The 72,089-nt window shown below is 50.3% G+C and overlaps 1 protein-coding gene across 1 annotated transcript; it reads left to right on the top strand.

Moving 5' to 3' along the window:
• Positions 1-37,897: 37,897 nt before the first annotated feature.
• Positions 37,898-66,160, top strand: LOC138654439 (zinc finger protein 271-like). The gene is made up of 7 exons (XM_069743441.1): positions 37,898-37,948; positions 51,161-51,303; positions 51,425-51,601; positions 51,685-51,808; positions 51,889-51,950; positions 52,169-52,736; positions 64,270-66,160. Exons 2-7 carry the CDS (start codon positions 51,226-51,228, stop codon positions 65,955-65,957), a joined length of 2,697 nt encoding a protein of 898 aa, XP_069599542.1. The 5' UTR covers positions 37,898-37,948; positions 51,161-51,225; the 3' UTR covers positions 65,958-66,160.
• Positions 66,161-72,089: the final 5,929 nt, after the last annotated feature.

Here is a 72,089-nt window from a genome sequence, read left to right as displayed (position 1 = left end):
GTCCGATTTGGTGGGCGGGGTCACTCTGGGTCACATTTGGTGGGCGGGGTCACTCTGGGTCACATTTGGTGGGCGGGGTCACTCTGGGTCACATTTGGTGGGCGGGGTCACTCTGGGTCACATTTGGTGGGCGGGGCCACTCTGGGTCCGATTTGGTGGGCGGGGCACCTCTGGGTCCGATTTGGTGGGCGGGGCACCTCTGGGTCCGATTTGGTGGGCGGGGCACCTCTCGGACCGATTTGGTGGGCGGGGTCACTCGGGGTCACATTTGGTGGGCGGGGTCACTCTGGGTCACATTTGGTGGGCGGGGTCACTCTGGGTCACATTTGGTGGGCGGGGTCACTCTGGGTCACATTTGGTGGGCGGGGTCACTCGGTCACATTTGGTGGGCGGGGTCACTCTGGGTCACATTTGGTGGGCGGGGTCACTCTGGGTCACATTTGGTGGGCGGGGTCACTCTTGGTTACATTTGGTGGGCGGGGTCACTCTGGGTCACATTTGGTGGGCGGGGTCACTCTGGGTCACATTTGGTGGGCGGGGTCACTCTGGGTCACATTTGGTGTGCGGGTCACTTTAAGAGCTGATATTATCTGGCAAAACTGTGTCCTGGTGGGGTCATGTAGAGTTCGTAGGCGTCGGCATAGTAACTGGGTCTGACTTCGCATATCAATGAGCTGATCAGCCAGGTGGCAGTTGGCAGTTGTTTTGAAATTGCCTCAGAAATCAGCCATTTCCCCATTGAAATGCATTGAGACAAAATTTTCAAACGCCAATTGCGCCAAAACTACAAATCCGATCGACACGAAAAATACTTAGCACACCTGCCAGGAACGCAAGCTTCGAAATGACACCTCACTGGAGTCTGTGCGTGCAGCGGTTCGGGCCGCATTAATTGCGGACTGAATAATAATAATAACTAGATGGGTATTTCCTGAAGGAACTACAGATAGTGCTTTGGAATGGTGCCCGGGCTGCCCCTGCAAGACTTTCACACTTGGGTGCCCCTCAGATACTGATTTGGTGGGCGGGGCCACTCTGGGTCCGATTTGGTGGGCGGGGCACTCTGGGTCCGATTTGGTGGGCGGGGTCACTCTGGGTCCGATTTGGTGGGCGGGCTCACTCTGGGTCCGATTTGGTGGGCGGGGTCACTCTGGGTCACATTTGGTGGGCGGGGTCACTCTGGGTCACATTTGGTGGGCGGGGTCACTCTGGGTCACATTTGGTGGGCGGGGTCACTCTGGGTCACATTTGGTGGGCGGGGTCTCTCTGGGTCACAATTGCTGGGCGGGGTCACTCTGGGTCACATTTGGTGGGCGGGGTCACTCTAGGTCACATTTGGTGGGCGGGGTCACTCTGGGTCACATTTGGTGGGCGGGGTCACTCTGGGTCACATTTGGTGGGCGGGGTCACTCTGGGTCACATTTGGTGGGCGGGGTCACTCTGGGTCAAATTTGGTGGGCGGGGTCACTGGGTCACATTTGATGGGCGGGGTCACTCTGGGTCACATTTGGTGGGCGGGGTCACTCTGGGTCACATTTGGTGGGCGGGGTCACTCTGGGTCACATTTGGTGGGCGGGGTCACTCTGGGTCACATTTGGTGGGCGGGGTCACTCTGGGACACATTTGGTGGGCGGGGTCACTCTGGGACACATTTGGTGGGCGGGGTCACTCTGGGACACATTTGGTGGGCGGGTCACTCTGGGTCACATTTGGTGGGCGGGGTCACTCTGGGTCACATTTGGTGGGCGGGGTCACTCTGGGTCACATTTGGTGGGCGGGGTCACTCTGGGTCACATTTGGTGGGCGGGGTCACTCTGGGTCACATTTGGTGGGCGGGGTTACTCTGGGTCCGATTTGGTGGGCGGGGCACCTCTGGGTCTGATTTGGTGGGCGGGGCCACTCGCGGTCCGATTTGGTGGGCGGGGCCACTCGGGGTCACATTTGTGGGCGGGGTCACATTTGGTGGGCGGGGTCACATTTGGTCACATTTGGTGGGCGGGGTCACTCTGGGTCACATTTGGTGGGCGGGGTCATTTTGGTTCACATTTGGTGGGCGGGGTCATTTTGGTTCACATTTGGTGGGCGGGGTTACTCTGGGTCCGATTTGGTGGGCGGGGCACCTCTGGGTCCGATTTGGTGGGTGGGGCCACTCGCGGTCCGATTTGGTGGGCGGGGCCACTCGGGGTCACATTTGGTGGGCAGGGTCACATTTGGTGGGCGGGGTCACATTTGGTCACATTTGGTGGGCGGTGTCACTCTGGGTCACATTTGGTGGGCGGGGTCATTTTGGTTCACATTTGGTGGGCGGGGTCATTTTGGTTCACATTTGGTGGGCGGGGTCACTCTGGGTCACCTTTGGTGGGCGGGGTCACTCTGGGTCACATTTGGTGGGCGGGGTCACTCTGGGTCACATTTGGTGGGCAGAGTCACTCTGGGTCACATTTGGTGAGCGGGGTCACTCTGGGTCACATTTGGTGAGCGGGGTCACTCTGGATCACATTTGGTGGGCGGGGTCACTCTGGGTCACATTTGGTGGGCGGGGTCACTCTGGGTCACATTTGGTGGGCGGGGTCACTCTGGGTCACATTTGCTGGGTGGGGTCACTCTGGGTCACATTTGGTGGGCGGGGTCACATTTGGTGGGCGGGGTCACTCTAGGTCACATTTGGTGGGTGGGGTCACTCTGGGTCACATTTGGTGGGCGGGGTCACTCTGGGTCACATTTGGTGGGCGGGGTCACTCTGGGTCACATTTGGTGGGCGGGGTCACTCTGGGTCACATTTGGTGGGCGGGGTCACTCTGGGTCACATTTGGTGGGCGGGGTCACTCTGGGTCACATTTGGTGGGCGGGGTCACATTTGGTGGGCGGGGTCACTCTAGGTCACATTTGGTGGGCGGGGTCACTCTGGGTCACATTTGGTGGGCGGGGTCACTCTGGGTCACATTTGGTGGGCGGGGTCACTCTGGGTCACATTTGGTGGGCGGGGTCACTCTGGGTCACATTTGGTGGGCGGGGTCACTCTGGGTCACATTTGGTGGGCGGGGTCACATTTGGTGGGCGGGGTCACTCTGGGTCACATTTGGTGGGCGGGGTCACTCTGGGTCACATTTGGTGGGCGGGGTCACTCTGGGTCACATTTGGTGGGCGGGGTCACTCTGGGTCACATTTGGTGGGCGGGGTCACTCTGGGTCACATTTGGTGGGCAGGGTCACTCTGGGTCACATTTGGTGGGCGTGGTCACTCTGGGTCACATTTTGTGGGCGGGGTCACTCTGGGTCACATTTGGTGGGCGGGGTCACTCTGGGTCACATTTGGTGGGCGGGGTCACTCTGGGTCACATTTGGTGGGCGGTGTCACTCTGGGTCACATTTGGTGGGCAGTGTCACTCTGGGTCCGATTTGGTGGGCGGGGTCACTCTGGGTCACATTTGGTAAGCGGGGTCACTCTGGGTCACATTTGGTGGGCGGGGTCACTCTGGGTCACATTTGGTGGGCGGGGTCACTCTGGGTCACATTTGGTGGGCGGGGTCACTCTGGGTCACATTTGGTGGGCGGGGTCACATTTGGTGGGCGGGGTCACTCTGGGTCACATTTGGTGGGCGGGGTCACTCTGGGTCACATTTGGTGGGCGGGGTCACTCTGGGTCACATTTGGTGGGCGGGGTCACTCTGGGTCACATTTGGTGGGCGGGGTCACTCTGGGTCACATTTGGTGGGCGGGGTCACATTTGGTGGGCGGGGTCACTCTAGGTCACATTTGGTGGGCGGGGTCACTCTGGGTCACATTTGGTGGGCGGGGTCACTCTGGGTCACATTTGGTGGGCGGGGTCACTCTGGGTCACATTTGGTGGGCGGGGTCACTCTGGGTCACATTTGGTGGGCGGGGTCACTCTGGGTCACATTTGGTGGGCGGGGTCACTCTGGGTCACATTTGGTGGGCGGGGTCACTCTGGGTCACATTTGGTGGGCGGGGTCACTGGGTCCGATTTGGTGGGCGGGGTCACTCTGGGTCCGATTTGGTGGGCGGGGTCACTCTGGGTCACATTTGGTGGGCGGGGTCACTCTGGGTCACATTTGGTGGGCGGGGTCACTGGGTCACATTTGGTGGGCGGGGTCACTCTGGGTCACATTTGGTGGGCGAGGTCACTCTGGGTCACATTTGGTGGGCGGGGTCACTCTGGGTCACATTTGGTGGGCGGGGTCACTCTGGGTCCGATTTGGTGGGCGGGGTCACTCTGGGTCCGATTTGGTGGGCGGGGTCACTGGGTCACATTTGGTGGGCGGGGTCACTCTGGGTCACATTTGGTGGGCGGGGTCACTGAGTCACATTTGGTGGGCTGGGTCGCTCTGGGTCCGATTTGGTGGGCGGGGTCGCTCTGGGTCCGATTTGGTGGGCGGGGTCGCTCTGGGTCCGATTTGGTGGGCGGGGTCGCTCTGGGTCCGATTTGGTGGGCGGGGTCGCTCTGGGTCACATTTGGTGGGCGGGGTCGCTCTGGGTCACATTTGGTGGGCGGGGTCACTCTGGGTCACATTTGGTGGGCGGGGTCACTCTGGGTCACATTTGGTGGGCGGGGTCACTCTGGGTCACATTTGGTGGGCGGGGTCACTCTGAGTCACATTTGGTTGGCGGGGTCACTCTGGGTCCGATTTGGTGGGCGGGGTCACTCTGGGTCCGATTTGGTGGGCGGGGTCACTCTGGGTCACATTTGGTGGGCGGGGTCACTCTGGGTCACATTTGGTGGGCGGGGTCACTCTGGGTCACATTTGGTGGGCGGGGTCACTCTGGGTCACATTTGGTGGGCGGGGCCACTCTGGGTCCGATTTGGTGGGCGGGGCACCTCTGGGTCCGATTTGGTGGGCGGGGCACCTCTGGGTCCGATTTGGTGGGCGGGGCACCTCTCGGACCGATTTGGTGGGCGGGGTCACTCTGGGTCACATTTGGTGGGCGGGGTCACTCTGGGTCACATTTGGTGGGCGGGGTCACTCTGGGTCACATTTGGTGGGCGGGGTCACTCTGGGTCACATTTGGTGGGCGGGGTCACTCGGTCACATTTGGTGGGCGGGGTCACTCTGGGTCACATTTGGTGGGCGGGGTCACTCTGGGTCACATTTGGTGGGCGGGGTCACTCTTGGTTACATTTGGTGGGCGGGGTCACTCTGGGTCACATTTGGTGGGCGGGGTCACTCTGGGTCACATTTGGTGGGCGGGGTCACTCTGGGTCACATTTGGTGTGCGGGTCACTTTAAGAGCTGATATTATCTGGCAAAACTGTGTCCTGGTGGGGTCATGTAGAGTTCGTAGGCGTCGGCATAGTAACTGGGTCTGACTTCGCATATCAATGAGCTGATCAGCCAGGTGGCAGTTGGCAGTTGTTTTGAAATTGCCTCAGAAATCAGCCATTTCCCCATTGAAATGCATTGAGACAAAATTTTCAAACGCCAATTGCGCCAAAACTACAAATCCGATCGACACGAAAAATACTTAGCACACCTGCCAGGAACGCAAGCTTCGAAATGACACCTCACTGGAGTCTGTGCGTGCAGCGGTTCGGGCCGCATTAATTGCGGACTGAATAATAATAATAACTAGATGGGTATTTCCTGAAGGAACTACAGATAGTGCTTTGGAATGGTGCCCGGGCTGCCCCTGCAAGACTTTCACACTTGGGTGCCCCTCAGATACTGATTTGGTGGGCGGGGCCACTCTGGGTCCGATTTGGTGGGCGGGGCACTCTGGGTCCGATTTGGTGGGCGGGGTCACTCTGGGTCCGATTTGGTGGGCGGGCTCACTCTGGGTCCGATTTGGTGGGCGGGGTCACTCTGGGTCACATTTGGTGGGCGGGGTCACTCTGGGTCACATTTGGTGGGCGGGGTCACTCTGGGTCACATTTGGTGGGCGGGGTCACTCTGGGTCACATTTGGTGGGCGGGGTCTCTCTGGGTCACATTTGCTGGGCGGGGTCACTCTGGGTCACATTTGGTGGGCGGGGTCACTCTAGGTCACATTTGGTGGGCGGGGTCACTCTGGGTCACATTTGGTGGGCGGGGTCACTCTGGGTCACATTTGGTGGGCGGGGTCACTCTGGGTCACATTTGGTGGGCGGGGTCACTCTGGGTCAAATTTGGTGGGCGGGGTCACTGGGTCACATTTGATGGGCGGGGTCACTCTGGGTCACATTTGGTGGGCGGGGTCACTCTGGGTCACATTTGGTGGGCGGGGTCACTCTGGGTCACATTTGGTGGGCGGGGTCACTCTGGGTCACATTTGGTGGGCGGGGTCACTCTGGGACACATTTGGTGGGCGGGGTCACTCTGGGACACATTTGGTGGGCGGGGTCACTCTGGGACACATTTGGTGGGCGGGTCACTCTGGGTCACATTTGGTGGGCGGGGTCACTCTGGGTCACATTTGGTGGGCGGGGTCACTCTGGGTCACATTTGGTGGGCGGGGTCACTCTGGGTCACATTTGGTGGGCGGGGTCACTCTGGGTCACATTTGGTGGGCGGGGTTACTCTGGGTCCGATTTGGTGGGCGGGGCACCTCTGGGTCCGATTTGGTGGGCGGGGCCACTCGCGGTCCGATTTGGTGGGCGGGGCCACTCGGGGTCACATTTGTGGGCGGGGTCACATTTGGTGGGCGGGGTCACATTTGGTCACATTTGGTGGGCGGGGTCACTCTGGGTCACATTTGGTGGGCGGGGTCATTTTGGTTCACATTTGGTGGGCGGGGTCATTTTGGTTCACATTTGGTGGGCGGGGTTACTCTGGGTCCGATTTGGTGGGCGGGGCACCTCTGGGACCGATTTGGTGGGTGGGGCCACTCGCGGTCCGATTTGGTGGGCGGGGCCACTCGGGGTCACATTTGGTGGGCAGGGTCACATTTGGTGGGCGGGGTCACATTTGGTCACATTTGGTGGGCGGTGTCACTCTGGGTCACATTTGGTGGGCGGGGTCATTTTGGTTCACATTTGGTGGGCGGGGTCATTTTGGTTCACATTTGGTGGGCGGGGTCACTCTGGGTCACCTTTGGTGGGCGGGGTCACTCTGGGTCACATTTGGTGGGCGGGGTCACTCTGGGTCACATTTGGTGGGCAGAGTCACTCTGGGTCACATTTGGTGAGCGGGGTCACTCTGGGTCACATTTGGTGAGCGGGGTCACTCTGGGTCACATTTGGTGGGCGGGGTCACTCTGGGTCACATTTGGTGGGCGGGGTCACTCTGGGTCACATTTGGTGGGCGGGGTCACTCTGGGTCACATTTGCTGGGTGGGGTCACTCTGGGTCACATTTGGTGGGCGGGGTCACATTTGGTGGGCGGGGTCACTCTAGGTCACATTTGGTGGGCGGGGTCACTCTGGGTCACATTTGGTGGGCGGGGTCACTCTGGGTCACATTTGGTGGGCGGGGTCACTCTGGGTCACATTTGGTGGGCGGGGTCACTCTGGGTCACATTTGGTGGGCGGGGTCACTCTGGGTCACATTTGGTGGGCGGGGTCACTCTGGGTCACATTTGGTGGGCGGGGTCACATTTGGTGGGCGGGGTCACTCTAGGTCACATTTGGTGGGCGGGGTCACTCTGGGTCACATTTGGTGGGCGGGGTCACTCTGGGTCACATTTGGTGGGCGGGGTCACTCTGGGTCACATTTGGTGGGCGGGGTCACTCTGGGTCACATTTGGTGGGCGGGGTCACTCTGGGTCACATTTGGTGGGCGGGGTCACATTTGGTGGGCGGGGTCACTCTGGGTCACATTTGGTGGGCGGGGTCACTCTGGGTCACATTTGGTGGGCGGGGTCACTCTGGGTCACATTTGGTGGGCGGGGTCACTCTGGGTCACATTTGGTGGGCGGGGTCACTCTGGGTCACATTTGGTGGGCAGGGTCACTCTGGGTCACATTTGGTGGGCGGGGTCACTCTGGGTCACATTTGGTGGGCGGGGTCACTCTGGGTCACATTTGGTGGGCGGGGTCACTCTGGGTCACATTTGGTGGGCGGGGTCACTCTGGGTCACATTTGGTGGGCGGTGTCACTCTGGGTCACATTTGGTGGGCAGTGTCACTCTGGGTCCGATTTGGTGGGCGGGGTCACTCTGGGTCACATTTGGTAAGCGGGGTCACTCTGGGTCACATTTGGTGGGCGGGGTCACTCTGGGTCACATTTGGTGGGCGGGGTCACTCTGGGTCACATTTGGTGGGCGGGGTCACTCTGGGTCACATTTGGTGGGCGGGGTCACATTTGGTGGGCGGGGTCACTCTGGGTCACATTTGGTGGGCGGGGTCACTCTGGGTCACATTTGGTGGGCGGGGTCACTCTGGGTCACATTTGGTGGGCGGGGTCACTCTGGGTCACATTTGGTGGGCGGGGTCACTCTGGGTCACATTTGGTGGGCGGGGTCACATTTGGTGGGCGGGGTCACTCTAGGTCACATTTGGTGGGTGGGGTCACTCTGGGTCACATTTGGTGGGCGGGGTCACTCTGGGTCACATTTGGTGGGCGGGGTCACTCTGGGTCACATTTGGTGGGCGGGGTCACTCTGGGTCACATTTGGTGGGCGGGGTCACTCTGGGTCACATTTGGTGGGCGGGGTCACATTTGGTGGGCGGGGTCACTCTGGGTCACATTTGGTGGGTGGGGTCACTCTGGGTCACATTTGGTGGGCGGGGTCACTCTGGGTCACATTTGGTGGGCGGGGTCACTCTGGGTCACATTTGGTGGGCGGGGTCACTCTGGGTCACATTTGGTGGGCGGGGTCACTCTGGGTCACATTTGGTGGGCGGGGTCACTCTGGGTCACATTTGGTGGGCGGGGTCACTCTGGGTCACATTTGGTGGGCGGGGTCACTCTGGGTCACATTTGGTGGGCGGGGTCACTCTGGGTCACATTTGATGGGCGGGGTCACTCTGGGTCACATTTGGTGGGCGGTGTCACTCTGGGTCACATTTGGTGGGCAGTGTCACTCTGGGTCCGATTTGGTGGGCGGGGTCACTCTGGGTCACATTTGGTGGGCGGGGTCACTCTGGGTCACATTTGGTGGGCGGGGTCACTCTGGGTCACATTTGGTGGGCGGGGTCACTCTGGGTCACATTTGGTGGGCGGGGTCACATTTGCTGGGCGGGGTCACTCTGGGTCACATTTGGTGGGCGGGGTCACTCTGGGTCCCATTTGGCGGGCGGGGCCACTCGGGGTCCGATTTGGTGGGCGGGGCCACTCGGGTCCGATTTGGTGGGCTGGACACCTCAGGTGCCAATTTGGTGCGCGGGTCACTTTAAGAGCTAATATTATCTGACAAAACTGTGTCCTGGTGGGGTCATGTAGAGTTCGTGCGCGTTGGCATAGTAACTGGGTCTGGCTTCGCATATCAATGAGCTGATCAGCCAGGTGGCAGTTGGCAGTTATTTTTTAAATTGCCTCAGTAATCAGCCATTATACCTTATGGCAAAATTTCCCTATTGAAATGCATTGGCAATGCATTCCAATGAGAGAAAAACAATTTTCAAACGTTAATTGCGCCAAAACTACAAATCCGATCGACACGAAAAATACTTAGCACACCTCTCGTGGACGCTGGCTTCGAAATGACACCTCACTGGAGTCTGTGCGTGCAGCGGTTCGGGCCGCATTAATTGCGGAAAAAAGCCTAATAATAATAAGAAGAATAAGAAGTTGTCTACGGGGGAATAACAATATAGTGCTTTTTACAAAAGCACTATAATAAGAAGTTGTCTACGGTGGAATAACAATATAGTGCTTTTTACAAAAGCACTATAATAAGAATAAGAAGTTGTCTACGGTGGAATAACAATATAGTGCTTTTTACAAAGCACCATAATAATAAGTTGTCTACGGTGGAATAACAATATAGTGCTTTTTACAAAAGCACTATAATAAGTTGACGACGGTGGAATAACAATATAGTGCTTTTTACAAAGCACTATAATAAGTTGACTACGGTGGAATAACAATATAGTGCTTTTTACAAAAGCACTATAATAAGAATAAGTTGACTACGGTGGAATAACAATATAGTGCTTTTTACAAAAGCACTATAATAAGTTGACTACGGTGGAATAACAATATAGTGCTTTGTTCAAAAGCACTATAATAAGAAGTTGTCTACGGGGGAATAACAATATAGTGCTTTGTTCCAAAGCACTATAATAAGAATAAGAAGTTTACTACGGTGGAATAACAATATAGTGCTTTGTTCCAAAGCACTATAATAATGCCATGACAAATGAAAGGCATGTGCACATATTATTGGCACCATACCAGTATAAATCATGAGGTACCCATGATAATATGCAGCCAACAAAGAGTAAAACCCAAATAAGGTCAGTCTGTAGAACAGCTGATACTACCAGAGAAGGTGGAGAAGGTAGCGTCAGTATAGGCAGCTCAAGTCAGTGCCCCGAAGTCAGTGGGACGCAAAGCCAGGTAAGGGGTGAGGCAAGAGCCCCACGCGTATCGCTGCAGGACGCAGCTTCGTCAGGGGAAGTAAATTGTCGGCCGTTTGAAGAGGTATATATGCAAATAAATAATGATAGAGTAAATACACACCGGTGTGCAGAGCCGGATAAGAACGCCAGTCGCAGCCGCCGCATGGAGGGGAACAGGAAGTGGCTATAGCCGGAAGTGTATATCGTTGTCCTGGTGCCATTGCACATGCGCAACGAATACACAGAGGGGAACGCACCGCGTACGCGTCGCTGGAAACACCGTGGTCCGGCGTGTAGACAGACATAATGTCCGCCGCGCACAAAGGGAAACAAGGACAATCAAGTATAACACGCGTGGGAGAAAAGAGACACAAGATAATTAGATAGACACATATATGGCTAGATTAAGGGGACCATTATGTATTAGGGTATGGGACATCGGCATAAGTAATAAAGGGCTTTTATACAGACGTGTGATATAGAAAGAAAAATGTCATGCCAAGTACCACCTCAAATAATAACAGGATATACAGCCACAAGGGGCATGGTAGTAGATGGTATAGTGTTGCAAATGGACCGATAAAGGCGCCAGTTTGAAAAAAGGTAATCCTAATTATCTTGTGTCTCGTTATCTCCCACGCATGTTATAGTTGATTGTCCTTGTTTCCCTTTGTGCGCGGCGGACATTATGTCTGTCTACACGCCGGACCACAGTGTTTCCAGCGACGCGTACGCGGTGCGTTCCCCTCTGTGTATTCGTTGCGCATGTGCAATGGCACCATGACAACGATATACACTTCCGGCTATAGCCACTTCCTGTTCCCCTCCATGCGGCGGCTGCGACTGGCGTTCTTATCCGGCTCTGCACACCGGTGTGTATTTACTCTATCATTATTTATTTGCATATATATCTCTTCAAACGGCCGACAATTTACTTCCCCTGACGAAGCTGCGTCCTGCAGCGATACGCGTGGGGCTCTTGCCTCACCCCTTACCTGGCTTTGCGTCCCACTGACTTCGGGGCACTGACTTGAGCTGCCTATACTGACGCTACCTTCTCCACCTTCTCTGGTAGTATCAGCTGTTCTACAGACTGACCTTATTTGGGTTTTACTCTTTGTTGGCTGCATATTATCATGGGTACCTCATGATTTATACTGGTATGGTACCAATAATATGTGCACATGCCTTTCATTTGTCATGGCATTATTTATATGTGCACTTTTTTGCTAATAATTTTCTGAATTTCATTATATTTGAAGCATACTGTGTATCGTTATCTTCTTCAGCCGTGTCATCGGGTCAGTTAGACTTTTGTGCTACATGTTTCGTTAGCCCAGTACTGTATTATACATTGTGTACTAGGGACGCCATATGTTGCCATATCTAGCCATTTATGTTATTGTTTTTGGTATTTTGTCTCACTATGCCATATCTTGTACTACTGTATAGGGGTGGGGCCTACTGGTCCTACATTTAGGCCCATTTTAAATGGTTTTATTTTGTGTTTGTTGTTTGTTGAGGTGTTATTAAAGTTTATATATTGATCTTCGTACCCTTTGGGAGTGCATACCTTTTTTTGGTCTTGTCTTTTTCTCTCTGTGCCTTGTCTATACTACTTTACAGACCAGGTTTTGCACCCTATTTTTTGATCTGTGCAGGGGTGCACCCCTTATATATATATTCAAAAATCAGGATAACCAGCTGGACAAGGAAACAACGAGCAAAAATAACAATAAGGAACTTAGCTTCTGCAGGAGAAGACAGGTCACCAGGCAAATCCAGGAGCGAACTGAACCAATGCTAAAACATTGACAGCTGGCATGGAGTAACGATCTGAGTGGAGTTAAATAGAGAAGCCAACCAAAGGATAAACCACGTCACCTGTGTAAGGAACCTCAGAAGCAGCAGCTTCACTCATAGCCACCAGAGGGAGCCCATAGACAGAACTCGCCGAAGTACCATTCACGACCACAGGAGGGAGTTCGACAACAGAATTCACAACAGTACCCCCCCCCCCCCCTTGAGGAGGGGTCACCGAACCCTCACCAGAGCCCCCAGGCCGATCAGGATGAGCCAAATGAAAGGCACGAACAAGATCGGCAGCATGAACATCAGAGGCAAAAACCCAGGAATTATCTTCTTAACCATAACCCTTCCACTTGACCAGGTACTAGAGTTTCCGTCTCGAAACACGAGAATCCAAAATCTTCTCCACCACATACTCCAACTCCCCCTCGACCAACACCGGGGCAGGAGGATCAACGGAGGGAACCATAGGCGCCACGTATCTCCGCAACAACGACCTATGGAACACATTAGGGATGGCAAAAGAAGCTGGAAGGTCCAACCGAAATGACACAGGATTAAGAACCTCAGAAATCTTATATGGTCCAATGAAACGAGGCTTAAACTTAGGAGAGGAAACCTTCATAGGAACGTGACGAGATGACAACCAAACCAAATCCCCAACACGAAGTCGGGGACCAACACAACGCCGGCGGTTAGCGAAACGTTGAGCCTTCTCCTGGGACAATGTCAAATTGTCCACCACATGAGTCCAAATCTGCTGCAACCTGTCCACCACCGCATCCACACCAGGACAGTCCGAAGGCTCAACCTGCCCTGAAGAGAAACGAGGATGGAAACCAGAATTGCAGAAAAAAGGAAAACTAAAGTAGCCGAGCTGGCCCGATTATTAAGGGCGAACTCAGCCAAAGGCAAGAAGGACACCCAATCATCCTGATCAGCAGAAACAAAGCATCTCAGATATGTCTCCAAAGTCTGATTAGTTCGTTCGGTTTGGCCATTAGTCTGAGGATGGAAAGCCGAAGAAAAAGACAAATCAATGCCCATCTTAGCGCAAAAGGACCGCCAAAACCTCGAAACAAACTGGGAACCTCTGTCCGAGACTATGTTCTCCGGAATGCCATGCAAACGAACCACATGCTGGAAAAACAATGGCACCAAATCAGAGGAGGAAGGCAGTTTAGATAAGGGTACCAAATGGACCATCTTAGAGAAGCGATCACAAACCACCCAAATGACCGACATCTTTTGAGAAACAGGGAGATCAGAAATAAAATCCATGGAAATATGCGTCCAGGGCCTCTTCGGGATCGGCAAGGGCAAAAGCAACCCACTGGCACGAGAACAGCAGGGCTTAGCCCGAGCACAAATCCCACAGGACTGCACAAAAGAACGCACATCCCGTGATAAAGAAGGCCACGAAAAAGATCTAGCCACCAAATCTCTGGTACCAAAGATTCCAGGATGACCAGCCAATACTGAACAATGAATCTCCGAGATAACTCTACCAGTCCATCTATCAGGGACAAACAGTTTCTCCGTAGGACAACGGTCAGGTCTATCAGCCTGAAACTTTTGCAGCACACGCCGCAAATCAGGGGAAATGGCAGACAAAATTACCCCTTCTTTAAGAATACCCGCCGGCTCCGGAACACCCGGAGAGTCAGGCACAAAACTCCTTGACAGGGCATCAGCCTTCACATTCTTAGATCCCGGAAGGTATGAAACCACAAAATCAAAATGGGAGAAAAAGAGCGACCATCGAGCCTGTCTAGGATTTAACCGTTTGGCAGACTCGAGATAAGTCAAATTCTTGTGATCCGTCAAGACCACCACGCGATGTTTAGCTCCTTCAAGCCAATGTCGCCACTCCTCGAATGCCCACTTCATGGCCAACAACTCCAGATTGCCCACATCATAATTGCGCTCAGCAGGCGAGAATTATCTAGAAAAGAAGGCACAGGGTTTCATCACCGAGCTATCAGAACTTCTTTGCGACAAAACAGTCCCTGCTCCAATTTCAGAAGCATCAACCTCCACCTGAAAAGGGAGCGAAACATCTGGCTGGCACAACACAGGGGCAGAAGCAAAACGACGCTTCAACTCCTGAAAAGCTGCTACAGCCACAGAGGACCAATTGACCACATCAGCACCTTCTTGGTCAAATCAGTCAACGGTTTAGCAATACTGGAAAAGTTAGCGATGAAGCGACGATAAAAATTAGCAAAGCCCAGGAACTTCTGCAAGTTCTTCACAGATGTCGGCTGAGTCCAATCATAAATGGCCTGAACTTTAACAGGGTCCATCTCGATAGTAGAAGGGGAAAAAATTAAACCCAAAAATGAAACCTTCTGAACTCCAAAGAGACACTTTGACCCCTTCACAAACAAGGAATTCGCACGAAGGACCCGGAACACCATTCTGACCTGCTTCACATGAGACTCCCAATCATCCGAAAAGACCAAAATGTCATCCAAATATACAATCATAAATATATCCAGGTACTCTCGGAAGATGTCATGCATAAAGGACTGAAACACAGATGGAGCATTAGAAAGCCCGAATGGCATAACCAGGTACTCAAAATGGCCCTCGGGCGTATTAAATGCTGTTTTCCATTCATCACCCTGTTTAATTCGCACAAGATTATAAGCCCCTCGAAGATCTATCTTGGTGAACCAACTAGCCCCCTTAATCCGAGCAAATAAATCAGACAGCAGCGGCAAAGGATACTGAAATTTGACTGTGATCTTAAGAAGGCGGTAATCAATACAAGGTCTCAAAGAACCATCCTTCTTGGCCACAAAAAAGAACCCTGCTCCCAATGGTGACGACGACGGACGAATATGACCCTTCTCCAAGGATTCCTTTATATAACTCCGCATAGCGGCGTGCTCTGGCACAGATAAATTAAACAGACAGCCCTTAGGAAACTTACTACCAGGAATCAAATTAATCGCACAATCGCAATCCCTATGAGGAGGTAGGGCACCAGATTTGGGCTCCTCAAATACATCCCGGTAATCTGATAAAAGCTCAGGGACTTCAGAAGGAGTGGAAGGCGAAATTGACAGCAATGGAACATCACCATGTACCCCCTGACAACCCCAGCTGAACACAGACATAGATTTCCAATCCAACACTGGATTATGGACCTGTAGCCATGGCAACCCCAAAACGACCACATCATGCAGATTATGCAACACCAAAAAGCGAATATCCTTCTGATGTGCAGGAGCCATGCACATGGTCAATTGAGTCCAGTACTGAGGCTTATTCTTGGCCAAAGGCGTAGCATCAATTCCTCTCAATGGAATAGGATACTGCAAGGGCTCCAAGAAAAAACCACAGCGCCTGGCAAACTCCAAGTCCATCAAATTCAGGGCAGCGCCTGAATCCACAAATGCCATTACAGAATAGGACGACAGAGAGCAAATCAGAGTAACGGACAAAAGAAATTTAGACTGTACCGTACCAATGGTGGCAGACCTAGCGAACCGCTTAGTGCGCTTAGGACAATCGGAGATAGCATGAGTGGATTCACCACAGTAAAAACACAGCCCATTCCTACGTCTGTGTTCTTGCCGTTCAGCTTTAGTCAAAGACCTATCACATTGCATAGGCTCAGGCCTATGCTCAGAGAATACCGCCAGATGGTGCACAGCTTTGCGCTCACGCATGCGCCGATCGATCTGAATGGCCAAGGACACAGACTCATTCAGACCAGCAGGCGTGGGAAATCCCACCATGACATCCTTAAGAGCTTCAGAAAGACCCTTTCTGAAAATTGCCGCCAGGGCACATTCATTCCACTGAGTAAGCACAGACCACTTTCTAAACTTCTGACAGTACACCTCCGCTTCATCTTGACCCTGACACAAAGCCAGCAAGATTTTCTCTGCCTGATCCACTGAATTTGGTTCATCATAAAGCAATCCAAGCGCCAGAAAAAACGCATCTACATCTCGCAATGCAGGATCTCCTGGCGCAAGGGAAAATGCCCAGTCTTGAGGGTCACCACGCAACAAAGAAATTATGATTTTTACTTGTTGAACGGGGTCACCAGAGGAGCGGGGTTTCAAAGCTAGAAACAGTTTACAATTATTTTTGAAATTCAAGAATCTAGATCTATCCCCAGAAAATAAATCAGGAATAGGAATTCTAGGCTCTAACATCGGATTCTGAACCACAAAATCTTGAATGTTTTGTACCCTTGCAGTGAGATGATCCACACAAGAGGATAGACCCTGAATGTCCATCTCTACACCTGTGTCCTGAACCACCCAAAGGTCTAGGGGAAAAGAAAGACAAAACACAGTGCAAAGAAAACAAAAAAATGGTCTCAGTAGTCCTCTTATCCCTCTATTGAGATGCATTAATACTTTTGGCCAGCTGTACTGTTATGACCTGGTGGTTAGGAGCACCCGACCTGATAGTTAAACTCATACAGGACGAGCTCTGGGATGTGGGAGCTCTGCTGACCGCAAGCCCTAATCCTATCGCACACACTAAAAATAGCCGTGGAGCGCTCCTGACGCTCCCTAGGCGCCTCGTCACAGCCTAAGGACTAGCTCGCCCTAGAGAAAGAAAATAAAGCCTTCCTTGCCTCAGAGAAATTCCCCAAAGGAATAGGCAGCCCCCCACATATAATGACTGTGAGAAAAGATGAAAGTCACAAACGCAGAAATGAAATAGGTTTCAGCAAAGAGAGGCCAGACTTACTAAATAGACAGAGGATAGGAAAGGTATCTTTGCGGTCAGCACAAAAACCTACAAAAGACCGCGCAGAGTGTGCACAAAAGACCTCCGTACCGACTCACGGGGGGGGGGGGGGGGGGGAACTCTGCATCCCAGAGCTTCCAGCTAGCAAGACAAAATCAGGATAACCAGCTGGACAAAGAAACAACGAGCAAAAATAACAATAAGGAACTTAGCTTCTGCAGGAGAAGACAGGTCACCAGGCAAATCCAGGAGCGAACTGAACCAATGCTAAAACATTGACAGCTGGCATGGAGTAACGATCTGAGTGGAGTTAAATAGAGAAGCCAACCAAAGGATAAACCACGTCACCTGTGTAAGGAACCTCAGAAGCAGCAGCTTCACTCACAGCCACCAGAGGGAGCCCATAGACAGAACTCGTCGAAGTACCATTCACGACCACAGGAGGGAGTTCGACAACAGAATTCACAACAGCCGCCCCTCAAAAGACCCCTCCCTTGTCCCAGGTTTCTTCAAGGAGCTCATTGCGAGCGCAACAGCTTCGTTCCGTATCTCATATGTTGATGGGCTGAAGATGGGAATGAGAATGAAGATAGAGAAGAGGAGATGTAGATTCACTATCATGGTGGAGACAGGGAAGTGTTGGCTGAAGGGAGCTTGGCACATATGGCCGACTTTAAATACCACTTCCTTTTCTGTGAACCTCACATCTTGGCCAAAAAGACCACTGGTTGTTCACCCTCATAGACCCATGCTGCAAGGAGAACCTTACATCTCTCCCACCTGAAGTGGAGAGGTCTACTAAACCGGTGTTATACCAAAGGCCATTGTGGAAAATATGTTGAAAAAATTCCCGTCAGACAACGCTAGCGGCAGGGGAAAGCTGTCTTGCCAAACCAAGGAGGAAAGGCCAGGAAGACACACAGCAGAGGCAGGGGTACACTCTCAAAAGCCTGGGCCAATTTCATGACAACCTCCCAGCCTTGATGACTGGGTATTTTTGACAAGTAGGGAAAAGTTTTTAAAGGTGGTCAACCAATACCTGGCCGACCAAACCAGCATACTCCCCAAGTGCTGTGCGACCTTCAACTATTGGTTCTCTAAGCTGGACACCTGGCATGAGCTGTCCCTCTATGCCTTGGTGGTGTTGTGCTGCCCTGCTGCTAGCTTCTTGTCAAAGTGGGTTTTTAGTGCCACCAGGGGGGTCATAATAGACAGGCGCTTTCACCTGTCAAAAGAAAATGATGACAGGCTCACTCTGATAAAAAAAAGAACAAAACCTGGATTAGCCCCATTTCCACATAACCAGATGACAGCAGATTACAAATGTTTTTAATCATCGATATTTGAATGAGACCCTCCAGTTGTTGCCTTCAAATGTCTATGGATGACCCTGCTTATAATTTTATTCTGGCTTTGCACTTAGTGCAGACCTTTCATGAGCGTAGGTGTACCATAACTACGCTTTCCTAATATTTGAATGAGGCACTCCAGTTGTTGCCTTCAAGGGTCTGCTTACAATTTTTGTCTACCTTTGCAGTGCGTGCAGAGCCTTTCAAGGGAACCTGTCATCAGATTTTGCCACTATAAGATGCGGCCACTGCCTATCAGGGTTTATATGCAGCATTGTATAATGCTGTAGATAAGCCCCCGGTCCGACCTGCAAGTGAAGAAAAATAAGTTTTATTATACTCACCCGGGGGGCGGCCCTGTGTGATCCGGTCCGATGGGTGTCGCAGGTCATGAACCGGCACCTCCCATCTTGCGATGCCACCCTCATGCTTCTTCTTCGCTCTCCGCCATCGACGCTCCTGCGCAGGAGTACTTCTCTGCCGTGTTGAGGGCAGAGTAAAGTACTGTAGTGCGCAGGTGCTGGGAAAGGTCAGAGAGGCAGAGAAGTATGCCTGTGCAGGAGCATCGATGCTGGGGAACAAAGAAGCAGGAGGGAAGTGTCGCAAGAAGATGGGAGGTGCAGGACCAAGACCTGCAACACCCATTGGACCGGACCGCCCCCCCCCCAGTGGCGTAGGAAGGTGGGTGCGGGGGGGGCGGTCCGCCCCGGGCGGCACAATGCGGGGGGCGGCCGGCGCTGCAGGAGGAGAAAGAAAAAAAAAAGACGCCCCTTTAAATCTTCGGGCGGCGCCGTCCGCCGCCACGACCAGGCTCCCCCCACCCCCGGGCCCCCCGCTCTAATACTCACCTCTCCTGGTTCCTGCGGCAGCTACAGCGTCCTCTGACTCTGCGACGTTTCAGAGCAGAGGGCGCGATGACGTCATCACTGTGCGCGCCACTCAGCCTCTCTGTCCTGAGCGTCGCAGAGTCGGAGAGACGCTGACTGCACCGGACCTGCGCTAGGAACGGGAGAGGTGAGGATTTTCCTTTTTTTTTTTTTTCTTTGACTCTGGGGGCAATACTGGAGACCATGGGGCAGATTGCTGGACACACCGGGGCAATACTGGAGACCATGGGGCAGATTGCTGGACACACCGGGGCAATACTGGAGAGTGACCATGGGGCAGATTGCTGGACACACCGGGGCCATACTGGAGACCATGGGGCAGATTGCTGGACACACTGGGGCAATACTGGAGACCATGGGGCAGATTGCTGGACACACCGGGGCAATACTGGAGAGTGACCATGGGGCAGATTGCTGGACACACCGGGGCCATGCTGGAGACCATGGGGCAGATTGCTGGACACACTGGGGCAATACTGGAGACCATGGGGCAGATTGCTGGACACACTGGGGCAATACTGGAGACCATGGGGCAGAATGCTGGACACACTGGGGCAATACTGGAGACCATGGGGCAGAATGCTGGACACACCGGGGCAATACTGGAGACCATGGGGCAGATTGCTGGACGCACTGGGGCAATACTGGAGACCATGGGGCAGATTGCTGGACGCACTGGGGCAATACTGGAGACCATGGGGCAGAATGCTGGACGCACTGGGGCAATACTGGAGACCATGGGGCAGAATGCTGGACGCACTGGGGCAATACTGGAGACCATGGGGCAGAATGCTGGACACACTGGGGCAATACAGGAGACCATGGGGCAGATTGCTGGACACACTGGGGCAATACTGGAGACCCTGGGGCAGATTTCTGGACACATTGAGGCAATGCTGGAGACCCTGGGGCAGACTTCTGGACACACTGGGGCAGATTTCTGGACATACTGGGGCAATGCTGGAGACCCTGGGGCAGATTTCTGGACACACTGGGGCAATGCTGGACACACTGGGGGTAATATGCTGGACACACTGGGGGTAATATGCTGGACACACTGGGGCAATGCTGGACACTGGGGGTAATATGCTGGACACACTGGGGGTAATATGCTGGACACACTGGGGCAGACTGCTGGACACACTGGGTCAATGCTGGACACACTGGGGGTAATATGCTGGACACACTGGGGGTAATATGCTGGACACACTGGGGCAATGCTGGACACTGGGGTAATATGCTGGACACACTGGGGCAGACTGCTGGACACACTGGGGCAATGCTGGACACTGGGGCAGATTGCTGGACACACTGGGGGCAGTGCTGGACATACTGGGGCAGATTTCTGGACACACTGGGGGTAATATGCTGGACACACTGGGGCAGATTGCTGGACAACATGGGGGTAATATGCTGGACACACTGGGGCAGATTGCTGGACACACTGGGGGCAGGACTTGAGGCATGGGCAGAATGTAGATACGGGGCATGATTGGAGACACGGGGCAGGATTGGATCATGGGGCAGGACGGATACGATGGAGGCTGGTGGGGCAGGATGGGGAGATCATATGGGGTAGAATGGATACTCATGAGGGCAGGATGTGAGAACATATGGCTGGAGCCAGGAATGAGATAAACGGGGCCAGGGTGGGGAATAGTGTTACCATAGGGGCTAATTAAGGGATATTATTACTGCAGTGATGTATTTATTTTATTTTTTGAGTATACTGTTTTAAATGGGGGGGCGGTCCTGTTACTGTGCAGAGTGACACTATATCACCTTTTTTTCTTCATGTGATGTAATGTAGAAGTTGTGAAAAATTAAGTAATGTGTTCTGCAAGCGGAGCTCGAGATAACTGTGTTATTTCCTGCAGAAACGAGTCCTGGCTGGAAAGAATGATGGCGGTCTGTGCTGGATGAAAGATGAAGGACTAAACCTAGAGACGTCACTGGTGAGTCAGTGTCACCTATACACTGACACTATACACTGTATACTATATACAGCGGTCCTGTGTACAATGTCACCAGTGATCTCTGTATTACCTCTACACAGACACTGCATACTAAGTACAGATCTCCTGTGAATACTGGCACTTATGGTGATAGTATTGTGTTTTTTTTTTTTTTAATTACTGATCAGTATTGTAGTATTCAGTCACTATGTGGTGGTAATATGTGGTCTGGAAATGGTGTTGTGGTATTTGTCCCTTGTATGTAGTATTATTCGGTCACTGTGTGGTCTGGTCATGGTGTGGTGGTATTAAGTCACAGGTTTGGCATGTGGGGGTGACACCATTAGGCCCAGTTTAAGTTCTACAAAACAGGAAAACCATTTTTGGTAACCCTTGTGTGTATTGAGCCGGGGGAGGGGGGGGGGGGGGCGCCAAACTCGGGAACAGCCCCGGGTGGCAAAAGCTCTAGCTACGCCTCTGATCCCCCCCCCCCCCCCGGGTGAGTATAATACAACTTAATCTCCTTCACTTGCAGGTCGGATCGGGGGCTTAGCATTATAGAATGCTGTAGATAAGCCCTGAAAGGCAATGGCCGCATCTTATAGCGGCAAAATCTGACAGGTTCCCTTTAAGAGTGTAGGCGTACCACAACTACACTCTTGTTCACAATATTTGAATGAGATACTACAGTTAGTGCCTTCAAGGGTGTATGGATGACCCTGCTTGTAATATTTGTCTGATTTTGCACTGTGTGCAAAGCTTTTATTTGTGTAGTAATATGTATGTGGCCCTCCTTTATGTCTAATAAAGGGTGTATCTGAGTCCCTAACTTTGACAGTTCTTGCTTCCTTCATAAATTACACTGAAGTTTCCAATTTTACGCGCACGTTACACATGCGCAGCTCTGCTACACGAACGCTACACGGACGAGGCTCTGCTACGACCACTTTACAAACATGGCTCTGCTACACACACTTTACAAACATGGCTTCGCTACATACGTTACACATGCGGCTCCGCCACATACACATTACACGCTCGGCTCCGCTTTGCGGATATTACACACATTAACGCTCAGTGCACATTACACACACGGCTCCGCTCCGCACACATTACACACACGGCTCCGCACACATTACACACACGGCTCCGCTCCGCACACATTACATACACGTCTCCGCTCCGCACACATTACACACACGGCTCCGCTCCACACACATTACACACACGGATCTGCTCCGCACACATTACACACACGGCTCCGCTCCGCACACATTACACACACAGCTCCGCACACATTACACACACGGCTCCGCACACATTACACACACGGCTCCGCTCCGCACACATTACACACACGGCTCCGCTCCGCACACATTACACACACGGCTCCGCACACATTGTCCACACGGCTCCGCTCCGCACACATTACACACACGGCTCCGCACACATTACACACACGGCTGTGCTCCGCACACATTACACACACGGCTCCGCACACATTACACACACGGATCTGCTCCGCTCACATTACACACACGGCTCCGCACACATTACACACACGACTCAGCTCCGCACACATTACACACACGGCTCCGCTCCGCACACATTACACACACGGCTCCGCTCCGCACACATTACACACACGGCTCCGCTCCGCACACATTACACACACGGCTCCGCTCCGCACACATTACACACACGGCTCCGCTCCGCACACATTACACACACGGCTCCGCACACATTACACACACGGCTCCGCTCCGCACACATTACACACACGACTCCGCTCCGCACACATTACACACACGGCTCCGCTCCGCACACATTACACACGCGGCTCCGCTCCGCACACATTACACACGCGGCTCCGCTCCGCACACATTACACACGCGGCTCCGCTCCGCACACATTACACACGCGGCTCCGCTCCGCACACATTACACACGCGGCTCCGCTCCGCACACATTACACACGCGGCTCCGCTCCGCACACATTACACACACGGCTCCGCTCCGCACACATTACACACACGGCTCCGCACACATTACACACACGACTCCGCTCCGCACACATTACACACACGGATCCGCTCCGCACACATTACACACACGGCTCCGCTCCGCACACATTACACACACGGCTCCGCTCCGCACACATTACACACACGGCTCCGCTCCGCACACATTACACACACGGCTCCGCACACATTACACACACGGCTCCGCTCCGCACACATTACACACACGGCTCCGCTCCGCACACATTACACACACGGCTCCGCTCCGCACACATTACACACACGGCTCCGCTCCGCACACATTACACACACGGCTCCGCACACATTACACACACGGATCTGCTCCGCTCACATTACACACACGGCTCCGCACACATTACACACACGACTCCGCTCCGCACCCATTACACACACGGCTCCGCTCCGCACACATTACACACACGGCTCCGCTCCGCTCACATTACACACGGCTCCGCTCCGCACACATTACACACACGGCTCCGCTCCGCACACATTACACACACGGCTCCGCTCCGCACACATTACACACACGGCTCCGCTCCGCACACATTACACACACGGCTCCGCTCCGCACACATTACACACACGGCTCCGCTCCGCACACATTACACACACGGCTCTGCTCCGCACACATTACACACACGGCTCCGCTCCGCACACATTACACACACGGCTCCGCTCCGCTCACATTACACACGGCTCCGCTCCGCACACATTACACACACGGCTCCGCTCCGCACACATTACACACACGGCTCCGCTCCGCACACATTACACACACGGCTCCGCTCCGCACACATTACACACACGGCTCCGCTCCGCACACATTACACACACGGCTCCGCTCCGCACACATTACACACACGGCTCCGCTCCGCACACATTACACACACGGCTCCGCTCCGCACACATTACACACACGGCTCTGCACACATTACACACACGGCTCCGCTCCGCACACATTACACACACGGCTCCGCTCCGCTCACATTACACACACGGCTCCGCTCCGCTCACATTACACACGGCTCCGCTCCGCACACATTACACACACGGCTCCGCTCCGCACACATTACACACGGCTCCGCTCCGCACACATTACACACACGGCTCCGCTCCGCACACATTACACACACGGCTCCGCTCCGCTCACATTACACACGGCTCCGCTCCGCACACATTACACGCCCGGCTCCGCTCCGCACACATTACACACACGGCTCTGCACATATTACACACACGGCTCCGCTCCGCACACATTACACACACGGCTCCGCTCCGCTCACATTACACACGGCTCCGCTCCGCACACATTACACACACGGCTCCGCTCCGCACACATTACACACACGGCTCCGCTCCGCACACATTACACACACGGCTCCGCTCCGCACACATTACACACACGGCTCCGCTCCGCACACATTACACACACGGCTCCGCTCCGCTCACATTACACACGGCTCCGCTCCGCACACATTACACACACGGCTCCGCTCCGCTCACATTACACACGGCTCCGCTCCGCACACATTACACACACGGCTCCGCTCCGCACACATTACACACACGGCTCCGCTCCGCACACATTACACACACGGCTCCGCACACATTACACACACGGCTCCGCACACATTACACACACGGCTCCGCACACATTACACACACGGCTCCGCTCCGCACACATTACACACACGGCTCCGCTCCGCTCACATTACACACGGCTCCGCTCCGCACACATTACACACACGGCTCCGCTCCGCTCACATTACACACGGCTCCGCTCCGCACACATTACACACACGGCTCCGCTCCGCTCACATTACACACGGCTCCGCTCCGCACACATTACACACACGGCTCCGCTCCGCACACATTACACACACGGCTCCGCTCCGCACACATTACACACACGGCTCTGCTCCGCACACATTACACACACGGCTCCGCTCCGCACACATTACACACACGGCTCCGCTCCGCACACATTACACACACGGCTCCGCTCCGCACACATTACACACACGGCTCCGCTCCGCACACATTACACACACGGCTCCGCTCCGCACACATTACACACACGGCTCCGCTCCGCACACATTACACACACGGCTCCGCTCCGCTCACATTACACACACGGCTCCGCTCCGCACACATTACACACACGGCTCCGCTCCGCTCCGCACACATTACACACACGGCTCCGCTCCGCACACATTACACACACGGCTCCGCACACATTACACACACGGCTCCGCTCCGCACACATTACACACACGGCTCCGCTCCGCACACATTACACACACGGCTCCGCTCCGCACACATTACACACGCGGCTCCGCACACATTACACACACGGCTCCGCACACATTACACACACGGCTCCGCACACATTACACACACGGATCTGCTCCGCTCACATTACACACACGGCTCCGCACACATTACACACACGACTCCGCTCCGCACACATTACACACACGGCTCCGCTCCGCACACATTACACACACGGCTCCGCTCCGCACACATTACACACACGGCTCCGCTCCGCACACATTACACACACGGCTCCGCTCCGCACACATTACACACACGGCTCCGCTCCGCACACATTACACACACTGCTCCGCTCCGCACACATTACACACACGGCTCCGCTCCGCACACATTACACACACGGCTCCGCTCCGCTCACATTACACACACGGCTCCGCTCCGCTCACATTACACACACGGCTCCGCTCCGCACACATTACACACACGGCTCCGCTCCGCACACATTACACACACGGCTCCGCTCCGCACACATTACACACACTGCTCCGCTCCGCACACATTACACACACGGCTCTGCACACATTACACACACGGCTCCGCTCCGCACACATTACACACACGGCTCCGCTCCGCTCACATTACACACGGCTCCGCTCCGCACACATTACACACACGGCTCCGCTCCGCACACATTACACACACGGCTCCGCTCCGCACACATTACACACACGGCTCCGCTCCGCACACATTACACACACGGCTCCGCTCCGCACACATTACACACACGGCTCCGCTCCGCACACATTACACACACGGCTCCGCTCCGCACACATTACACACACGGCTCCGCTCCGCACACATTACACACACGGCTCTGCACACATTACACACACGGCTCCGCTCCGCACACATTACACACACGGCTCCGCTCCGCACACATTACACACACGGCTCCGCTCCGCACACATTACACACACGGCTCCGCTCCGCACACATTACACACACGGCTCCGCTCCGCACACATTACACACACGGCTCCGCTCCGCACACATTACACACACGGCTCCGCTCCGCACACATTACACACACGGCTCTGCACACATTACACACACGGCTCCGCTCCGCACACATTACACACACGGCTCTGCTCCGCACACATTACACACACGGCTCCGCTCCGCACACATTACACACACGGCTCCGCTCCGCTCACATTACACACGGCTCCGCTCCGCACACATTACACACACGGCTCCGCTCCGCACACATTACACACACGGCTCCGCTCCGCACACATTACACACACGGCTCCGCTCCGCACACATTACACACACGGCTCCGCTCCGCACACATTACACACACGGCTCCGCTCCGCACACATTACACACACGGCTCCGCTCCGCACACATTACACACACGGCTCCGCTCCGCACACATTACACACACGGCTCTGCACACATTACACACACGGCTCCGCTCCGCACACATTACACACATGGCTCCGCTCCGCTCACATTACACACACGGCTCCGCTCCGCTCACATTACACACGGCTCCGCTCCGCACACATTACACACACGGCTCCGCTCCGCACACATTACACACGGCTCCGCTCCGCACACATTACACACACGGCTCCGCTCCGCACACCTTACACACACGGCTCCGCTCCGCTCACATTACACACGGCTCCGCTCCGCACACATTACACGCCCGGCTCCGCTCCGCACACATTACACACACGGCTCTGCACATATTACACACACGGCTCCGCTCCGCACACATTACACACACGGCTCCGCTCCGCTCACATTACACACGGCTCCGCTCCGCACACATTACACACACGGCTCCGCTCCGCACACATTACACACACGGCTCCGCTCGCACACATTACACACACGGCTCCGCTCCGCACACATTACACACACGGCTCCGCTCCGCTCACATTACACACGGCTCCGCTCCGCACACATTACACACACGGCTCCGCTCCGCTCACATTACACACGGCTCCGCTCCGCACACATTACACACACGGCTCCGCTCCGCACACATTACACACACGGCTCCGCTCCGCAAACATTACACACACGGCTCCGCACACATTACACACACGGCTCCGCACACATTACACACACGGCTCCGCACACATTACACACACGGCTCCGCTCCGCACACATTACACACACGGCTCCGCTCCGCTCACATTACACACGGCTCCGCTCCGCACACATTACACACACGGCTCCGCTCCGCTCACATTACACACGGCTCCGCTCCGCACACATTACACACACGGCTCCGCTCCGCTCACATTACACACGGCTCCGCTCCGCACACATTACACACACGGCTCCGCTCCGCACACATTACACACACGGCTCCGCTCCGCACACATTACACACACGGCTCTGCTCCGCACACATTACACACACGGCTCCGCTCCGCACACATTACACACACGGCTCCGCTCCGCACACATTACACACACGGCTCCGCTCCGCACACATTACACACACGGCTCCGCTCCGCACACATTACACACACGGCTCCGCTCCGCACATATTACACACACGGCTCCGCTCCGCACACATTACACACACGGCTCCGCTCCGCACACATTACACACACGGCTCCGCTCCGCTCACATTACACACACGGCTCCGCTCCGCACACATTACACACACGGCTCCGCTCCGCTCCGCACACATTACACACACGGCTCCGCTCCGCACACATTACACACACGGCTCCGCACACATTACACACACGGCTCCGCTCCGCACACATTACACACACGGCTCCGCTCCGCACACATTACACACACGGCTCCGCTCCGCACACATTACACACGCGGCTCCGCACACATTACACACACGGCTCCGCACACATTACACACACGGCTCCGCACACATTACACACACGGATCTGCTCCGCTCACATTACACACACGGCTCCGCTCACATTACACACACGGCTCCGCTCCGCACACATTACACACACGGCTCCGCTCCGCACACATTACACACACGGCTCCGCACACATTACACACACGGCTCCGCTCCGCACACATTACACACGCGGCTCCGCTCCGCACACATTACACACACGGCTCCGCTCCGCACACATTACACACACGGCTCCGCTCCGCACACATTACACACACTGCTCCGCTCCGCACACATTACACACACGGCTCCGCACACATTACACACACGGCTCCGCTCCGCGCACATTACACACACGGCTCCGCACACATTACACACACGGCTCCGCTCCGCACACATTACACACACGGCTCCGCTCACATTACACACACGGCTCCGCTCCGCACACATTACACACACGGCTCCGCTCCGCACACATTACACACACGGCTCAGCTCCGCACACATTACACACACGGCTCCGCTCCGCACACATTACACACACGGCTCCGCTCCGCACACATTACACACACTGCTCCGCTCCGCACACATTACACACACGGCTCCGCTCCGCACACATTACACACACGGCTCCGCTCCGCTCACATTACACACACGGCTCCGCTCCGCTCACATTACACACACGGCTCCGCTCCGCACACATTACACACACGGCTCCGCTCCGCACACATTACACACACGGCTCCGCTCCGCACACATTACACACACGGCTCCGCTCCGCACACATTACACACACGGCTCCGCTCCGCACACATTACACACACGGCTCCGCTCCGCACACATTACACACACGGCTCCGCTCCGCACACATTACACACACGGCTCCGCTCCGCTCACATTACACACACGGCTCCGCACACATTACACACACGGCTCCGCTCCGCTCACATTACACACACGGCTCCGCTCCGCTCACATTACACACACGGCTCCGCTCCGCACACATTACACACACGGCTCCGCTCCGCACACATTACACACACGGCTCCGCTCCGCACACATTACACACACGGCTCCGCTCCGCACACATTACACACACGGCTCCGCTCCGCACACATTACACACACGGCTCCGCTCCGCTCACATTACACACACGGCTCCGCTCCGCACACATTACACACACTGCTCCGCTCCGCACACATTACACACACGGCTCCGCTCCGCACACATTACACACACGGCTCCGCTCCGCACACATTACACACACGGCTCCGCTCCGCACACATTACACACACGGTTCCGCACACATTACACACACGGCTCCGCACACATTACACACACGGCTCCGCACACATTACACACACGGCTCCGCTCCGCACACATTACACACACTGCTCCGCTCCGCACACATTACACACACGGCTCCGCTCCGCACACATTACACACACGGCTCCGCACACATTACACACACGGCTCCGCACACATTACACACACGGCTCCGCTCCGCACACATTACACACACGGCTCCGCTCCGCACACATTACACACACGGCTCCGCTCCGCTCACATTACACACACGGCTCCGCTCCGCTCACATTACACACACGGCTCCGCTCCGCACACATTACACACACGGCTCCGCTCCGCACACATTACACACACGGCTCCGCTCCGCACACATTACACACACTGCTCCGCTCCGCACACATTACACACACGGCTCTGCACACATTACACACACGGCTCCGCTCCGCACACATTACACACACGGCTCCGCTCCGCTCACATTACACACGGCTCCGCTCCGCACACATTACACACACGGCTCCGCTCCGCACACATTACACACACGGCTCCGCTCCGCACACATTACACACACGGCTCCGCTCCGCACACATTACACACACGGCTCCGCTCCGCACACATTACACACACGGCTCCGCTCCGCACACATTACACACACGGCTCCGCTCCGCACACATTACACACACGGCTCTGCACACATTACACACACGGCTCCGCTCCGCACACATTACACACACGGCTCCGCTCCGCACACATTACACACACGGCTCCGCTCCGCACACATTACACACACGGCTCCGCTCCGCACACATTACACACACGGCTCCGCTCCGCACACATTACACACACGGCTCCGCTCCGCACACATTACACACACGGCTCCGCTCCGCACACATTACACACACGGCTCTGCACACATTACACACACGGCTCCGCTCCGCACACATTACACACACGGCTCTGCTCCGCACACATTACACACACGGCTCCGCTCCGCACACATTACACACACGGCTCCGCTCCGCTCACATTACACACGGCTCCGCTCCGCACACATTACACACACGGCTCCGCTCCGCACACATTACACACACGGCTCCGCTCCGCACACATTACACACACGGCTCCGCTCCGCACACATTACACACACGGCTCCGCTCCGCACACATTACACACACGGCTCCGCTCCGCACACATTACACACACGGCTCCGCTCCGCACACATTACACACACGGCTCCGCTCCGCACACATTACACACACGGCTCTGCACACATTACACACACGGCTCCGCTCCGCACACATTACACACATGGCTCCGCTCCGCTCACATTACACACACGGCTCCGCTCCGCTCACATTACACACGGCTCCGCTCAGCACACATTACACACACGGCTCCGCTCCGCACACATTACACACGGCTCCGCTCCGCACACATTACACACACGGCTCCGCTCCGCACACATTACACACACGGCTCCGCTCCGCTCACATTACACACGGCTCCGCTCCGCACACATTACACGCCCGGCTCCGCTCCGCACACATTACACACACGGCTCTGCACATATTACACACACGGCTCCGCTCCGCACACATTACACACACGGCTCCGCTCCGCTCACATTACACACGGCTCCGCTCCGCACACATTACACACACGGCTCCGCTCCGCACACATTACACACACGGCTCCGCTCCGCACACATTACACACACGGCTCCGCTCCGCACACATTACACACACGGCTCCGCTCCGCACACATTACACACACGGCTCCGCTCCGCTCACATTACACACGGCTCCGCTCCGCACACATTACACACACGGCTCCGCTCCGCTCACATTACACACGGCTCCGCTCCGCACACATTAAACACACGGCTCCGCTCCGCACACATTACACACACGGCTCCGTTCCGCACACATTACACACACGGCTCCGCACACATTACACACACGGCTCCGCACACATTACACACACGGCTCCGCACACATTACACACACGGCTCCGCTCCGCACACATTACACACACGGCTCCGCTCCGCTCACATTACACACGGCTCCGCTCCGCACACATTACACACACGGCTCCGCTCCGCTCACATTACACACGGCTCCGCTCCGCACACATTACACACACGGCTCCGCTCCGCTCACATTACACACGGCTCCGCTCCGCACACATTACACACACGGCTCCGCTCCGCACACATTACACACACGGCTCCGCTCCGCACACATTACACACACGGCTCCGCTCCGCACACATTACACACACGGCTCCGCTCCGCACACATTACACACACGGCTCCGCTCCGCACACATTACACACACGGCTCCGCTCCGCACACATTACACACACGGCTCCGCTCCGCACACATTACACACACGGCTCCGCTCCGCACACATTACACACACGGCTCCGCTCCGCACACATTACACACACGGCTCCGCTCCGCACACATTACACACACGGCTCCGCTCCGCACACATTACACACACGGCTCCGCTCCGCACACATTACACACACGGCTCCGCTCCGCTCACATTACACACACGGCTCCGCTCCGCACACATTACACACACGGCTCCGCTCCGCACACATTACACACACGGCTCCGCTCCGCACACATTACACACACGGCTCCGCTCCGCACACATTACACACACGGCTCCGCACACATTACACACACGGCTCCGCACACATTACACACACGGCTCCGCACACATTACACACACGGCTCCGCTCCGCACACATTACACACACTGCTCCGCTCCGCACACATTACACACACGGCTCCGCTCCGCACACATTACACACACGGCTCCGCACACATTACACACACGGCTCCGCACACATTACACACACGGCTCCGCTCCGCACACATTACACACACGGCTCCGCTCCGCACACATTACACACACGGCTCCGCTCCGCTCACATTACACACACGGCTCCGCTCCGCTCACATTACACACACGGCTCCGCTCCGCACACATTACACACACGGCTCCGCTCCGCACACATTACACACACGGCTCCGCTCCGCACACATTACACACACTGCTCCGCTCCGCACACATTACACACACGGCTCTGCACACATTACACACACGGCTCCGCTCCGCACACATTACACACACGGCTCCGCTCCGCTCACATTACACACGGCTCCGCTCCGCACACATTACACACACGGCTCCGCTCCGCACACATTACACACACGGCTCCGCTCCGCACACATTACACACACGGCTCCGCTCCGCACACATTACACACACGGCTCCGCTCCGCACACATTACACACACGGCTCCGCTCCGCACACATTACACACACGGCTCTGCACACATTACACACACGGCTCCGCTCCGCACACATTACACACACGGCTCCGCTCCGCACACATTACACACACGGCTCTGCACACATTACACACACGGCTCCGCTCCGCACACATTACACACACGGCTCCGCTCCGCACACATTACACACACGGCTCCGCTCCGCACACATTACACACACGGCTCCGCTCCGCACACATTACACACACGGCTCCGCTCCGCACACATTACACACACGGCTCCGCTCCGCACACATTACACACACGGCTCCGCTCCGCACACATTACACACACGGCTCTGCACACATTACACACACGGCTCCGCTCCGCACACATTACACACACGGCTCTGCTCCGCACACATTACACACACGGCTCCGCTCCGCACACATTACACACACGGCTCCGCTCCGCTCACATTACACACGGCTCCGCTCCGCTCACATTACACACACGGCTCCGCTCCGCTCACATTACACACACGGCTCCGCTCCGCTCACATTACACACACGGCTCCGCTCCGCTCACATTACACACGGCTCCGCTCCGCACACATTACACACACGGCTCCGCTCCGCTCACATTACACACGGCTCCGCTCCGCACACATTACACACGGCTCCGCTCCGCACACATTACACACACGGCTCCGCTCCGCACACATTACACACACGGCTCTGCACACATTACACACACGGCTCCGCTCCGCACACATTACACACACGGCTCCGCTCCGCACACATTACACACACGGCTCTGCACACATTACACACACGGCTCCGCTCCGCACACATTACACACACGGCTCCGCTCCGCACACATTACACACACGGCTCCGCTCCGCACACATTACACACACGGCTCCGCTCCGCACACATTACACACACGGCTCCGCTCCGCACACATTACACACACGGCTCCGCTCCGCACACATTACACACACGGCTCCGCTCCGCACACATTACACACACGGCTCTGCACACATTACACACACGGCTCCGCTCCGCACACATTACACACACGGCTCTGCTCCGCACACATTACACACACGGCTCCGCTCCGCACACATTACACACACGGCTCCGCTCCGCTCACATTACACACGGCTCCGCTCCGCTCACATTACACACACGGCTCCGCTCCGCTCACATTACACACACGGCTCCGCTCCGCTCACATTACACACACGGCTCCGCTCCGCTCACATTACACACACGGCTCCGCTCCGCTCACATTACACACGGCTCCGCTCCGCACACATTACACACACGGCTCCGCTCCGCTCACATTACACACACGGCTCCGCTCCGCTCACATTACACACGGCTCCGCTCCGCACACATTACACACACGGCTCCGCTCCGCACACATTACACACGGCTCCGCTCCGCACACATTACACACACGGCTCCGCTCCGCACACATTACACACACGGCTCCGCTCCGCTCACATTACACACGGCTCCGCTCCGCACACATTACACGCCCGGCTCCGCTCCGCACACATTACACACACGGCTCTGCACATATTACACACACGGCTCCGCTCCGCACACATTACACACACGGCTCCGCTCCGCTCACATCACACACGGCTCCGCTCCGCACACATTACACACACGGCTCCGCTCCGCACACATTACACACACGGCTCCGCTCCGCACACATTACACACACGGCTCCGCTCCGCACACATTACACACACGGCTCCGCTCCGCACACATTACACACACGGCTCCGCTCCGCTCACATTACACACGGCTCCGCCCCGCACACATTACACACACGGCTCCGCTCCGCTCACATTACACACGGCTCCGCTCCGCACACATTACACACACGGCTCCGCTCCGCACACATTACACACACGGCTCCGTTCCGCACACATTACACACACGGCTCCGCACACATTACACACACGGCTCCGCACACATTACACACACGGCTCCGCTCCGCACACATTACACACACGGCTCCGCTCCGCACACATTACACACACGGCTCCGCTCCGCACACATTACACACACGGCTCCGCACACATTACACACACGGCTCCGCTCCGCACACATTACACACACGGCTCCGCTCCGCACACATTACACACACGGCTCCGCTCCGCACACATTACACACGGCTCCGCTCCGTACACATTACACACACGGCTCCGCTCCGCTCACATTACACACGGCTCCGCTCCGCACACATTACACACACGGCTCCGCTCCGCTCACATTACACACGGCTCCGCTCCGCACACATTACACACACGGCTCCGCTCCGCACACATTACACACACGGCTCCGCTCCGCACACATTACACACACGGCTCCGCTCCGCACACATTACACACACGGCTCCGCTCCGCACACATTACACACACGGCTCCGCTCCGCACACATTACACACACGGCTCCGCTCCGCACACATTACACACACGGCTCCGCTCCGCACACATTACACACACGGCTCCGCTCCGCACACATTACACACACGGCTCCGCTCCGCACACATTACACACACGGCTCCGCTCCGCACACATTACACACACGGCTCCGCTCCGCACACATTACACACACGGCTCCGCTCCGCACACATTACACACACGGCTCCGCTCCGCTCACATTACACACACGGCTCCGCTCCGCACACATTACACACACGGCTCCGCTCCGCACACATTACACACACGGCTCCGCTCCGCACACATTACACACACGGCTCCGCACACATTACACACACGGCTCCGCTCCGCACACATTACACACACGGCTCCGCTCACATTACACACACGGCTCCGCACACATTACACACACGGCTCCGCTCCGCTCACATTACACACGGCTCCGCTCCGCACACATTACACACACGGCTCCGCTCCGCTCACATTACACACGGCTCCGCTCCGCACACATTACACACACGGCTCCGCTCCGCTCACATTACACACACGGCTCCGCACACATTACACACACGGCTCCGCTCCGCACACATTACACACACGGCTCCGCTCCGCACACATTACACACACGGCTCTGCTCCGCACACATTACACACACGGCTCCGCTCCGCACACATTACACACACGGCTCCGCTCCGCACACATTACACACACGGCTCCGCTCCGCACACATTACACACACGGCTCCGCTCCGCACACATTACACACACGGCTCCGCTCCGCACACATTACACACACGGCTCCGCTCCGCACACATTACACACACGGCTCCGCTCCGCACACATTACACACACGGCTCCGCTCCGCACACATTACACACACGGCTCCGCTCCGCACACATTACACACACGGCTCCGCTCCGCACACATTACACACACGGCTCCGCTCCGCTCACATTACACACACGGCTCCGCTCCGCACACATTACACACACGGCTCCGCTCCGCACACATTACACACACGGCTCCGCTCCGCTCACATTACACACACGGCTCCGCTCCGCACACATTACACACACGGCTCCGCTCCGCACACATTACACACACGGCTCCGCTCCGCTCACATTACACACACGGCTCCGCTCCGCACACATTACACACACGGCTCCGCTCCGCACACATTACACACACGGCTCCGCTCCGCTCACATTACACACACGGCTCCGCTCCGCACACATTACACACACGGCTCCGCTCCGCACACATTACACACACGGCTCCGCTCCGCACACATTACACACACGGCTCCGCTCCGCACACATTACACACACGGCTCCGCTCCGCTCCGCACACATTACACACACGGCTCCGCTCCGCTCACATTACACACACGGCTCCGCTCCGCACACATTACACACACGGCTCCGCTCCGCACACATTACACACACGGCTCCGCTCCGCTCACATTACACACACGGCTCCGCTCCGCACACATTACACACACGGCTCCGCACACATTACACACACGGCTCCGCTCCGCTCACATTACACACGGCTCCGCTCCGCACACATTACACACACGGCTCCGCTCCGCACACATTACACACACGGCTCCGCTCCGCTCACATTACACACACGGCTCCGCTCCGCACACATTACACACACGGCTCCGCTCCGCACACATTACACACACGGCTCCGCTCCGCACACATTACACACACGGCTCCGCTCCGCACACATTACACACACGGCTCCGCTCCGCTCACATTACACACACGGCTCCGCTCCGCACACATTACACACACGGCTCCGCTCCGCACACATTACACACACGGCTCCGCTCCGCTCACATTACACACACGGCTCCGCTCCGCACACATTACACACACGGCTCCGCTCCGCACACATTACACACACGGCTCCGCTCCGCTCACATTACACACACGGCTCCGCTCCGCACACATTACACACACGGCTCCGCTCCGCTCACATTACACACACGGCTCCGCACACATTACACACACGGCTCCGCTCCGCTCACATTACACACACGGCTCCGCTCCGCACACATTACACACACGGCTCCGCTCCGCACACATTACACACACGGCTCCGCTCCGCACACATTACACACACGGCTCCGCTCCGCTCACATTACACACACGGCTCCGCTCCGCACACATTACACACACGGCTCCGCTCCGCACACATTACACACACGGCTCCGCTCCGCTCACATTACACACACGGCTCCGCTCCGCACACATTACACACACGGCTCCGCTCCGCACACATTACACACACGGCTCCGCTCCGCTCACATTACACACACGGCTCCGCTCCGCACACATTACACACACGGCTCTGCTCCATCCTCCTCTATGATACTAGACATCATCCAGCACAGCAGAGTCCTGCAGACACAGAGAACCCTGGAGCTCCGCCCCTGATCATGTGACTCCTCCATGTGGCTGATCACATGACTGTGACATCATACAGGTCCTGTACACACATAGCAGTGCTGCTCTGCAGATGGAGGTAGGTGTGTGTGTGTTTCTGTCTCTCTTATATGGCGCCACCATATTCCTCAGCGCTGTACAGATATGGTCACAATCTAATTCCCCATCAGTCTCTGGAGTCCAGGAGGAAACTTGAGCAAACATGGGGAGAACAGACTTCCTGCAGATGTTCTCCTCTTATTAATGGAGATGATTAACCCTTTATGCTGCTGGTTTGGGGTTGATGATGATGATGATGGGAAGAGTTGTAGTTATGATTAGTAATGAGCGAATTTGCTCGGGTCACTGCTTATTCGGCAAACTATAGCACCTACCAAATAATCTGCATCAGGAACCCGGATACCTGGAGTGCCCCGATAATCAGCTGTCCGGCTCTGCAGCTGCAGGTGTCACGGCCTGTTTGTTGGCTCTCCATGCATGTGCCGTGACAGTGACAAAGCCGCGACACATGCAGCTGCAACGCCGGACAGCTCATTACACTGTGTTACCAAGGTTTTGTCTCTTGGACAATTTTGAGTGTTCCTGATAGATTTTTTCATGCTGATTTCAGAAATGACTTTAGATTTTTCCTATCACGTAAGGTTTTTGAGAAATGCTACAAAACATAATATTCTGTTATAATTCTAAAAACTCACATATGAACTTTTTCTGAAACAGTATACTGTATTCTGAATTTTCTACTGAAATAACATAAATCGCCGATCTACACATATGCAAGCACTTTATATGCGAATTTCGCGCAGGCTAAGTGAAGCATTCGGGCAGGGGAGGAATCAAAAGACAATACTGACATTACAGCAAGAGATCACAGAGGATTAATCTTCCTCTCGTTGATCCAGCAAAAATATTTCTCCCTCCTTTGCATATTAAACTTGGGCTTAAGGAGGTGAGGTCAGGTGCGGATAGGTAGATCTGCATGTCATCGGCGTAGAGATGATACTGCATACCGTGGGATTCTATGAGCTGTCCCAGGCCGAAGGTGTAGATGGAGAAGAGCAGGGGTCCTAGAACAGAGCCTTCAGGAACACCGACAGACAAGGGGCGAGGTGAGGAGGTGGTGTGGGGGAGGGAGACACTGAATGTTCGGTCTGTCAGATATGACGAGATCCAGTATACGGCCAAGTTTGTGATGCCAAGAGATGAGAGGATCTGTAGCAGAAGGGAATGGTCCACAGTGTCAAAGGCAGAAGACAAGAAAAAAGACAGCTGACAGCACATCAGAAAAAAAGATGCACGCTCCAAGTCCACAGACCCAATTGGACGTAGTAACTCCTAAGTAAAATATGGAACAGCATCCAGTCCAGGTGAAAGATTGGAAAAAACTTTATTCCGCCATCATACAATGTTTTGACCAAAACTTACTTGATAAAGACCATTTGGTCAAAACATTGTATGATGGCGGAATAAAGTTTTTTTCCAATCTTTCACCTGGACTGGATGCTGTTCCATATTTTACTTTAAAAGCAGAAGACAAGTCCAGGAGAAGGAGGACAGAATAGTGTCGCTTGCTCTTGGCAGTTAGTAGGTCATTGGTGACTTTAGTTAGGGCAGTTTCAGTTGATGGGGTTGGAAGCCAGATTGTAACCGGTCAAAGAGGGAGCAGGAGGAGAGGTGGGAGGACAGTTCAAGATGGACATGCTGTTCCAGTAATTTTGAGGCACAAGGGAGAAGAGATATTGGGCGATAGCTAGACACAGAGGATGGGTCGAGGGAGGGCTTTTTGACGATGGGTGTGATCTTGGCATGTTTGAAGGATGAGGAGAAGACACCTGTTGTGAGTGAGAGGTTGAAGAGGTGTGTTAGGGTTGGGATGAAGACCGTCGCAAGGTTAGGGATGAGGTGGGACGGGAGCGGGTCAAGTGGGCAGGTGGTGAGGTGTGAACTTGACAGGAGGGTGGAGAGCTAATCTTCTGTCATGGTGGAGAAGCTGGTTTTGGAGGAACAGGGTTGAGCAGCTAAGAGGGGCGTTGGGCACTGTGGGCCAAAGCTTTCTCTGATAGTATCGATCTTTTGTTTAAAGAAAGAGGCAAAGTCTTCGGCAGAAATGAGAGGGGAGGTGTTATGAGTGCAATCCAGTGACACAGTGTACCAGCGATCAGAGCACATACAGTGATCTGACAATAACCCAAAAACAATAGAACGAGCTCTGAGACGTGGAATCTCTGTAGACCGCAATACCTGAACCTATCCTAAACACAACTAAAGGTGGCTGTGGATTGCGCCTGACGCTACCTATGCAACTTGGCACAGCCTGAGAAACTGACTAGCCTGAAGATAGAAAAAACAAGCCTGGCTTGCCTCAGAGAAATACCCCAAAGGAAAAGGCAGCCCCCCACATATAATGACGGTGAGTAAGATGAAAAGACAAAACGTAGGGATGAAATAGATTCAGCAAAGTGAGGCCCGATATTCTAGACAGAGCGAGGATAGCAAAGAGAACTTTGCAGTCTACAAAAAACCCTAAAGCAAAAACCACGCAAAGGGGGCAAAAAGACCCACCATGCCGAACTAACGGCACAGCGGAACACCCTTTGCGTCCCAGAGCTTCCAGCAAAACCAATAGACAAGCTGGACAGAAAATATAGCAACAAAAAGCAAAGAAGCACTTATCTAAGCAGAGCAGCAGGCCACAGGAAAGATCCAGAAGCTCAGATCCAACACTGGAACATTGACAAGGAGCAAGGAAAACAGAATCAGGTGGAGTTAAATAACGAAGCAGCCAACGAGCTCACCAGAACACCCGAGGGAGGAAGCTCAGAAGCTGCAGTACCACTTGTGACCACAGGAGTGAATTCAGCCACAGAATTCACAACAGGGAGGGAGAGGGTGCGGGGGGACAAAGTAGAGAATTGAAAGTGTTGAAAAGCTGTTTAAGGTTGTGAGGCAGAGAGGATATGAGAGATGAGAAGTTTCTTTTGGGACTGCATGTATGCAGTGAAGTGGTCGGCAGAGCGGGATCGCTTCCATCTCCGCTCAGCGATCCTGGAAGCCCGTCTCAGTTCTTTGGTCAGGTTGGTCAGCCAGGGCTGCCTGTTGAGTGTACGAGTTTTGCTATGCATGAGCGAGACGGCTGAATGGAGTGTTGCTATTATTGTGGTGTTATAAAAAGTGGCAGCAGCATCTGTGTCATGAAGGGAGGCTATGTCTGTAAGAGGGAGAAGGGAGTGATTGTAAATTGAGGTGTTTGAGAATTCTGCGAGGGTGAGTGAGTTTGTGGAGTGGGGGTTGCGCACTAGGAGAGGAGAGGAAAGAGAGTGTCAGTAGGTTGTAGTCAGACAGGGGGAGAGGTGAGTTAGTGAGATTAGTAAGTGAGCAGAGGTGGGTGAAGATGAGGTCCAGCGTGGGGCCATCTTTGTGAGTGGCCTCAGAGGACCATTGAGTGAGGCCAAAGGAGGTATTAAGCGATAAAAGTTTAGAGGCAGCTGAAGTGGAAGTGTCAGTGGGGATATTGAAGTCACCCATGATGATAGTGGGGATGTCAGTAGAGAGGAAATGAAGTAGCCAGGTGGTGAGGTAGTCAAGAAAGGTGGAGATGGCTAGTTCCGGGGGGCAGTAGATGACAGACAGCTGGAGGTTGAAGGGGGAATAGATGCGGACGGAGTGTGCATTGAACGAGGGAAGAGTAGCGTAGGGTGGTAGCGGGATTGGAGTAAAGGAGCAGGTGTCGGACAGGAGCAAGCCAACCCCTCCACCACGTTTGTGCTGGGGTGAGGGGTGTGAGAGGTGGAATCCGCCATAGGAAAGCGCAGCTGGAGAGCCTGAGTCAGAGGGGGTGAGCCAGGTTTCAGTGATGCCAAGGAAGGAGAGTTTGTTGGTGATGAAGAGGTCATGGATAAATGGCAGTTTGTTGCAGACAGAGCGTGCTTTCCATAGTGCTCCAGGTAGGGGGACCGGGGGAGTGGGGGCAGGATGAATGGGTATGAGGTTATCATGGATGGGAAAACGTGCAGAGGATCATGGCAGGGGGTTAGAAATGAGTGTGGGGATGTGTTGAGGAGGGCTGGGATTTGGGGATAGATCACCAGAGATGAGGAGTAGCAGACAGAGCGTTAGAAGGTGGGAGCAGGATAGGACATGATGCCGTGTGTGTCTGGTGAAAAAGGATTGTATGTGGAGGAACAGTTGTGAGGAGAAGGTAAGATGACTGGGGAGGATGGAGGGAGAAATGACTAGTTCTTTACTAGGTGGAGGGATTGCAGGAGCTTGTAAGAAGGAAAGTAGTATGGGAGTCGAAGAGAAAAGAAACCGAAACATTGTAGTGGTTTGGTATTCTGTTACCTTCCAGTGAATTCCAGTCCAATTCAGTCTAATTCAAAGTAATTAAAAATATCTAATTTGAAAGATGGAATTTGGAAGATGCATGGATTAGACTACGTCTGGAGCAGACTCCTGCATCTGAATATATGTGCTGGTAAGAGGAATCAGCTGTGAGTGCCAGAACACATGTTCAGAGTTGAACAAAAGCTCATAAAAGGGGAGAGGGGTTAGACTGACCGCTCAGAGGTATGCATGGAAGACACCGGAGAAGTGAAATACATTATGGAGCAAAAGTAAAGGGTGAGCAGTGCATACCAGAGAAAAAAATGCAGTTCAGATACACATTCAGAATCTAGGCAGAGCTGGGGACATTCAGTGCATATCTGTGGGAAGAGGAGAACAGCTTGGTTAGATGGGACAGATGATAATGATGATATTGTAGCAATGATGAGTGGCCAATTGCATTCTAGAATTCAGTCTAATTCAAAGTAATTAAAAATATGTAATTTGAAAGATGGAATTTGAAAGATGCATGGATCAGACTACGTCTGGAGCAGACTCCATGGCTACATGTATGTAGTGCCTCGGACATCATAATGTAGACTATAAATTTAAAAAAATTGACTGTTACATCCAAACATAAAGTAAGTGTGAACAGGTGCTGCTAACCTAGAGTCACCAACTCATATACACTCAAACAAAAAATATGGCATTGTTTAGCTCCTGGAAAGGAGAAAGGCTTTAACGTGGCTTCCAGGTACACATGAATTGCGCTAAGCTTTCTCGATCTTTCTGTCACGCTGTTAACGGCGATAAAGGGGCAGGACGGTGTACTGGGACCCGTACCTGTCCCTGCCACTATAATGGGGCCCTGTCTTTCCCTTATCTCAGGGGTACCTATGATGCTTAGGAGACCTGAGCCGCCAGCGTATCCCTGTCTCCTGTGCAAACCCTATCAGTGGCCCCCTCTCCCCCCAAGGGAGGTGGACTGCACCAGTGTAACAATACAACAAATAACAGGGTATACAGACAAGGTAACTAAAAGTCTCTAACTCACCAAATGCTCACACAACCACAGAGGGTAACACAGAGAAGGGAAGAGAAGAAAAAAACTAGGAAGGAAAACAGGTTTAACATGCAACCAAAACAGCAGACACCAATCTCTGTAAATAAACCTCCAACTCCAACACTAAAATCCTTCAACCTCCAAGCCAGGCAGCAGAACTGATCACTGACACTAGCTGAAGTCAGGACTGGGTCTATATAGAGGATCAGATTACAAAATCCACTTCAGCTGAGAGACCCAGCTCTGAGCAACTCAGCAATAAGGTTAACTCCTGCACTGCTGGCACAAAGCAGCCAGGTCAGAATACAGGAGAAGAGCTTCTGTTTACTGTGTGAACGAGGCCCAGAGCGCTGCGGTTCTCTGGAACCTCTCTGTCACGGAAGTCCCGTGACACTTTCATATTTCTAATGCAGTAATGCAATTCAATTTTTATATTTCATATTTACATGCTATAGCGCTGCAGAGTGCTGCCTTTTTGTTTGTTTCATTATAATGTAGACTATAAACTGTTGTTTCTTAAAAACCTTACGTGATACAGACTTATGGAGCACATATTTGTATTTAGCATATCAAAATCTATAAGATACAATAAAATTCTCCCAGGGGACAAGAACTTCCCAGAAATTTATTGCGCAGTGTATCGGGAGCGCTCCAGGTATCGGTGTCCCTGGACTCTCCTGCATCTTCTAGCCATCGGCATTGCATCCGCCGAGATCTGCCGGCCAGGGTTAGGGCTGTGTTAGGGGTGGATTAAGAATTGGGGGTTTCCACTGTTTAGGTACATCAGGGGGTCTCCAAACGTGACATGGTGCCCGCCATTGATTCCAGCTAATTTTGCGTTCAAACAGTTAAACGGTGCTCCCTCCGTTCTGAGCCCTGCCATGAGTCCAAACAGTGGCTTTCCCCCTATACAGGTCCTTCTCAAAAAATTAGCATATAGTGTTAAATTTCATTATTTACCATAATGTAATGATTACAATTAAACTTTCATATATTATAGATTCATTATCCACCAACTGAAATTTGTCAGGTCTTTTATTGTTTTAATACTGATGATTTTGGCATACAACTCCTGATAACCCAAAAAACCTGTCTCAATAAATTAGCATATTTCACCCATCCAATCAAATAAAAGTGTTTTTTAATAACAAACAAAAAAACCATCAAATAATAATGTTCAGTTATGCACTCAATACTTGGTCGGGAATCCTTTGGCAGAAATGACTGCTTCAATGCGGCGTGGCATGGAGGCAATCAGCCTGTGACACTGCTGAGATGTTATGGAGGCCCAGGATGCTTCAATAGCGGCCTTAAGCTCAACCAGAGTGTTGGGTCTTGCGTCTCTCAACTTTCTCTTCACAATATCCCACAGATTCTCTATGGGGTTCAGGTCAGGAGAGTTGGCAGGCCAATTGAGCACAGTAATACCATGGTCAGTAAACCATTTACCAGTGGTTTTGGCACTGTGAGCAGGTGCCAGGTCGTGCTGAAAAAATGAAATCTTCATCACCATAAAGCATTGACCCTGCCCTTGATGAAACACAGTGGACCAACACCAGCAGCTGACATGGCACCCCACACCATCACTGACTGTGGGTACTTGACACTGGACTTCAGGCATTTTGGCATTTCCTTCTCCCCAGTCTTCCTCCAGACTCTGGCACCTTGATTTCCGAATGACATGCAAAATTTGCTTTCATCAGAAAAAAGTACTTGGGACCACTTAGCAACAGTCCAGTGCTGCTTCTCTGTAGCCCAGGTCAGGCGCTTCTGCCGCTGTTTATGGTTCAAAAGTGGCTTTACCTGGGGAATGCGGCACCTGTAGCCCATTTCCTGCACACGCCTGTGCACGGTGGCTCTGGATGTTTCCACACCAGACTCAGTCCACTGCTTCCTCAGGTTCCCCAAGGTCTGGAATCGGTCCTTCTCCACAATCTTCCTCAGGGTCCGGTCTCCTCTTCTCGTTGTACAGCGTTTTCTGCCACATTGTTTCCTTCCAACAGACTTACCATTGAGGTGCCTTGATACAGCACTCTGGGAACAGCCTATTTGTTGAGAAATTTCTTTCTGGGTCTTACCCTCTTGCTTGAGGGTGTCAATGATGGCCTTCTTGACATCTGTCAGGTCGCTAGTCTTACCCATGATGGGGGTTTTGAGTAATGAACCAGGCAGGGAGTTTATATAAGCCTCAGGTATCTTTTGCATGTGTTTAGAGTTAATTAGTTGATTCAGAAGATTAGGGTAATAGGTCGTTTAGAGAACCTTTTCTTGATATGCTAATTTATTGAGACAGGTTTTTTGGGTTATCAGGAGTTGTATGCCAAAATCATCAGTATTAAAACAATAAAAGACCTGACAAATTTCAGTTGGTGGATAATGAATCTATAATATATGAAAGTTTAATTGTAATCATTACATTATGGTTAATAATGAAATTTAACACTATATGCTAATTTTTTGAGAAGGACCTGTATACGGGGTATCTTCGTACTCAGGAGAAATTGCACAACAAATTTTATGGTCCATTTTCTCCTGATACCCTTGTGAAAATAAAAAAGTTTGGTTCCAAGTAAATTTTTTCGTGAAAAAAGTAAATGATTTCTCGTGTAGCACCGGAAGGGTTAATAAACTTCTTGAATGTGGTTTTGCGCACCTTGAGGGGTGCAGTTTTTAAAATGGTGTCACTTTTGGGTATTTTCTGTCATATGGACCCCCCAAACTCACTTCAAATGTGAGGTGGTCCCTAAAAATATGGCTTTGTAAATTTTGTTGGAAAAATGAGAAATCGCTGGTCAAATTTTAACCCTTATAACTTCCCAACAAAAAAAATTGTGCTGATGTAAAGTAGACAAGAGGTAAATGTTATTTATTAACTATTTTGTGTGATATGACTCTCTAAGGGCACAAAAATTAAAAGTTTGGAAATTGCTAGATTTTCAAAATTTTTGCCAAATTTCCTTTTTCCAGGACGTCCCTGCTGACAGCACTCTGGAGGTCGTCCTCCTCCTCCTTACAGGGACAGGAAGCACACGAGGTTAAAAAAAAACCTCCCCACCCCAATTAGTAACATAGTAACACAGTTATTAAGGTTGAAGGAAGACTATAAGTCCATCTAATTCAACCCATAGCCTAACCTAACATGCCCTAACATGTTGATCCAGAGGACGGCAAAAAAACCCATGTGGCAAAGAGTAAGCTCCACATTGGGGAAAAAAAAATCCTTCCCAACTCCACATTCAGCAATCAGACTAGTTCCCTGGATCAACGTCCTATCAAGGAATCTAGTATATATAACCTGTAACATTATACTTTTCCAGAAAGGTATCCAGTCCCCTCTTAAATTTTAGTAATGAATCACTCATTACAACATCATACGGCAGAGAGTTCACAGTCTCACTGATCTTACAGTAAAGAATCCGCGTCTGTTATTATGCTTAAACCTTCTTTCCTCCAGATGTAGAGGATGCCCCCTTGTCCCTGCCTCCGGTCTATGATTAAAAAGATCATCAGAAAGGTCTTTGTACTGTCCCCTCATACATTTATACATTAAAATAAGATCACCGCTTAGCTTTCGTTTTTCCAAACTAAATAGCCCCAAGTGTAATAATCTATATGGTATTGCAGACCCCCCAGTCCTCTAATAACCTTGGTCGCTCTTCTCTGCAGTGTTTTTCCTGTCCCTGTATGGAGGGACGCACAAGAGGAAGTTCTGCTTACCGGAGGGCCCAGGATGATTGTGTGCCTGGTCCAATCCTTCCCTCTGTCAAGTAGCCCGGGGCTGACACTCTCCTGGGCGGGAATCCCTCAGTTGCAGAGACCAGTGAGTTGACCAGACTCCTGGGCAGAGCCACTTCCTCCCGCAGTGGAGGCTCTCGGTTCCGACGCCGGCCGGCATGCCAACACTAACATCGGAAGTCACACGAGGAGAAGGCCGACGCACTTCCGGTGACGTCAGAGCAGGTGCCAGAGGTAAGAGGTCGGTGTGCGTTCCAGAGGGGAATGCAGAAATCAGCGAGACAGGTAGAGGTGCCTTCCCTGAATCTCGTGGGGCACAAAGCAGCAGCATACCATGGAGGATCCGGGCATGACTGAGCAGGATGGGGAAAATGAGATGTGCGCAATCTGCTGTCCCTGAACACGGCCTTTGACTATTCCCTCACTTGCGCCGTGCAGGAAAAAGGATCCCCAGCTAAGCCCCTGCCTGTACCCAAACGACCTCGGAAAGCCTTTTGCAAAGTCCAGGAGATGTCCTATATGCCACATAAAGCTCTTTGACATATATAACAGGACCTTCTGAGACACCTGCACGGCCAGGATCATGAGGGAAGAACAGCCATTCCTTCTATCTGAGATGAGGTCCCTGGCTTCTATGTCCACTCTTTCTCGGTCGCAGCCTCCCAGCCAAGACCCAGGTGTTAAGAGAGCTAGGTGGGAGATGGAACTAAGCTCGGATGAGGATTCCTATTTCCCGGGGTCGGACCAGGAGGATGAGGGCGAAGTGTTATCAGGAGTCAGGAGCGAGGAAGAAGATATCTGTTTCTGTCCGACGATACAGATGAGCTAGTCCAAGCTTTCAGGGACACAATGCAGGTGGAAGAGGTCCCAAAGCCACAGTCCAGACAGGACAATGTTTGGGGGTCTCAGAGCGCAAAAGCAACGCGTGTTCCCAGTGAATGATCACATTTGGGCCATAGTTCTGGAAGAGTGGGAAGATGCTGAGAAGCGCCTTCTGGTATCTCGGGACTTTAGGAGACGTCTTCCATTTGATCCTGAGGATACTAAGATGTGAAAAGAAATTCCCAAGACTGACGTGCTTGTAGCTAAGGTTGCCAAAAAGACATCCATCCCTTTTGAAAACTCGTCCAGCTTAAAGGACCCTATGGACAGAAAGGCGGATAGCTTCCATAAACAAGCTTGGGAATCGTCAGCGGCTTTAATTAAGACAAATATAGCCGCTAATTCAGTTGCCAGGTCTATGTTTTTGTGGATAGGGCAACTGGAGGAGAATCTAACTAATAAGACGCCGAGGGAGAATATCTTAACTTCCCTTCCCCTGATGCAGTCAGCTATGGCATTTTTGGCAGAAGCGTCTGCTGGATCTGTAAGATTCTCTGCCAGAAAAAGCTCTCTTTCCATTGCGGCCCATAGAACTACTTGGTTAAAAACCTGGTCGGGGGACGGTGCTTTGGGAAATAAGCTTTGCTCCATTCCTTTTTCAGGGTTGAGAGTGTTTGGTCCCACATTAGATGACATTCTAAAGAAGGCCGCTGATAAAAGGAAGGGAGGGGGCTCATGAAGGTTCGTGTTTCCATCAGATCCGCAATGCGAGTCTTGGGCCTCATGACGTCCTGTATCCCCTGTGTCTGTTGGGCACAGTCTCACTCAAGAGCCTTGCAGAGGGAAGTCCTGTCAGCCTGGGATCGTCATCAGTCCTCCATCAACAAGAAAATATCCTTATCCACGGCAGGAAACAAGTCTCTATTTTGGTGGATTCAGCCTTGAAATCTAAAGGTGGGCATTCATTCCTTGGATCACTTCTCCATGTGTGGCAATTACCACAAATGACAGCAAGTGGGGATGGGGAGCGCTCCTGGAAGGGAGAATTCTCCAGGGAAAGTGGCTGTCGGACATACGATCGAGGTCTTCCAACTACAGAGAACTCTTTGCTGTGTGGGAAGCCCTAAGATGAAATCGAGCACTGTTAAGGTGCCAGCACATCAAGATTCTGTCGGACAATGTGACGGCAGTTTCCTTCCTGCACCACCAGGGAGGACCCAGATATCGAATGCCCCAGGATCTGGCAAAGGTGATTTTTTTCCTGGGCAGAAAATACAGTCCTATCAGTGACAGCAGTCCATCTCGAGGGGTCTCAGAATGTCGTGGCGGACTACTTGCGCAGACGGAAGGTCTGGTCAAAGAAATGGGAGCTAAACGAGGTGTTCCAGTACTTGTGTCATCTCTGGGGGAGGTCTCGGATAGATCTCTTCGCGACCAGAAAAAATGCAAAGACGAACAGATTTTACTTGTTGAACCCTTCGGACAACCCAGTAGGCATCAATGCTCTAAGTCAGAGATGGGGATGGTTCCTCTCCTACGCTTTTCCCCCAGTAGTACTCATTCTTCTCAGGAAGATACAGGAGGATCAAGCGAGGGTGCTTCTGATTGCCCCATACTGGCTAGGAAGATGTTGGTTTCCTCTACTGAGGATTATGGCAGTAGAAGGACCAGTACTGCTTCCACAGAGAAAAGATCTCATCCACCAAGGTCCAGTCTTCCATCAGGATCCGGAGAGGCTTCATCTTTCGGCTTAGATCCTGAGCGGGACATCCTGAGAGCTCGGGGGGCTGTCGGACCAGGTAATAACCACGATCCAGGCCAGCAGGAAGCCAGCTACTTCTGCGATATACTATAAGATCTTGAGAAAGTTCTGTCTGGAGGGTGGCAGGTCCGACTTGATTGCAGGGACACCAAATATCCCAAGCGTCTTGGACTTTCTTCAGGCAGGTTTTAATAAGGGCCTTAGACCTAGTACCTTAAAAGTCCAGATATTGGCATTAAGCACCTTCTTTAACTACTCCTTGGCCTCTCACCCATGGGTAATAAGGTTCGTCACGGCAATTCAGCGTTTGTGCCCCACAATCAGGCGGTCAGTTCTTCCTTGGGATCTTAATTTGGTCCTTATGTCCCTATGTTCGAATCCTTTCGTCCCGGGGAAAAGGATGTCTATGTCACATCGAACCATGAAAACAGAATTTTTAGTAGCTATTACTACAGCAAATCATACTGTATATGCGAGATTCAGGCCTTGTCCGTACGGGACCCATATCTTCGAATTTGGGATCATCGCATAATCCTGAAATTAGACCCCGCTTTTATACCAAAAGTAGCTTCGTACCAAAATTTAAACCAAGAGATTGCTCTACCCTTATTCTGTGAAAATCCCTCAAATGAGAAGGAGCGGGCCCTGCACACGTTAGATGTCAGACAGGCTGTCATTGATTACATTGAAGCCACTCATAGTTGGAGGCAGGACCATAATTTGTTCGTCTTGTTTGGGAGGGGGGAAATAGAGGGAAGAAGGCCTCTAAGGCCACCATCACAAGGTGGTTAACTTCTGTAACTTCCCTAGCGTATCACTCAGAAGGCATCAGCCCTCCTGAGGGCTTAAAAGCCCATTTAACTAGAGCGGTATCAACCTCTTGGGCTGAGAGGGCGGGGGGCATCAGTAGACCAAATTTGTAAGGCCGCAACCTGGACCAGGCTGGATACGTTTTGCCGACATTACAAATTAGACGTATTGTCTAGCCAACAGACTGCCTTTGGGAGAAAGGTTCTCCAGGCAGTAATCCCACCCTGAAGAGGGACTTTGGTATTCTCCAGGGTGCTGTCAGGAGGGGCATCCTGTAAAACAGGTATTAGACCTACCGGTAATTATGTTTCGAGGAGTCCATCCTGACAGCACGGTTAGTTCCGTCCCTGATTATGTTATATGTGGCAAGGTGTGGTACTTGTTAAAACACTGAGGGAATTGGGGTGGGGAGGGCCTTTTAACCTATTGTGTGCTTCCTGTCCCTGTAAGGAGGAGGAGTACGACCTCCAGGGTGCTGTCAGGATGGTCTCCTGGAACCATAATTACCGGTAGGTCTAATACCTATTTTTTCATAAATAAACACAAGTAATATCGAAGAAATGTTACCACTAAAATGAAGTACAATATGTCACGATAAAAACAATCTCAGAATCGGTGGAATAAGTTGAAGTGTTCCAGAGTTTTAACCTCATAAACTGTCAGTGGTTAGAATTGTAAAAATTGGCCTGGTCATTAAGTACCAAATTGGCTCTGTCACTAAGGGGTTAAACATGTTTCCTTTGTTTACTATGTTGTTTACATAATTTATTTCCTTTCAGGATCTTATAAAGAATCCTCTGCTGATAACGTCTCTGTGAGAATCTTCCTGATTAATGTGTCAGGGATGAATAAGGACAGAGGCAAAATGGCAGAGAGGATAATAAACCTCACCCTGGAGATCATCTTCCATCTTACGGGAGAGGTGAGAGGCTCTGATGTCATCACATGACCTCATTATCTATGGGAATAACAGGGGATATGACTGGAGAGGTAATGGTCTCTGGAGATGTCTGTAGTGATATTATTAATGTCTCCACACTCAGGATTACACAGTAGTGAAGATCTCTAGTGATCGCTGTCAGGCCCCTGTGTCTGAAGGACGGGGAGGAACCCTGAGCCCAATCTTGGGGCCTCCACCTCACCCCCGGATACATGAGGACATCAATGATCAGAAGATCCTAGAACTCACCAACAAGATGATTGAGCTGCTGACTGGAGAGGTGACGCTGCTGGGAATGCTGGGACATTATACAGGACAGCACTGGAGGATTCTGGGTGATGACGGTATCATTGTGTGTGTCAGGTTCCTATAAGGTGTCAGGACGTCACCGTCTATTTCTCCATGGAGGAGTGGGAGTATCTAGAAGGACACAAGGATCGGTACCAGGAGGTGATGATGGAGGAGCATCAGCCCCGCACATCACCAGGTAATAGACATGACTAAATACACACGGCCTATAATTCTCTGTATGTAATAATGATGTCAGTCCTGTCTGTGTCTCCTCAGTTCTCTCCAGTAAGAGGACAACCCCAGAGAGATGTCCCGCTCCTCCTCCACAGGACCATCAGGTAGATGGAGATCTCCCTATGATGTGTAGACGGCTGTGACGTCCTTGTGTTCAGTCTTGTTTTCTCCTCCAGTATTATATGTTTTATACTTGTGTAATGAGAGCGGTGGAGATGGCAGGATCACAGCTGACCACAGACATCACATGTCCAGATCTTCTCACCATTAGTCCCGGGGTCTTCTCCAATCATCGGGGACTTTTACAATATTTGTTTTGCAGCTTTTGGATCTGGATAAAGATCTGAACAATATTAATGGTCCAGAGAGAAATATGAGGGGCAATCAGCGGTGTCAAGAGGAGACCCCTAATGTGAGGGACAATAAGCGGTATAAAGAGGAGATCCCGAATGTGAGGGGCGATCAGCGGTGTAAAGAGGAGACCGCTAATGTGAGGGGCGATCAGCCGTGTAAAGAGGAGACCGCTAATGTGAGGGGCGATCAGCGGTGTAAAGAGGAGACCCCTAATGTGAGGGGTGATCAGCGGTGTAAAGAGGAGACCCCTAATGTGAGGGGTGATCAGCGGTGTAAAGAGGAGACCCCTAATGTGAGGGGCGATCAGCGGTGTAAAGAGGAGACCCCTAATGTGAGGGGTGATCAGCGGTGTAAAGAGGAGACCCCTAATGTGAGGGGCGATCAGCGGTGTAAAGAGGAGACCCCTAATGTGAGGGGCGATCAGCGGTGTAAAGAGACCCCTAATATGTGGGGTGATCAGCGGTGTAAAGAGGAGACCCCTAATATGAGGGGCGATCAGCGGTGTAAAGAGGAGACCCCTACAGATCACTGCCCAGGTGAGGGTCTTTAGATGAATATTAACTTTCAGCACAATGTGAATTGATAATGATGTGCTCCTGTTATATGTGAGGTCACAGGTCGAAAAATATTTAGAATTGAGAGTCCTCAGTGGTTGATACCTTTTAATGGCGAACTGAAAAGATGGCAATAAATTGCAGCTTTCGAGACTACACAGGTCTCTTCATCGGGCAAAGACTAAAACAAATTCTGAAGACTCACATATTTATGCACAACATAGTATAGAAAAAAAAAAAACCATGGATAAGCCTGAGGTACAACCGGGTACCTCTAGTGGTTACCTACAATCCAAATCTGGAGGTGCTAAGGGGAGCTGCACGGAAATTACAACCTTTACTGCAAAAAGATGCCCGCTTACAATCCATTTTTCCAGACCCCCCACTACTGTGTTTTAGGCAGCCCCCAAATCTAAGAAGCATCATTGTCAGAAGCTCCCTGTCCTCTCCAACAGCTGCAGGAACCTTTCCTTGCAACCAGAAAAAATGTAAAACCTGTCCATTTATAATGACCACGGACAAGATAAAGATCCCCAATTCACATCAGGACTACAAGATACCAGGTACTTTCAGCTGCGTCACTTCTAATGTGGTGTACCTGATTATATGTACTAAATGTCCAACTGAGGGTCTGTATGTGTGGGAGACAGGGCAGAAACTGAGAACAAGAATGAACTCCCATCGCCATACAATAAGAGAAAAAACGAATGGATCTACCGGTGGCAATACATTTCTGTCTCCCAAATCATAACATTATGGACATGAAATTACTTGTGCTAAAGGGGAACTTCAAATCCCAGAGAGAGAGGAGAATCTGGGAATATAAACTGATGACGACCTTTGACACTCTAAATGCAGGAATGAATGTTTCACACGGATTTATGTCTTTTTACATTATTATTATTTATTTATATAGCACCATTAATTCCATGGTGCTGTACATGAGAAGAGGTTACATCAAAATAAAAATATCACTTACAGTAAACAAACTAACAATGACAGACTGGTACAGAGGGAAGAGGACCCTGCCCTTGCGGGCTTACATTCTACAGGATTATGGAGAGGGAGACAGGAGGTCGAGGGTACATCAACTAAGGAACTTGCCCCTCAGACCATGAAGGGTCATCACAACAGAGTTCCTAATCACAGGACAATAAAACAATCCTTATCTAAGAATTGGCCCAATATTTATGGACGTAACTGTTTATCACCCATGGTAATTCTGCTTCATGTCACCTGGCTTATCCATGGGTTTTTTTTTTCTATACTATGTTGTGCATAAATATGTGATTCTTCAGAATTTGTTTTAGTCTTTGCCTGCTGAAGAGACGTATGTAGTCTCGAAAGCTTGCAATTTATTGCCATCTTTTCAGTTAGCCATTGAAAGGTATCAACCACTGAGGACTCTCAATTCTAAATATTTTTCTATCTACTGGCTAACACGTTAACCAAGATATATTTCTTTCCTAGGTCACAGGTCGTCATTTATAATATGGGTGATAATCTACAGCTGGAGATGAATTATACTTATGTGAGCGGCCGATTTCTTCGACATCTGATGTCAGTTCCGATGACGGAAAAGTATTTGTCCAATTTGGTACTAAGAAAGCATTAGCTCTTAGGCTAGGTTCACAGTGCGTTAGTGCAGTCCTTTAGCGCATACGCTAACGGACTGCGTTAACGCAATGTCCAAAAAGGGATCGCGTTTAGCGTTCGCGCTAGCGCAGATGCCCGATCTGCGCTAGCGAGAACGGACCCAAAAACGCTGCAGACAGCATTCGAGGTCCGTCACAAAATAACAGCACATCGCTAACGCATGCTGGAGTGGTCAATGATCAGCTTCGGGTACAGCAGACAGGTAGTTGCCTGTGTTAGCAACTACATGTCTTTTTTTGTAGAGTTCTAGATAACCTCTTTAAAGAAAAAAATGGTGTTGGAAAGCCGACAGCTGGGGGCTGATGTTTATAGCCTGGAACGGGGGTAATAACCATCAAGCCTCCTAGGCTATTAATGTCAGCTCACAGCTGTATACTTAGCCTTTACTGTTTATTAAAAAAATGAGGCCTCTCTATACTTATTAACCAGGAAAGGTTAGACAGACAGCTGCGGGCTGATATTAATAGGCCAGGAAGGGGCCATGGATATGGGCCCCGTCACGGACTAAAAACCTCAGTTATCAGCAGCCCCAGAAATGGTGCATCCACAAGATGCGCCAATTCTGGTGCTTAGCCTACGCTCTTGCCACTTGCCCTGGTGCAGTGGCAAGTAGGGTAATAGTTTTGGGGTTGATGTCAGCTTTGTATTGGCAGCTGATATCAAGCCCAGGGGTTAGTAATGAGAGAAGTCTGTAAGACAACCCATTACTAACCCCATAGTGAGATTGTAAAAGTCATTTGCATGACTTTAAAGGGCCACTGTCACCCCCCTGCAGCCGTTATAAACTAAAAGAGCCACCTTGTGCAGCAGTAATGCTGCATTCCAACAAGGTGGCTCTTTTAGTTTTGTGTTCAGGTATTCTTAAAATAAAGCGTTTTGAAACTCTGCAGAAATACCTGTCTTTGTCCACGGAGGCAGGTCTGAAGCCTCCTCTGTGAAGTGCCCAACAGCCGTCACTCACATCTTCTGGGGCGATGGTCGCCGCCCCCTGCGCGCTGTTTTCTTTTCAAATCCAACGCCGGCGCTGTGTAAATATTTGTGGGGCAGGCGCAGTAAGCTCTGGCTGTCTGACGTCACAGCCAGGCTTGCAGACTGCGCCTGTGCTGGCAGTGCGGCCACCCACCTCGGGAATCCCTGCCCCGCAATGTGTTATGCATTATGCACAGTGCGGGGCTAGGATTCCTGGGCATGCGCACTGCATGTCTCAGACTCTCACCCACGTCCCCCGCCTTCCAGCCTCTGGCTATTCAGCTGAGCTCATCCTGCCGCCTCCTCCTTCTGCTCATAGCAATTGCCGGGAAAGAAACAACCTACAAAACTTGCCTGCTAGCTGGCTGGAAGGCGGGGGACGTGGGTGAGAGTTGGATTTGAAAAGAAAACAGCGCGCAGGGGGCGGCGACCATCGCCCCAGAAGATGTGAGTGACGGCTGTTGGCCACTTCACAGAGGAGGCTTCAGACCCGCCTCCGTGGACAAAGACAGGTATTTCTGCAGAGTTTCAAAACGCTTTATTGTAATAATACCTGAACACAAAACTAAAAGAGCTACCTTGTTAGAATGCAGCATTACTGCTGCACAAGGTGGCTCTTTTAGTTTATAACGGCTGCAGGGGGGTGACAGTGGCCCTTTAAGACCAGTTTTACTGCATATTTACACCCTCTTGTACATCTGCATACTACATGGACCTTTGTCTCAATATTTTTTGGACTGATTATTAGGAAGTGGCCCTCCTGTATTTTTGCAAATCAAAATTAATATCCCATGGAAGTCTGGATTTGGAATGATACTCGAAATCAAAGCGCAAAATAAATTTACAGGCTGATGCAACATCAGTGGAAATGCCTCAAGGCACGGTAATGATGCTCAGTAGTGTGTGTGGCCTCCATGTGCTTGTATGACCTCCGTACATTGCCTGGGCATGCTCCTGCTGAGTCGGCGGATGCTCCTCAGAGCTTTCCTCCCAGACCTGGAGTAAAGCATTAAACAACTCCTGGACAGTCTGTGATGCAATATGACATTGGTGGATGGAACAAGACATGATGTGCTTGATTGGATTCAGGTCTGGGGAACGGGCAGGCCAGTCCATAGCATTAATGCCTTCATCATGCAGGAACTGCTGACACACTTCGGCCACATGAGGCCTAGGGTTGTCATGCATCAGAAAGAACCCAGGGCCCTGTGCACCTGCATATGGTCTCGCTATGGGTCCTAGGATCTCATCACTGTACCTAATGACAGACATGGTACCTCTGGCTAGCACATGGAGGGCTGTGCGGCCCTAAAAAGAAATGTCTCCCCAAACCATTATTGACCCACTGCAAAACTGATCATGCTGGAGGATGTTGCAGGCAGCCAGAACGTTGTCCACAGCATCTCCAAACTCTTGTCACATCTGCTCAGTGTGAACCTGGTCGATGCTGGATGTAAATATAACACTCACTTGTGGACACCGGACCCTCATGGAGTCTGTTTCTGACAGTTTGAGCAGACACATTGATGTTAGTGGCCTGCTGCAGGTCATTTGCACGGCACTGACACTGCTTCTCTCGTTCCTCCTTGCACAAAGGAGGTGGTGATACTGCTGCTGGATTGTTGCACTCCTACAGCCCCCTCCACATCTTGTGTACTGGCCTGTCTTCTGGTATCTGTTCCATGCTCTGGACACTGTGCTGAGAAACACAGCTACCATTCTTGCCACAGCTCGCATTGATGTGCCATCCTGGATGAGCTGCACTGTCTGAGTAACTTTTTTGGGTTGTAGACACCGCATTATGCTACTGTAAAGTACCTCTAGGGGTGAGAGCAATGACAAAATGCAAACATGACCAAAAAGGATGAGAACAAAGAAATGGTCTGTGGTCACCCCCAGAAACACTCTTATAGGGGTTGTCTTACTAATTGCCTATCATTTCTACCTGTTGTCTGTTCCATTTCCACAACAGCAGGAGAAATTGATTCACAATCAGTGTTGCTTCATAACTGGACATGTTGATTTCACAGAAGCGTGACTTGGAGTTACTGTGTGTTAGCTTGAGTGTTCCCTTTATTTTTTGAACAGTGTATAAATAAATATATACAGTATATATAGCTAAAAAAAATTGTATATGGCAAGTACAAAAGGTAGCTTTCTCCTCAGACACTGCTGTTCAGGTTAGAATATGTTATGTCAGTTCATTTGTGACTGCAGTGCTAGAAACAATGGTGACCACACTGGAGATGTGCACGAAGAAGAGCAGCTTGAAACAAATGTTTAAAAGTCAATCATCGGGGAAAATGTTCAACAATCAACCATGCTCATTACAGTGAGACACTCGCTGAAAGAAATAATGTGGTCAAATTTCAGAGGATTGCTATCCAAGGATGCTGTGCTGTTGCACGATAACATTGATTCCCTGAAAGAAGCCCAAAGCTGATGAAGATTCACATCTTAAGAGGTGAAGACAGCAGTTACTTCCTCGCAGCTCAGTCTAAAATGTTTTAATGAGGAAATACAAAAGCTTCTTAAAGGGAACCTGTCACCCCGTTTTTTCAAGATGAGATAAAAATAGCGTTAAATAGGGGCAGAGCTGTGCGTTGCATTAGTTCGCATCTCGGCTTCTGGAAAATGGCCGCCGTGATCTCCATCTGCGCACACGTGGCATCCCGCGGCCATTTTCCTGAAGCCCCGGGAAGCCGAGCACTACCATCTGCGCACGCGCGGCCTCTGGAAGATGGCAGCCGCCAGCGATAATCTGTTGAATAGCGCAGATCACGCTCTTTTTCTTCAGCTGCGCAGTGGATTCGGCTGTTGGGCATGCGCAAACCACTACGCCACCATGGAAAGATGAGCAAGATCTGGGGGAGAAACAGCGATGTCACCACGCCCATTTGACCAGACCACCTTGATTGACAGGTGAAAACGGCGACTTTGGTAAGGTATTTCGGCAGCATAGGTGGGGAATCAGGGTACACCAAATACACTACAGTAACGCACAGCTCAGGCCCTATTTAATGGTATTTTTATCTCATACTGAAAAAACGGGGTGACAGGTTCCCTTTAACAGATGGATAAAGGGCATCGATAACAAAGAGATTATGTCGGAAAAAAGATGTTATTTGTCTTTTCTGAAAGTTGGTTAACATGAATCGTACAACAATAGGGACGATGATGTCTGACTCTCACCATTCATACATACACCAGATGAAACTCATCACAATTACTCAGTATGGTTAAAGACCGCTCCCCTCCTCATACATGAAAGTTATCCACCAGGCAACAATATACAGTCATGGCCAAAAGTATTGACACCCCTGCAATTCTGTCAGATAATACTCAGTTTCTTCCTGAAAACAATTGCAATCACAAATTCTTTGGTATTATCTTAATTTAATTTGTCTTAAATGAAAAAACACAAAAGAGAATGAAGCAAAAAAGCAAAACATTGATCATTTCACACAAAACTCCAAAAATAGGCCAGACAAAAGTATTGGCACCCTCAGCCTAATACTTGGTTACACAACCTTTAGCCAAAATAACTGCGACCGGTTGCATTTCCCAAGTTGCTGTATGCTTTCCAAACTTTGCCTCTACTGCTATCTAGGGCTGACCTCAGTTTGCTAAACTCAAATTTTCGAAAGTTTGTCTGGGGTGTGGGGGGCAGATCGCGTATAGGTCTCATAAAATTACAGGCGTTAAGGGCAGAAGGCGGAATCAACTTCCCTGATGTAGGAAGGTATAACTTGGCGGCCAACTTTAGATATGCCATTGATTGGATTAGAGGAGTCTCCCACTTTGCTAACCTTGGCTTAGAGCAACAAATATGTCCACACATTACACTGCCGGTATTGTTGCATTTGGGTGGGGAGGGGCTTCCAATGGAGTTACGGGAACACCCGACGATGTGGCAGACAATACTGACTTGGAGACGATGTAGAAGGCTTTGTAATTTACGGGCTGGGCTGTCCCCATTTCAATCATATCTTGGTAACCCTGGGTTCCTGAAAGGTAATCCACCATTAAGCTACAGGCTTCTGGCTGAACAGGGATGTAGACTAGCAATAGATTTGATGAATCTTGATTTTTCTGTGTTGTCTTTTGACGCAGCATCACAACGTTTTCCATTATTTAAGAACAACACCTTCTTATTCCTTCAGGCACGGAGTTTGGTTCAAAAGTGTTTACTGACTGGGGAGGGGGAGGGGAGGAACAAATTGGATGGCTATATTAGGAATACAGGATCACAGCCAGCGTCCATAAGTGGAATTTATTCTCTGTTACGCAGGAGTTGGAAATGGGATGGGAAAGATACAGGATTAGCAAAGTGGTCAAAAGACCTTACGGGCTTGAGGGTGGGGGATTTTCTTGATGCTACTAATGCGCAAAGGAAAATTTTGACATGTAGCAGTTATACTGACATGGCTCTATTGATCCTACATAGGGCTTATATTACTCCTCATCTGCAGTCTAGGATGTCTCCTACTACTCTATATTATTGCTCTAAATGCAAAATGCGTAACACTGACATATATCACCACCTATGGAGCTGTTCGAAGATTCAGGAATTGTGGGGTACCGTACATGACGAATTGCAGAGGATGTGAAACATCAGTTTCTCACTCACACCACAATGGGCCATTTTCAATATTTTGGAAGAGGCTCATCATAGCCTACCTAAACATGTTAAAGCATCACTCATGATTTGGGCCTCTGCTACTAGGAAAAGCATACTACATTACTGGTGGAGTCCAATTGCCCCACCACTCTCTCTTATTCAAGCTAAAGTTATGTTCCTTTTCAGAATGCAGTGGATGGACGCGCTGACCACCAAAGAAAAGATGTCTGGTAAATTCCTAACCACATGGTCTCTCTTCATCCCATCTCTCCCTATTGGGGTGAAAGAAAAATTGCGAGCCCAATTTGAAAATACACAATGGTATTTATTACAGCGGATAAGTGGAAACACACCAATTCCATAATATAAACCAAAAGTTGCGTGCACGCAGAGAAGGGGTGGTTGGGGAGGGGGTGGGGAAAGTTTGGATTCAGGGGTTATTTGTTTTATATGTCTTTTCATTCAAAACCTAATAAACAAATTTGGAAAAAAAAAATAACTGCGACCAACCGCTTCTGGTAACCATCAATGAGTTTCTTACAATGCTCTGCTGGAATTTTAGACCATTCTTCTTTGGCAAACTGCTCCAGGTCCCTGATATTTGAAGGGTGCCTTCTCCAAACTGCCATTTTTAGATCTCTCCACTGGTGTTCTATGGGATTCAGGACTGGACTCATTGCTGGCCACCTTAGAAGTCTCCAGTGCTTTCTCTCATACCATTTTCTAGTGCTTTTGAAGTGTGTTTTGGGTCATTGTCCTGCTGGAAGACCCATGACCTCAGGGAGACCCAGCTTTCTCACACTGGGCCCTACATTATGCTGCAAAATTTGTTGGTAGTTTTCAGACTTCATAATGCCATGCACACGGTCAAGCAGTCCAGTGCCAGAGGCAGCAAAGCAACCCCAAAACATCAGGGAACCTCCGCCATGTTTGACTGTAGGGACCATGTTCTTTTCTTTGAATGCCTCTTTTTTTCTCCTGTAAACTCTATATTGATGCCTTTGCCCAAAAAGCTCTACTTTTGTCTCATCTGACCGGAGAACATTCTTCCAAAACGTTTAAGGCTTTTTCGGGTAAGTTTTGGCAAACTCCAGCTTGGCTTTTTTATGTCTCGGGGTAAGAAGTGGGGTCTTCCTGGGTCTACCATAGAGTCCCTTTTTTATTCAGACGCCGATGGATAGTACGAGTTGACACTGTTGTACTCTCGGACTGCAGGGCAGCTTGAACTTGTTTAGATGTTAGTCGAGGTTCTTTATCCAACATCCGCACAATCTTGCGTTGAAATCTCTTGTCAATTTTTCTTTTCCATCCACATCTAGGGAGGTTAGCCACAGTGCCATGGGCTTTAAACTTCTTGATGACACTGTGCACGGTAGACACAGGAACATTCAGGTCTTTGGAGATGGACTTGTAGCCTTGAGATTGCTCATGCTTCCTCACAATTTGGTTTCTCAAGTCCTTAGACAGTTCTTTGGTCTTCTTTCTTTTCTCCATGCTCAATGTGGTTCACACAAGGACACAGGACACAGGTTGAGTCAACTTTAATCCATGTCAATTGGCTGCAAGTGTGATTTAGTTATTGCCAACACCTGTTAGGTGCCACAGGTAAGTTACAGATGCTGTTAATTACACAAATTAGAGAAGCATCACATGATTTTTCGAACAGTGTCAATACTTTTGTCCACCCCCTTTTTTATTTTTGGTGTGGAATTATATCCAATTTGGCTTTAGGACAATTCTTTTTGCGTTTTTTTATTTAAGACAAATTAAATGAAGATAATACCAAAGAATGTGTTTGCAATCATTTTCATGAAGAAACTGAGTATTATCTGACAGAATTGCAGGGGTGTCAATACTTTTGGCCATGACTGTAGGTGACTCAAAGGGTGAAGATGGTCTCTATAATGGAAGTGGCTTAATGGTAGAAATGGCCAGAATTAGTGCAGCTTTGATGAATTTACTGTTTTCTCTGCCCTAGATGTAGCAGTGCTCAGAATGCCAACCTGTGTATAACCCTACCCACATCCCTGATTGCCAGCTTTCTGTGTACATTGTCAGCAAGTTACCAATCAGTGGTGGGGATGTGGTTACGCAGATTAGCTGGACTGCCTGACACAACACCTAATCCTGCAGTGATCATCTCCTGCTGATAAAACCATTCTGACAGATTCCTGTTAACTATTTTTATTCTTTATTTTTTTAGTCTGACTAGGGGAATGCTAAGAAATTAACAGGAGTACAAATATGATGGTGATAGGACCTTCATGATGGGACCTTCATTAGTGCCCAGGCTCCCATAGTAAACGATCACCGCTCCACGTCCATACAGCTAAATGATTAAACAGCGGCATCTGAATGGTTAAATGGCAGTAACTGGAGCTAGCTCAGGTCTCTACTTTTACAGGCAGGAGTTGGCTGTATAACTTCTACCCACTTCTATGCTAAAGTGCATGTATGTGATTGGCAAGACTGATACTGCCTCATCGATTTCACTGAAAGATTGACTTAGGATTCTCCACTGAGGATTTTAAAATGAAAAGAGACGTGACAGACAGATGAAACATGAAAATGTCTTCATCACATACAGTCATGGCCAAAATTGTTGGCACTCTTCAAATTGTTCCAGAAAATGAAGTATTTCACCACGACAGTTATTGCAATTATATACGTTTTGTTATACACATGATAATTTCCTTTGGGGGTATTTGAGCAACACAAAAAAAAAAAACTGAGAAAAAAAGGCGATTTGGCATAATTTCACACAAAACCCCAAAAATGAGCAGGACAAAATTGTTGGTACACTCAACTTAATATTTGGCTACACATTCTTTGGGATAAATAACTGCAATCGATCGTTTCTTCTTCTTTTGCAAATTGCTCCTGGTCTCTCATATGTGTAGGCGCTTTCTACCAATGGCAATTTTAAGATCTCTCCACACGTGCTCAATGGGATTTAGCTCCGGACTCATTGCTGCAACTTCAGAACGCTCTAGCGCTTTGTTTCCATCCATTTCTGAGGACTTCTTGACGTCTATTTGGTGTCATTGTCCTGCTGGAAAACACATGACCTAGGACACAAACCCAGCTTTCTGAGACTGGGTCCAAAATCTTTTGGTAATCTTCAGATTTCATGATGCCATGCACACAGTTAAGGTACACAGTGCCAGAGGTAGCAAAATAACCCAAAACATCAATGACCCACGAACATATTGGACTGTAGGTCCTGTGTGCTTCTTTTGTAGGCCTCATTCCGTTTTGGTAAGCAGTACAATGATGTGCTTTAATAAAAGCTCCATCTTAATTTCATCTCTCCACAAGACACTTTTCCAGTAGGATTTTGACTTACTCACCTACATTTTATGTCTCTGTGCCGGGTCCTCCTGTGTCTTCTACATCATTTAATTTCATTCACATGTGGACGGATAGTTCGCACTGACACTGATGCATCTTGAGCCTGCAGGACAGCATGAATTTCTTTAGAGCTTGATTGGAGCTGATTATCCAGCATCCTGCGGTGCAACCTTTCTTTAATTTTTCTCTGCCGTCCACGTCCATGGAGACTAGATACAGTGCCATGGGCTGTGAACTTCTTGATTATCTTGCACACCATGGAGAAAGTATCAATATCTCTGGAGATGGACTTGTAACCTTGAGATTGTTAATATTCCTCAACAATTTTGGTTCTCAAGTCCTCAGACAGTTCTCTTCTCTTTCTGTTATGTTTAGTGTGGCACACACAGACAATGCAAATATTGAGTCAACTTCTCTTTTTATCTCGTTTCAGGTGTGATTTTCATATTGCCCACACCTGTTATTTGCCACAGGCAAGTCTGAATGAGCATCAATTGCTTGAAACAAAGTTGTTTAGCCACCATTTTGGAAAGGTGACAACAATTTTGTTCAGCTCATTTTTGGGGTTTTGTGTGAAATTATGTCCAATTTACCTTTTTTTGTGTTGTTCCATCACAAACAAAGGACATAAATGTGTATAACAAAATGTGCAATTGCAATAATTTTCAGGGAGAAATACTTCATTTTCTCAAGGGGGCATTAGCTGTAGGTGGAAAACTGCAACAAGAACAGTGTGGTATCAAAATATAGTGACATAGTGGTTTGGGATTATGATCTGTTTTGCAACCAGATATTTTAGTCAGTTAATACATGAATTTAGGTATATATTTGTTAATTGTAGTGTCATAAAACTTCAACATAATTCATAAGGCTATATTATTGACGAGAAATTATATAATAAGTTTTATTTTTTTGCAGATGACTTTACTGGGAGCTCAGAGGGACATCAAAAAGCTTCATATTTTAAAGAAGAGGATTGTACTATCATACAATATGCATATGAAGAGAATGCCAATACTGAAGATATACACTCCGCCCCTCACAGCAAAGATGTATATTCTGATACTTTTAATTGGGTAATTTTTCCTGATTCAACACAAACTATAAAGCTAAATAGAAGTCATGGAAAGAATGTTAGGAATCAAAAGGTGCCCATAGGAGGGAAGCCATATTCATGTTCAGAATGTGGCAAAGTATTTACCCAGAAATCTGGTCTGGTGAAACATTATAGAATTCACACAGGGGAGAAGCCATATTCATGTCCAGAATGTGGGAAATGTTTCACCCAAAAACCAACTCTTACTACACATCAAAGAATTCACACAGGGGAGAGGCCATTTTCATGTCAGCAATGTGGAAAATGCTTTACCCAAAAATCAGATCTTTTTAGACATAAGAAAATTCACACAGAAGACACAAGAGAAAAACCACATTCATGTTCAGAATGTGGGAAATGTTTTGACCAGAAATCATATCTTGTTAGACATCAAAGAATTCACACAGGGGAGAAGCCATTTTCATGTTTAGAATGTGGGAGATGTTTTACCCAAAAAAATATTCTTAATGGACATCTAAGGATTCACACGAAGGAGAAACCATTTTCTTGTTCAGAGTGTGGGAAATGTTTTAACCAGAAACATATTCTTATTGTACATCAAAGAATTCACACCGGGGAAAAGCCATTTTCATGCAAAGAATGTGGAAAATGTTTTGCCCAGAAATCAGATGTAATTAGACATCATAGAATCCACAAAGGTGAAAAGCCATATTCATGTTCAGAATGTGGGAAATGTTTTAACCAGAAACACATTCTTATTGAACATCAAAGAATTCACACAGGAGAGAAACCATTTTTATGTTCAGAATGTGGAAAATGTTTTAGCACGAAACCAGAACTTATTAGACATCATAGAAGCCACACGGGGGAGAAGCCATTTTCATGTTCAGAATGTGGGAAATGTTTTAACTATAAGCATAGTCTTATTGGGCATAAAAGAACTCACACAGGGGAGAAGCCATATTCATGTTCAGAATGTGGAAAATGTTTTAATTGGAAATCACATCTTGTTGTACACTTAAAATTTCATACAGGGGAGACGCCATTTTCATGTACGGAACATAAAAAATGCTTTACAGGGAAACCTGATCTTGTTAAACATGAGAAAATTCAAAAAGTAGAAAAGCAATTTTCATGTTCACAATGTGGAAAATGTTTTAGCCAGAAACACATTCTTATTAGACATCACACAATTCACACAGGAGAGAAGCCATATTTATGCTCAGAATGTGGGAAAAGTTTTAGCCAAAAACATATTCTTATTGGACATAAAAGAATTCACACAGGGGAGAAGCCATTTTCATGTTCAGAATGTGGAAAATGTTTTGCCGTGAAACCAAATCTTGTTAAACATCAGAGAATTCACACAGTACAAAAGTCATTTTCATGTTCACAGTGTGGAAAATGTTTTAAGCAGAAATATATTCTTATTAGACATCAGAGGATTCACACAGGGGAGAAGCCATTTTCATGCCCAGAATGTGGAAAATGCTTTATCCATAAATCAGATCTTGTTAGACATGAAAGAATTCACACAGGGGGATGTTAGTTACATGTTTAAAATGCGGAAAATGTTGCACTGGTAAATCAGATATTTTTGAGCAACAAGAGACTCCATTTGTCAAGTTTAGAATGTGGGAAATGTTATAGTTTTAGATCAATTGATTGAGAATTATCAACATCTTATTCATGGGAGAAGCCATTTTTGTGTTAAAGATTACATTAAAGAATGAAATCCGCTCCTTGTACATCAAACAATGTTACAGTCATGGGTAAATGTTTTCAGTATGACAAGTTTTGGTTTTCACACATTTTTGATGCTTTCACGTTTTTCGCTCTTTTAGTTAATGTTTCTCTGGTTACCGACGGACAATTATAAACATTTAATAAGTTTTTATATTTTTATTGCCCAATCCATGAACTTCTTGTGATGCCACAATATTCCCAGCACTGCCCCTTATTTATCCAGACTTCTGCCCTTCGCCGTGGCAGCTGGATATCGGCGTCTGGGCAGATCCTAACTGATGGACGCCTGTTCTTGTCCCATCAATGGTCAGAGTTTATCACAATTTCTGGATTTTTGTTTGTTTGAAGTGGATACTTCACACTAGACCCTGGAAATCAAGGTCTCAGAGTCTGGAGGAAGAGTGGAGTGGCCACAATCCAATCTGCTGGAGGTCTAGTGTGAAGTTTCCACAATCAGTGTTGTTTTGGGGAGCCATGTCATCTGCTGGTGTAGGTCCACTGTTTTATCAAGACCAAAGTCAGCGCAGCCATCTACCAGGAAATTTTAGAGGACTTAATGCTTCCCTCTGCCAATAAGCTTTTTGGAGATGGAAATTTAATTCTCCAGCAGGAGTTGGCACCTGTCCACACTGCCAAAAGAACCAATACCTGGTTTACAAACAAAAGTATCACTGTGCTTGATTGGCAGCAAAAGCTCCTGACCTTAACACCATAGAGAATCTATAGAATATTGTCAAGAGGAAGGTGAAAGACACCAGACCCAACAATGCAGATGAGTTGAAGGCTGCTATCAAAGCAACCTGGGCTTCCACTCTTTATAATTAGTCTCACTTTTTTTAATTAAAGAACTGAAATAAATTAACTTTTTGATAATTCTAATTTTGTGAGATGCACCTGTATGTCAGACGTTTGTAACAGATTGTGTAGTGAAATATGTATATTTATGGCCGGCAGTTAACTAGCATCTGTCCTTAGGCTGCAGGTCTCACCAAGGTGATAATATGTGTTATCCTGAGAAAAGGCAGTGCAGGATGACTCTGTATACTGCTGTCTGACCCTGACTAAGTTATTGCTGTAGCTTGAACTTTCCTGCAGATTGGGTGATGCCAGAGCCTATGACTCCCACTGACAGCGTGACCTGAACTGCATGAAAGTTCACACTGGTGCAGTAAATCCTCACACCATGCCTCAGAGCCTCCCACATTATCCGGCCCTGTCCCTGACCTCTTCTCTGAAGCTGCTCTCAGGCTTACCAAGGAAGTCAGGAAGCATCCAGGCCAGTTAGCTGCTGAGGTGAGAGCAGAAGACACGCCCACACAGTGTGCAGTGTTACCATGTCTACAATACAGGGATGGCCGCCCCTGTAAAGGACCGGGCTTCCCGCAACTGCTGCGTCGGGAACCGGCCCGCAACTGTTTCTGGGGGGACCTGCCTGGGGGGCACTTCCCCACTGCCAACCGGCCCTGGACGTCGGTCAGAGCCTCTTTGCTCTGCTTCTTGTACTGGACTGCCATATCAATGAACAGCTTTTGCCAAATAAAAGATAGAAAAGAAAAATGGGGAAGGGAAACTGTTTGCAAGTATGTCTAAGAAAGCACTGAGTTGAACCTTGTAGAACTGGTGCACTCATCACAAGGATACCAGTTCTTTAGTACAGGGAATAATTGCTTAAACCATGCACTAATGCTCAAATAGAAATAATTCTATCCCACCGCTGCCACCAATTTGTCACGTACCCGATTTTTCAGCACGTAACTTGGGGTTGCGCCTGCAAGGGTTAATCTACTCTCACTCAGTCCAGTATTCAGCCTCTGCCCTATGCTGTAATAGGAGCATAAATCACACCCCGACACAGACCACACCCCCGCTCATACACTCTGCCACCACTCGCCGAACACATGGGTGATGAGTCCCGGAAAGGCCGGCGTCACACTTGCGAGTTTTACGGACGTAAGAGCGCAGAAACTACGTCCGTAAAACTCGCAAAAAATACGGCACAATTCTCTATGCCCCTGCTCCTATCTGCCGTATTAAACTGATCCGTATTATACGGCCGTAGAAAATCGCAGCATGCTGCGTTTGTCACCGTATTGCGCAAATAAAATGTCAATGAAAGTCAATGGAAGCCCCAAAATTACGGATTACACACGGACCAGCAGTGTGACTTGCGAGGAATACGCAGTGCTGTTAGAGAGAAAAGCCGGTAATTCAATTACCGGCTTTTGCTCTCTCCTTCCTAAACCCGACATGATATGAGACCTGGTTTACATACAGTAAACCATCTCATATCACCATTTTTTTTGCATATTCCACACTACTAATGTCAGTAGTGTGTATATGCAAAATTTGGCTGTTCTAGCTAGTAAGATAAGGGGTTAAATGGCGGAAAAAATTGGCGTGGGCTCCCGCACAATTTTCTCCGCCAGAGTAGTAAAGCCAGTGACTGAGGGCAGATATTAATAGCCTGGAGAGGGTCCATGGTTATTGCCCCCCCCCCCCTGGCTACAAACACCTGCCCCCAGCCACCCCAGAACAGGCACATCTGGAAGATGCGCCTATTCTGGCACTTGGCCACTCTCTTCCCATTCCCGTGTAGCGGTGGGATATGGGGTAGTGAAGGGTTAATGCCACCTTGCTATTGTAAGGTGACATTAAGCCTAATTAATAATGGAGAGGCGTCAATTATGACACCTATCCATTATTAATCCAATACTAGTAAAGGGTTAAAAAAAACACATTAAAAAATAATTTATTGAAAAAATCACAAAGGCTGTTGTATTAATTTATTCTACTCTCAATCCACTCACTGGAGACCCTCGATCTGTAAATTAAAAAAAAAACGTAATAAACCAACAATATACATACCTTCCGAGGATCTGTAAGGTCCAACGATGTAGATCCATCTGAAGGGGTTAAAATATTTTGCAGACACGAGCTCCGCTAATGCAGGCTGCTCATGTCTGCAATACCCCGGCGAATGAAGCTAAATATAGGTCAATGACCTATATTTAGCTTCATTTGCGGTGAGGCGCCCTCTGCTGGCTGTTCCTAGATCGTGGGAACTTACCTAGAAAGCTCCCTTGCTCGAGTTCATATGAGGACAACCAGCAGAGGGCGCCCTCTTATGATCTCGAGCAAGAACGGCCAAATTTTGCATATACACACTACTAACATTAGTAGTGTGGAATATGCAAAAAAAAAGGGATATGAGATGGTTTACTGTATGTAAACCATGTCTCATATCATGTCGGGTTTAGGAAAGAGAAAGCAAAAGCCGGTAATTGAATTACCGGCTTTCTGCTATCTCGCGCTGTATTAAGTAATAATATATATACATACAGTTAGGGCCAGAAATATTTGGACAGTGACACAAGTTTTGTTATTTTAGCTGTTTACAAAAACATGTTCAGAAATACAATTATATATATAATATGGGCTGAAAGTGCACACTCCCAGCTGCAATATGATAGTTTCCACATCCAAATCGGAGAAAGGGTTTAGGAATCATAGCTCTGTAATGCATAGCGTCCTCTTTTTCAAGGGACCAAAAGTAATTGGACAATGGACTCTAAGGGCTGCAATTAACTCTGAAGGCGTCTCCCTCGTTAACCTGTAATCAGTGAAGTAGTTAAAAGGTCAGGGGTGGATTCCAGGTGTGTGGTTTTGCATTTGGAAGCTGTTGCTGTGAGCAGACAACATGCGGTCAAAGGAACTCTCAATTGAGGTGAAGCAGAACATCCTGAGGCTGAAAAAAAAGAAAAAATCCATCAGAGAGATAGCAGACATGCTTGGAGTAGCAAAATCAACAGTTGGGTACATTCTGAGAAAAAAGGAATTGACTGGTGAGCTTGGGAACTCAAAAAGGCCTGGGCGTCCACGGATGACAACAGTGGTGGATGATCGCCGCATACTTAATTTGGTGAAGAAGAACCCGTTCACAACATCAACTGAAGTCCAGAACACTCTCAGTGAAGTAGGTGTATCTGTCTCTAAGTCAACAGTAAAGAGAAGACTCCATGACAGTAAATACAAAGGGTTCACATCTAGATGCAAACCATTCATCAATACCAAAAATAGACAGGCCAGAGTTAAATTTGCAGAAAAACACCTCAAGAAGCCAGCTCAGTTCTGGAAAAGTATTCTATGGACAGATGAGACAAAGATCAACCTGTACCAGAATGATGGGAAGAAAAAAGTTTGGAGAAGAAAGGGAACGGCACATGATCCAAGGCACACCACATCCTCTGTAAAACATGGTGGAGGCAACGTGATGACATGGGCATGCATGGCTTTCAATGGCACTGGGTCACTTGTGTTTATTGATGACATAAGAGCAGACAAGAGTAGCCGGATGAATTCTGAAGTGTACAGGGATATACTTTCAGCCCAGATTCAGCCAAATGCTGCAAAGTTGATTGGACGGCGCTTCATAGTACAGATGGACAATGACCCCAAGCATACAGCCAAAGCTACCCAGGAGTTCATGAGTGCCAAAAAGTGGAACATTCTGCAATGGCCAAGTCAATCTCCAGATCTAAACCCAATTGAGCATGCATTTCACTTGCTCAAATCCAGACTTAAGACGGAAAGACCCACAAACAAGCAAGACCTGAAGGCTGCGGCGGTAAAGGCCTGGCAAAGCATTAAGAAGGAGGAAATCCAGCGTTTGGTGATGTCCATGGGTTCCAGACTTAAGGCAGTGATTGCCTCCAAAGGATTTGCAACAAAATATTGAAAATAAAAATATTTTGTTTGGGTTATGTTTATTTGTCCAATTACTTTTGACCTCCTAAAATGTGGAGTGTTTGTAAAGAAATGTGTACAATTCCTACATTTTCTATCAGATATTTTTGTTCAACCCTTCAAATTAAACGTTACAATCTGCACTTGAATTCTGTTGTAGAGGTTTCATTTCAAATCCAATGTGGTGGCATGCAGAGCCCAACTCGCGAAAATTGTGTCACTGTCCAAATATTTCTGGCCCCAACTGTATATGTGTCTCCCTGACATATATATATATATAGAGAGAGAGAGAGAGACAGTATATATGGTTTTTTTTTTTTTTTTTAACACATGGATCCCTTGTATAGCCGTATGTCGGTTTGCAAGCCTGCGATAAAAACACACATTACGGCTGCCATACGGATTACATACGGAGGATGCCATGCGCAAAAAACGGTGACACACCCTGCCTATGGAGGAGCTACGGACCACTATTTTCGGGACTTTTCAGCGTATTACGGCCGTAATATACGGACCGTATTTTCATACGCTGTGTGTGACGCCGGCCAAATATTGCTGCTGCTGCTGTCTGCCAATCAGCAGGGTCACACACTCTAAGGCTATGGATTATTTAGAGCATACAAGGTTCAGTCTTATTAAAGTTTTAAGCTTTAATAGAAAAGGTACAGCGCTTACGATAAAAGATATAAAAATATGGTAATAAAAAGTGACAAAAAATATGCTAAACAGTTATAAAAATAAAAGTGAAAAAACTTACAGAAATATTTAACTTTGTAGTCTGCTTTCTGCTCCCTGAGGGGGGGATAGATATGGAATGACTGCTCCTGTGCCTGGCTCCAGGACATTATATGTCACATATAATTCCATACATTATGATGTGAGGTCTGCAGCCAGGTCCCGGTGTGATCAGTCCATATAACACTGCAGGCATGTGCTCATAGTATAGGACATTAGTACACAGATTAGTGTATGACTGGTATGTAATATACCAGTGTTGGCGACTGGCGAACCTATGGCATGCGTGCCAGAGGCGGCACGCAGAGCCCTCCTGGAGGGCATGTGCGCCATCTCCTCAGCACTATCACTGCCACCACTCTCCTCAGCCCACTCATAATCTCCCTCGTCACTAGCGCCGCGGCCACTCTCCTTTGCTCCTAACTCTGCCATCAGCCCGTGCACCGTTACATTAGTC

Source organism: Ranitomeya imitator, unplaced genomic scaffold (assembly GCF_032444005.1).
Source record: "Ranitomeya imitator isolate aRanImi1 unplaced genomic scaffold, aRanImi1.pri SCAFFOLD_172, whole genome shotgun sequence".
NCBI lineage: Eukaryota > Metazoa > Chordata > Amphibia > Anura > Dendrobatidae > Ranitomeya > Ranitomeya imitator.
The sequence above is the reverse complement of the archived record's forward strand: the minus strand, read 5'-3'. Positions and strand labels throughout refer to the sequence as shown.

Excerpts from the sequence above, each read along its gene's own strand:
- LOC138654439 (XM_069743441.1), top strand. The coding sequence starts at position 51,226 with ATGAATAAGGACAGAGGCAAAATGGCAGAGAGGATAATAAACCTCACC. Across the intron at positions 51,809-51,888 it reads TCAGCCCCGCACATCACCAG|TTCTCTCCAGTAAGAGGACA; the intron begins GTAATAGACATG and ends GTGTCTCCTCAG. Across the intron at positions 51,951-52,168 it reads CTCCTCCACAGGACCATCAG|CTTTTGGATCTGGATAAAGA; the intron begins GTAGATGGAGAT and ends TTTGTTTTGCAG.